Source organism: Arachis ipaensis, chromosome B6, assembly GCF_059453495.1.
Source record: "Arachis ipaensis isolate K30076 ecotype BB chromosome B6, ASM5945349v1, whole genome shotgun sequence".
Taxonomy (NCBI): domain Eukaryota; kingdom Viridiplantae; phylum Streptophyta; class Magnoliopsida; order Fabales; family Fabaceae; genus Arachis; species Arachis ipaensis.
Window position 1 is genome coordinate 110,488,829 of NC_142441.1, and position 60,948 is coordinate 110,549,776.

The window sequence follows — 60,948 nt, forward strand, 5'->3', positions numbered from 1 at the left end:
GATTTAACTTACGTTATATCTTTTAGGAACGAATGTGACTAATTTAATTTTTTTTAGAGGCTAATTTTAAAAAACAATTCAGAGACAAATTCGAATGTTAACCTATATATATTTACAAGTAATTTTAATAAAGTTTTTATTTTTATATATATATCTTTAATATTAAATTATATTATTTACATTTGTTATATATAGTCACACACTCAAAATAGGCTTAAATCATGCATTCGGCCTAATAATAGGACACACACATTAAAATTGTGATCATATTCAACTAAGATTGAAAAAATCAATAAAAAATCATTTCACTAATTTGTCAACCGAAGATTATAAATAGGTTTAATTACTCTATTGGTCTTTATAGTTTTGCAAAATTTTTAATTAGGTTCTTATATTTTTTTAAAAGAATTTTATAATCAAGGGGAAGCCCGTGAAAATTCTGGATTTAAACATCAATGGCTACATTCATATCTTCAATATAGGATTTAATGGGTCTAATTGTAGAAAAGGATAAAAAAAATATTCATCCTATTTAGGTCCTAGCCAGCTCTTTTACCCATGAAGGAAGATAGCACCACAGGTTCTGCATGATGTTGTCTGCCAGAAAAAGAACTACATTTTTCACACAGGTTTTGGGGTGAAATAAAACTTAATCTTCTAAATTTTCTCTAATTAATCAAGAATACTGAAATTTGGGGTTGAACGAATCGGAAGCTGGAAAACAGGGTTGAAGGGATTGGGTTGGGGAGCATGAGAGAGAGAGCACCTTCACCTGTCAGGGATAACTCCTTGATGATGATTCTCTTGTGGCTCCATGATGGTGATGATGATAACTCCTTGTAATGTTGTCATCGCTCATATTTGCTCTCTTGCACAAAAGTCACAATAATGCAATTAAAAGGAAGCACAAATATTAAATAAGTACTTTACCCTAATACACACTCAGGTTACAAAATAAGAACGAATAACCTATAACAGAATAATAACCCACCCCACTTACCTGGATCAGGTATGTTCAATTGGCCTTACCAATTTCTGACTTTGACAACATGAGCTGCAACCAACCATCAACCAAATTAGGTTAGGTTCTTTGGCGTTGAATTGAATGTAACAACCAAAATGAAAAAGAAGTTCCGACCACTGAAAACGATATACGAATCATATTATGGAGATCCAAGTTGAATCCCTAGGGTTTGGGAGACATAGCGACAGAGACGACCACAATCAAAGATGAAGACATCATTTTTTTCTCTCTCAGTCCACTCCCAACAAACATATCTCATCTTCATAACCCCTTAGAATTAGAAAACATTTAATTCATAATTATGTGAAACAGACTAATATGTATAAAACATAATGATGATAACCAAAATTAATTTCAGAAATGAAAACTCTCACCCACTTCGAATTAGAGTGCAATAACGGGGAAGATTCACGGAAGTGACGCGACGCTGCACAAAACCTAAACCAACGACCAGAGTGGTTGGGAATCTTCCAAGACTCATAAAGGCAGAGGATTTTTCCCAGCAACAGCAGATAAGAAAAACCAATATACTTCAAATTGATGAGAATCAACCGTCAGAACAACTCAAACATTCGAAAAACAAAAAAAAAATACCAAACCCCAAATCAAAGACCAACAACCCACAAAAGAAACCCTAAATCAACGACATTAAACATGCAGTACCAGACAATCACAGAGATCGGCAGAATACCTTGCACGAGGAGACCGACGGTTGAGATCTCGACCGAACATGGTAGTCGCTCATTATCGCGAGCATCTCCCCGGCTGATACTCACCATCGCCATTGCAAGAACCGTGCTCTCCGATGAATAATCCGCGTAGCTCGGTTGGGTTGAGGATTTTGGAGAGGTCTGCTGCCTCCACCGCGTCCTCCTTCTCTATGCTTTCATACAAAGAATTCCAGTAGCTAGGATTAGGGTTTTAGGTGGGGGTCGTAGGGATTAGTGATTTCAGCACAATGAAGGAAGAAATTGGCGAAGATTGAAGAGACATACAAAACCTGAAGGTGCAAGTCGGCGGTGAAGAGATAGGATTTGGAAGAAAGAGCGGGAGAGTATGTGAGTGGCAGTCACCAGAAAAAGAGAGCAGATAACCGAGAGAGGATGCAATCCAGAGATCATCCATCGATGATGGTGTTGAAGCCGACGGTGCGGTTGGCTTTTACAGGAAGACGGAGATCAATAGAGAGAGTGAGAGACTGAGACGATGAAGGAAGGAGAACATATAGAGAGAGTGAGAAACTGAGACCGAGAAAGAAGGAACAGCGCAGACAGAGAAACAATCTGCTTTACCTTTAGATTACTCCTTTTTAATTTTTTTTATTGCAAATTAACGTGAGAGTGACGCGTGGCTTAATGAGCCACGGCTATTATACAAGTAATAGATAATACGTTAGATGACATAACACGTTAATCGATCATCATTTTGTGACACATTAGGCCACTAGTACTTTAACATGACACTCATCATTTAACTGACAAAAAGATCGATTTAACTTACGTTATATCTTTTAGGAACGAATGTGACTAATTTAATATTTTTAGAGGCTAATTTAAAAAAAATTTTAAAGACGAATTCGAATATTAACCTATATATATTTACAAGTAATATTAATAAAGTTTTTATTTATATATATATATATATATATATATATATATATATATTAAATATTAAATTATATTATATACATTTGTTATATATAGTCACACACTCAAAATGGGCCTAAATCATGCATTCGGCCTAATAATAGGACACACACATTAAAATTGTGATCATCAACTAAAATTGAAAAAAATCAATAAAAAATCATTTCACTAATTTGTCTACCGAAGATTATAAATAAATTTAATTATTTTGTTGGTCTTTACAGTTTTGTAAAATTTTTAATTAGGTTCTTATACTTTTTTCTTTCTAATTGAGTCCTTATACCGAATTTTTTTTTAATCGGATCCCTACTTTTTTTTTATTTGGATTTCTGTGCCAATTTTTTTTTCTTTTTCTTGGGTTCCTATAAAATTAAGCTAATTACTGCCAAAAGTGACCTAATTGAAAAAAAAAATTGGTACATGGACCCGCCAATTAAAAAAAAAATGTATAAAGACCTAATTAAAAATTTTGCAAAACTATAGGGACCAATAGAATAATTAAACCTCATAAATATCGAAGATAAAATTTTTTAGAAATATTCCAATCCTTAAATTTTTTGAACCTCACACTGATTTGATAGCGAAATTCCTTATAAGTACAACTCATTATGATTAGTAGCTCTTCATTCTATTCTTCAAATCTCATTATGAGTAATTCTAGATTAGAATGTAAAAGTCATATCCCTAATCAATATAATACTTTTAGCAATGCAAATAGAAGTGAGAACGAATGAACCCGAACTGCATACTGTAATCATGTCAAATATGGCCGTATAGATGTCACTAGCATCATCTTATATGGTGAACGTCCATTAACTAATACCTTTGCTTTGTGTTTTAATTTTCTTCCACTTTCTCTACTTTTTTTGAAGGCTGACTAATACGTGAATGTATTTATTCATGTGGTTGAAATGGAGGGTTGGAGGATATTTCATTTAAATATATTATGTATACATCAAGATCAGTCACTAAAATTAATTACTAGTATAAAATATACATTGACATATAAAATATATACTAAAAATAAATTAAATTATATTTATATTTATCTACAAATACATAATGACTAATTTTAATGTATAAACAATATTTTTTGTATTTAATTTATTCAAAGCTAAGTTTTCTCTTATTTTTCTTTTCTATGTGAAAAAAAAATGTGATTGTCGATCGCGGATATAAACTAGATATGGGAAAATGTATGTATATATGTTCGTGTAGAATTGGCTCACTCCAACGACAACATCATCAAACCAAAATATACATAGGCAACTCCTTCATAAAACAAAGACACTATATCTTAATTCTCTTCTGAGTTAGCTTTAACATTTACTTTTGCTTTATTACTTTCGACCTATCTCTCTCAATATCTGTGTTCACATGTGAATTATTATGGCAGCATATGCTTAAATACTTTGTCTATGGGAAAATGTATGTACATATATGTCGTTGTGTTGTCTTTGCTCTTTTTTTATAGGCCTTGATTTTTTTACTTCTCTTTTTGATGATATGATCATGATATAATTTCGTTCTTTCTTTAATCAATCTTAAGGCATCGGAGCATTTTTTTTCTTTGGTATCAAGATTTTAATTTGCTGCACGTTATTTAGGGTGGGTTGCATCCTCAATTGTTGTTTGATGTAATCGATCCTTGATTTTTTTTTTTTTTTTTAATTTGGAAGACTTTTAAATGAAGTTCAGATCTACAATGAATTAATTCTTAACTTTGTCTGATTAAGAAATATCGTGAACAACTAAAAAAAATAATTCTAGTCTCAACCATTCTTAAAATTATGTTAGTACGTACATATTTTATCTAATAAACAGTAGAAAATAATACAAATGACATAACTCAACTCAAAATAATAAGGGTCAGTAGTGAAGAGGCAAATTGATTATAAAAAATCAAAATATCTACATTATGTCAGAGTCTTAGGCCCAATATTTTTCTTAGGGACAAATTAATTAAGTATCGCCCATCTTGGTAGCGAAATTCCATTACAATTAGTGTGCAAATTAACAAATATCAATTGATAATCATAGGGGCTGTCATTCATGGCATGGATCACCCAATCGCAATGTTATGGTTACAAACGTGCCTTCACAAACAACTCAAATTGTGAGCCTTGGGACAATGAACATACAGCATCTGACATGGAAATGTACCACGTGAATGAATAAATAAATAAATGAACAATCACGTTAGCTAAAAAAATTAACAAAAAATTTAACGTATTTTTAGTCAACAAAAAGTTAACAGTTTGGTATTTTTGTGAAACAGAACTAATTTTTTATGGGTATAATTTTAATTTAATTTTTTTGTAGTTAATTTTATTGATGTGTAAATTTTTTATGGTGGTTATTTACTCCTATAAAAACATCTAAAACTAGGTGAAAAAAAATATCCAAAAATAAAAGAACAAAACAACTAAAACCAAATGAAAACAGGGAGTTTTTTTCAAATGGAGAAAGTATATTTTGATCCTTTATGCTTCAAAATTTTTTAAAAATCATGCCATTGAATTTTTGAATCAATGACAAATTTAAAAATTTTTATTAATAATATAATAATTATATCTATATTTAAATATTTTTAAAAATAACTCTATTTTAAAATTTTATTTTTGTCTTTTGTCCCCTTCTTTCTTTTTTTTCTGTCACTCCTCTTTTTTTTTGGCAGTACTATCATCGCCGACAATTATGACATCGTGCGCTTTGTTGTTTAGGTGTGTGATTGTCCTTGATGCGATAATCACCTAGTGGTAATGATGGTGCCATTGGTGGATTTTGAGAACAAGTATATTGAAATACGGATTCATAAAATGTCGGCTACTATCATAAGAAACTTTATTTGGGGGATAAAGGTGAGAACTTTAGCTCACATTTATTGTGTTAATTATTAAAAAAAAAGTTTATGCAGAAAAACATGTGAGCTTTGAGGGATTAGAACTAGGAAGATCAAAAAGATTTCAGTATAACAAGGAGTGAAAAAATTGGCCCCAAATCAAATATTTTACTCACCATATAAAAAGGAACAAATAATAATCAGTTATAATATATATTAGTGGTGCAGTGGTATGTGTGATTATAGCAATGGTGGTTGTTAGAAGATGCGAGAAGAGGAAGAAGATGATGATATTTATATAATTTATTATTTTATTTTATAATTTTTTTATCTAGACCACCAAGAACCTAAATATACTTTTTCCACTTAAGACAAATCCTAAAAACAAACATCTAAAATCATTGTAAAAATAATATTTAAAACCGAACAAAAAGAAATAGCCAAAATCGTTGTAAAAGATTATCAAAAACTTAATAAAAAATCCAAAATCTGAACATAATAAAACTTTTTTAATTATGGTATAAAAGAACACATCACTTTTGGTTATACTTGAATTTCAAATGTTTAAAGATAAAGGTTTTAGATATTTTTTTCTGAGAATATACAATAATAAATAAATAAAAGAAAACTATTAAAAAAGAAAACATCATTTCGGATGTTTCTTATACTTGAATTTTGAATGTTTAACATTTAGAAGTATCAGATATTTTTCTGAGAATATACAATTAAAAGTAAACTATTAAAGAAAAAGGTATCATTTTGGATGTTTCTTATATCTACATTTTGAATGTTTAAATTTTAGAAGTTTCAAATATTTTTTTTCTTTAAGAATGTATCCATCGTCGTTGTCATCGCGTCCGTCAGTGTCTTGCTATTTGTCGTCGTCCTTCCTTTTGCCTCGCCGTTTAAAAGAAACTTCTTAAAAATCATGAAAAAAATCCAAAATTATTAAAAAAAACATCTAAAATCTTACAAAAAGAAACATCTGAAACTTAATAAAAAAAATCCAAAATATTAAAAAAAACATAGCCAAACAAAAAAAAATTTAAAACTATTGAGAAAAGAACATCTAAAACTTGACAAAAAGAAACAACCGAAACCTAACAAAAAAAGATATCCAAAATCAGTTTAAAAATATCTAAAATCTAACAAAACGAGGCATCCAAAATTATTGGGAAAAAAATTTGAAACATAACAAATGAAAACATCCAAAACATAAAAAAAAATATCCGAAAACTAAAAAAAAGAAACATCTAAAACTATTAAAAAGAATCATCCAAAACCAAAAAAGAAGAAACATGAAAAGCATAAAAAAAAGAAACATCTAAAACCTATAAAAAAAGTACATTCGAAACCGACGAAAAAGAAACATCTAAAATAATTAAATAATTAAAAAAATCATATAAAATATAAGAAGAAAAGGACAAGGAATAGTGGTAGGAGGCAGCGCAAAACGCTGCAACTTCTGCGGTTTTTGGAAAGAGATAAAGGAAAATGGGAGTGGCGGGTACTTTTTGGAATGTTATAATCATAATTTTTTGAAAAGTTGGCTGCTATGTTAATAAGTTGTTTGCATATAAAGTTGGTTCGTTATACTTTTCTATAGATAAACACAATTAGTTGAGAGAAAAAAAATCATTAGAAATAAAGCTTACATGTCAAAAATTAACATGCTTGCATGCATGCTTTTTTTGTCTGTCACAAGTCTTATTCTAAGTTTATGCATTGTCTTGTGACTCTTAGCTTGTTTTCGGGTCATGAAGATTCTAACTCAGAACTTTTGAGAGCCAGTGAACTCCAAGAAAGCGCTGCCTTCTGCTTGCTACTCAAGTAAGATCTCCTGATTTGGTGCGTCTCATAAGAACAACTAAGGTAGATTTTGTAATCCTCAAGCTAAAATGGTTGTTGTATTAGATCAGAAAATAGAAGAGGATGTAGCATGTCATTATGAGCAAATATTGTTTAGATACAATTATTAAATCCAAAGAGGATTGACAAGCATTTAGATTTTTAGGATTATATGGTAAACCAGTGGCTACAGAAAGGTACATGGGTTGGATTTCTCTCATAGAAATGAGGAATCAATGGACAAATATCACATGGGTGGTAGGAGAAAATTTTAATGAGACAGTGAATTGGCAAGAGAAGATGGGATCCCAAATACGAAGAACAAATGGAGGCATTCAAAAAGATATGATTGATTAATGTGAGCTCTTAGACCCTGGTTATAATTGATTAGTTTGAGCTCATCATAGATCTAATTACAATTGATCCAAGAGTTATTATAACACCCAATCCAAAACCCACAATATAGGGCAGAGAACAATAGATCAAAAACAACAAAAAACTCTCATCTTACTAAATTGGATCGACTACGAGGATCAAATAATGCATCATGTATCATGTCAGTCATGAAATTACTTACACAAAAGTCTTGCCTGACTACTTAATGCAGAGTAGTTTTAGTCTTTCTTTTTCTTTCTCTACTCACTTGGTGATGCAGGAGCATCCATTAGGTTATTAGAAATATTAGTTAAAGTAGTAAAGTTTAGTTATGTTATTATAATATGCATATGAATTAGCCCCACATCGCCTAATACTCAAAGGCTCCCCCTCCCCTACTAGTATAAATATGCGTATGTACCCCTTTTATTTATGAGTTGAATTGATTGAGTTATATATTTAAATAAGCTGTGTGCTTATTTTCTTCTAGACTCTTTGAGAGTAAGAGGTGCATCCTTGACTTAGCCAACCAAGGTGGGATTTTAGCTATTTTCACTACAGTGGGGTTATTAATCTTGCCAAGATTGGTGACCCAAGCGACGTCCCGGCGTCAGTTTGGTATCAGAGCAAGATCGGTCGTCGACTTGCTCCAGTAAAATTTTATTTGGTTCGTGGGTACGGTCTTTAATGTGGTTTTCTTGCTATTGGTACAAGTCATCGTTAGTACGGATTGTCTGTTGTGAAGTTTCGGGTAATATTGTTCTTTTCTCTTCTTTTGGTGCCATTTTTGTTGGTCATTATCTTCGTTCAATCCCACCATTATTATCATTGGTGCATCCTCATCATCATCACAACATCAACGTCCAAGCATCAGTCTCATTGTATAGTAGTAAAAGATGGCTCCGAAGCATAGAGCCACTCAAGAAATTGAAGTGGAGAAATTACGCCGTCAAGTTAAGGAGTTGCAAGAACAACTTGCAAAATATGAAGCTGCTCAACATAATCATGGAAAGCAGACTGAAGACAGTCCTTTTAACGAGGAGGATAATGCAAATCCATTTCATTATTCTTCTTCAAATGAAGATTTATCCACACGAAGAGCACGGCACAATACGACTCACAAAGCTAAATAATTAGGAATCAAAATTGATATTCCTGAGTTTGAAGGAAAACTCCAACCTGATGATTTCATCGACTGGCTTTGCATGGTGGAAAGAGTATTCGAGTTAAAAGACATTCTCAGGTGAGTGAGGGTCATCCCACAGAGATTGTCGCATTGAGCAAGCAATGGCTATCTTGTAAATCTTAGTCAGGCGATTAGAAAATATGGTTGTTTGTTTAAAAGCATAAATGAAATAATAAGAACGAAATACCAGATTAGTGTAAAAGCAATGATGGATAGTTAGTGAAGGCTTCGAAGATGCATATTCTTTCCGAATTAACTTTTCTTACCATCTACTTCAACAACGAACAATTCATTCAATGACAGCCGTAATTGACTAACTCATGTAGCATCCTCATCAAGTTAGTTTCTTCTAAACCATAGTAGTCCACCATATGCGAGCAACTCATGTAGCATCCTTATCAAGTTAACTCATGGCTTCCCACCATAGTCGAAGGTGAAGACCTAAACAATCCACTCCCCTTCGCGATCCTACTCAAAACACCACAGACAAGGTCGGATCTTCCGGATTAGGGAACGCTGCTTTTCATACTCTAGCCTTGACACCACAAAAACCTCAGTAACCCATGGTCAACGGGATTATATGTCACGTATCCAAAGTCGCCCAGGCACGCTCTTGGAATCCGTAGTGCATTCTCTAGCTTGTGATTCAATGCTATCCGGCCTGGATTCGCACGGAACCCATGTAGAACAAAGATGATTGTTACGAGTCATCCTCGATTCATGATATAAAGAACGAAAATGCACAAGAGAATGGAATCAAATGTGTATTGAAATAGAACAGTAATATTATTAATCCATGAGAATCAGCAGAGCTCCTAAGCCTAACTTAGGAGGTTTAGTTGCTCATGCTTTTACAGAAAGTAGTGTAATGTTCGAATGGGGTCGGAAGACGATCCTTGTTCATACCCTGACCCAACACTAAGGTCCAGGCCCAAATGAAAGGCCCAATCCAAAGATTGGGTCTCACTCGACACCAACCTTCTCTTAAAAAGTTGGTCTCAACAACGACCTGGTCCAAAGAAGTCGGGAACGAAGATTATCTGGCAGATAACACTCATTCAAATAAGTAACTGCTCCTAAAATCTCTCAACCCACTTCCAGGAGCCATATCCCAACTTCCCTAAGATAAAGGGACGGTTATCCTCCTTAAAAGGTGGAACTACTTCAACGGTGGTTATTGGTTCACCACTATAAATACACTGACACCCCTCAGGTATCACTAAGTGCCAATACTCTCTAAACTTGCTCACACCCTTGCTAACTTAGGAATCGGAGTGTCTTTGCAGGTACCACCTCCCATTCTCTCATGCATACAAGTCGGACTAAGGCCCTCAAACACAGACCTGCTCGGAGGCTTCCATCCTCAGACGATTGGGCCAACCCTACGATTTCAGCCCATTAATCTCTGGTTATCCATCATAACATTGGCGCCATTGCCGGGGACCTGAGAGATCACCCCAGAATGGCGGACAATTCACCTGAAGATGGTCACACGGCGTCCGATTCTGAACAAGAGAATCTGAACGTAGGGAACAATGATGCAGACATGGCCACTCACCAAGGCGCGATCAACCAGAACAGAGAAAGCACCTCTGGGTTAAAGGACCCAAAGGCAAATTCTTCTGAAGACTGTTCCACGGCCACCAAGGACGTTTGGAACAACTGGAGCAAAAACTAGAACGACATCGAGAGGCGGAGAGAAACATGAAAAATGAGATAGAGCGACGAAAGGAGCTAGAAGAAAAGCTCTTAAGGCTGGAGTCCGTCCTCAAAAATTGGAGCTCCCGCAATGACCGAGAAAATTCTCCCTTGGGAGGAGAAGACCTATTCAGTGAGGACATAATGAGGGCAAAAGTTCCGAGAAACTTCAAAATCCCTGATATGGACCTCTATGATGGAACCACAGATCCGAAGCATCATCTAAGCAACTTCAAAAGTCGGATGTATCTGGCTGACGCTTCTGATGCTACTCATTGCAAGGCTTTCCCGACCACCTTGTCGAAAGCAGCAATGAAGTGGTTTGACAACCTCCCTCCAAGGTCGGTCACTAGTTTCGAGGACCTCTCACAAAAGTTCTTGATGCGGTTCTCTATCCAGAAGGACAAAGTAAAGCACGCACCGAGCCTCCTAGGAGTAAAACAGGAGGTTGGAGAACCTCTACGAGACTATATGGAAAGGTTCAATAAAGCGTGTCTGGAAATTCAAGACCTGCCCACGGAGGAAGTAATTATGGGGCTAGTAAATGGACTTCGAAAAGGTCCCTTCTCCCAGTCCATATCCAAAAGGCACCCAACCTCCTTGAGCAATGTACAAGAGAGAGCTAAGAAGTACATCAACATAGAGGAAAATGCCAGACTGCGAGAGCCGAGTTGGCGACCTGGGCACTCTCACTCAGCAAAAGAGAAAGAAAGAGAGCCCAAGAAAAAAGAGGAAGTCGGCCCCAAAAGGCCTAGGAGATATCACTCTTATACTCCTCTAAGAGTTTATCTAGTTGATGTCTACAGGAAAATCTGCCATATCGAAAGACTACCTCCTCCTAGACCCATCAAAAACAAAAAGGGAGGGAGTCGCGGCGACTACTGTGAGTACCATAAGATATATGGTCACTCAACAAATGATTGTTATGACCTTAAAAATGTGATAGAAAAGTTGGCCAGAGAAGGTTGGCTCGATAGATATCTCATGGAAAGGTCGGACCATCAGGGGAAAAGGAAGCGAGACAACGAGGACCGGAGAGATCCACCCCACAAACCCCAGAAGGACATATACATATGATCTCGGGGGGGTTCGGGGGAGGCGGCCTGATGAGCGGATATTTTATACGCTTTTTGAGGTTAATTTCATATAGTTTTGAGTATGTTTTAGTTAGTTTTTAGTCTATTTTTATTATTTTTTAGGAAAAATTCATATTTCTGGACTTTACTATGAGTTGTGTGTTTTTCTGTAATTTCAGGTATTTTTTTGGCTGAAATTGAAGGAGCTGAGCAAAAATCTTATTCAGGCTGAAAAAGGACTGCTGATGCTGTTGGATTCTGACCTCCCTTCACTCAAAGTAGATTTTCTGGAGCTACAGAACTCTAAATGGCGTGCTTCGAATTGCGTTGGAAAGTAGACATCCAGGGCTTTCCAGCAATATATAATAGTCCATACTTTGCACAAGAATAGACGACGTAAACTGGCGTTCAACGCCAGTCCTCTGCCCAATTCTGGCGTCCAGCGCCAGAAAAGGATCAAAAGCTGGAGTTGAACGCCCAAACTGGCATAAAAACTGGCGTTCAACTCCACAAATGGCCTCTGCACGTGAATTGCTTAAGTCTCAGCCCCAGCACACACCAAGTGGGCCCCAGCACACACCAAGTGGGCCCCAGAAGTGGATCTCTGTATCATCCATCATAGTTTATCCAATTTTTGTAAACCTAGGCTACTAGTTTAGTATTTAAACAACTTTTAGAGATTTATTTTGTATCTCATGACATTTCAGATCTAAACTTTGTATTCTCTGACGGCATGAGTCTCTAAACCCCATTGTTGGGGGTGAGGAGCTCTGCTGTGTCTCGATGAATTAATGCAAGTATTTCTGTTTTCCATTCAAACACGCTTGTTCCTATCTAAGATGTTCATTCGCGCTTAACTATGATGGAGGTGATGATCCGTGACATTCATCACCTTTCTCAAACCATGAACGTGTGCCTGACAACCACCTCCGTTCTATATCAGATTGAATGAGTGTCTCTTAGATCTCTTAATCAGAATCTTCGTGGTATAAGCTAGAATTGATGACGGCATTCATGAGAATCCGGAAAGTCTAAACCTTGTCTGTGGTATTCCGAGTAGGATTCAAGGATTGAATGACTGTGACGAGCTTCAAACTCCTGAAGGCTGGGCGTTAGTGACAGACGCAAAAGGATAGTAAATCCTATTCCAACCGGATCGAGAACCAACCGGTGATTAGCCGTGCTGTGACAGAGCGCGTGAGCATAGTTTTCACTGGAAGGATGGAAGGTAGCCATTGACAATGGTGATCCACCAACACACAGCTTGCCATAGGAGGACGTGCGTGCGTGAATCAGAAGACAGAGGAAAGCAGAGATTCAGAAGACAAAGCATCTCCAAAACTCCAACATATTCTCCATTACTACACAACAAGTAACCTTTCATTTATGCTCTCTTGGTTATTCGCAATTCAACTGATAAACATAATTGACTTCCTGACTAAGATTTACAAGATAACCATAGATTGCTTCAAACCAACAATCTCCGTGGGATTCGACCCTTACTCACGTAAGGTATTACTTGGACGACCCAGTACACTTGCTGGTTAGTGGTACGCATTGTGAAAAGTGTGATTCACAATTCGTGCACAAAGTTTTTGGCGCCGTTGCCGGGGATTGTTCGTGTTTGGACAACTAACGGTTTATTTTGTTGCTTAAATTAGGAAAAATTACTCTTTTTTTTTTGGTTTAGAGTCTTTTATTATTTATCCCTTATTAAAACACTTTAAATTTATAGCTCAGTTAGTTAGAACGTGGTGTTTATGTTCATGGTAATTGGCTATCATATTTTTAAAACCTTTTTCAAAAATAATTTTTTCTATTAAATCCTGTGCCAAACTTTAAGTTTGGTATTTTCTTGTTGATTTCCCTTTGGTTTTCGAAAATTTTGGCTTGGTTTTCTAAAAATTTTAAGTTTGGTGTTCTTTCTTCGTGTTCTTGAGTTTTCCTTGTGACTTGATTTTAAAATTTTTAAGTTTGGTGTTCCTTGGTGTTTTCCCTCCAAAATTTTCAAAAGTAGGGAGCATTAGATCTAAAAATTTTAAATCTTGTGCTATCTTATTGTTTTTCTCTCTCCTCTTTAAATTCAAAAATTTCTTTTCTCTCTATTTTAAAAACAAATTTTCGAAAATTATATAAAAAAAAATATTTTAATTTCAAAATTCAAATTCTTTTTAGTTATTTTATTTTATTTAAGTATTTACTTCTTATAAAATAAAATAAATAAAAAGGTAAATCAGTCCAAGTTATATCCATATATCCATCATGGACATAAGTGGAAATGAACAGTTCAGGAGGACTCTGGGGTCATATTCTAACCCCTCTACTGCTTCATATGGAAGTAGCATATGCATACCCTCCATTGGAGTTAGTAGCTTTGAGTTGAATCCTCAACTCATTATCATGGTGCAGCAAAGTTGCCAGTATTCCGGTCTCCAGCAAAGTTGAATCCACAGGAAGAACCTACAGAGTTTCTGGCACAATTTCTACAAATTGCTGACACAGTACATGATAAGGAAATAGATCAGGATGTCTACAGACTATTACTGTTTTCATTTGCTGTAAAAGATCAAGCTAAGAGGTGGTTAAATAACCAACCTAAGGCCAGCATAAGAACATGGAAACAGCTGACAGAAAAATTCCTGAATCAGTATTTTCCTCCAAAAAGGATGACACAGCTAAGGCTGGACATCCAAGGCTTTAAACAAGGAGATAATCAATCTCTTTATGATGCCTGGGAGAGATACAAAGAGATGCTACGAAAATGCCCCTCTGAAATGTTTTCAGAGTGGGTTCAGTTAGACATCTTCTACTATGGGCTTGCAGAAGGAGCTCAGATGTCTCTAGATTACTCAGCTGGTGGATCTATCCATATGAGAAAGACAATTGAAGAAGCTCAAGAGCTCATTGATACAGTTGCCAGGAATCAGCATCTGTATCTAAGCAGCAACCCTTCCATGAATGAAGAGGTTAAAACAGTAACTGCTGAATTCAGTACTGTAAAACAAGCTGCTGAATTCAATCAGCAATTGGATTTTCTAACCAAGCAGCTAGCTGAATTCAAGGACAGGCTACAGGAGACAAGGATAGCTAATATACATATGGACGAACAGTTTAAGCAAACAAAGCAGCAGCTATCAAGGCAAATAGCAGAAGAATGCCAAGCAGTTCAATTAAGAAGTGGGAAAACATTAAATACCCCACCTCAAGGCATCAAAAATTCAAGAAATGAGCGACCCACCAAAGATTCACCTGAGGACAGTAAGAGCCCAGGGAAAAATAATTCTGGCACTAAAACACCAGAAAATGGGTGGAAGGTTGGCGCTGAACGCCCAGACCATGCCCAAAACTGGCGTTCAGCGCCAGAAACAAGGCAGGATTGGCGTTCAACGCCAGAAATGGGCAAGAATCTGGCATTGAACGCCCAAATGGGGCAGAATCCAGTGTTGAACGCCCAAAATGGGCACATTTCTGGCGTTCAGGCGCCAGGAACAGACAGTGAGCTGGCGTCTAACGTCACTCCAGCTTCTGACTCTGGCACTCAATTGCCAGTGAGGGATCAGACACACACAAGTGCCGATGACAACCCCTCTAAAAAGGCTTCCTTAACCACTAAGGTTGAGGAATATAAAGCCAAGATACCTTATCCTCAAAAACTCTGGAAAGAGGAGCAGGATAAGCAATTTGCTCGCTTTGCAGATTATCTAAGGACTCTTGAAATAAAGATTCCATTTGCAGAGGCACTTGAGCAAATACCTTCTTATGCCAAGTTCATGAAAGAGATCTTGAGTCATAAAAAGGAGTGGAGAGAAACAGAAAGAGTTCTCCTCACTGAAGAATGCAGTGCAGTCATTCTGAAAAGCTTTCCTGAAAAGCTTAAAGACCCTGGGAGTTTTCTGATACCATGCATATTAGAAGGTGATTGCACCAAGACAGCTTTGTGCGATCTTGGGGCAAGCATCAACCTGATACCTGCATCCACTATCAGGAAACTTGGCTTAACTGAAGAAGTTAAACCAACCCGGATATGTCTCCAACTTGCTGATGGTTCCACTAAATACCCATCAGGCGTGATTGAAGACATGATTGTCAGAGTTGGGCCATTCGCCTTTCCCACTGACTTTGTTGTGCTGGAAATGGAGGAGCACAAGAGTGCTACTCTCATTCTAGGAAGACCCTTCCTAGCAACTGGACGATCCCGCATTGACGTCCAACAGGGGAAAATAACCCTGAGAGTCAATGATGATGAGTTTAAGTTGAACGCTGTCAAAGCCATGCAGCATCCAGACACATCAACAGACTGCATGAAAGTTGATTTCATCGACTCTTTGGTAGAAGAGATCAACATGGCTGAGAGTCTCGAATCAGAGTTGGAAGACATCTTTAAAGATGTTCAGCCTGATTTGGAGGATTCAAAGGACATGAAAGAGCCTCTGAACTTTCTTCTGAAAGAGGAAAAACCTCCTAAACCCGAGCTCAAGCCACTACCACCATCCTTGAAATATGCATTTCTGGGAGAAGGTGACACTTTTCCAATGATCATAAGCTCTGCTTTAGGTTCACAGGAAGAGGAAGCACTTATTCAAGTGCTAAGAACACACAAGACAGCTCTTGGGTGGTCTATAGGTGACCTTAAGGGCATAAGCCCAGCTAGATGCATGCACAAAATCCTATTGGAGGATAATGCCAAACCAGTGGTTCAACCACAGAGGCGGCTAAATCCAGCCATGAAGGAAGTGGTGCAGAAAGAGGTCACCAAATTACTAGAGGCTGGGATTATTTATCCCATTTCTGATAGCCCCTGGGTGAGCCCTGTTTAAGTCGTCCTAAAAAAGGGAGGCATGACAGTGATTCATAATGAAAAAAATGAACTGGTTCCTACAAGAACAGTTACAGGGTGGCGCATGTGTATTGACTACAGAAGGCTCAATACAGCCACCAGAAAGGATCATTTTCCTTTACCATTCATAGACCAGATGCTAGAGAGACTAGCAGGTCATGATTATTACTGCTTTTTGGATGGCTATTCAGGCTATAACCAGATTGCAGTGGATCCCCAGGATCAAGAGAAAACAGCATTCACATGTCCATCTGGAGTGTTTGCTTATAGAAGGATGCCATTTGGGCTATGTAAAGCGCCTGCAACCTTCCAGAGATGCATGCTCTCTATTTTCTCTGATATGGTGGAAAAATTTCTGGAAGTCTTCATGGATGACTTCTCAATATATGGAGACTCATTCAGCTCCTGTCTTGATCACCTGAAACTTGTTCTGAAAAGATGCCAAGAAACCAACCTAGTTTTAAACTGGGAAAAATGTCACTTCATGGTGACTGAAGGAATTGTTCTTGGGCATAAAATCTCAAACAAGGGAATAGAGGTGGATCAAGCAAAAATAAAGGTAATTGAAAAATTACCACCACCTGCCAATGTTAAGGCAATCAGAAGCTTTCTGGGGCATGCAGGATTCTATAGGAGGTTTATAAAGGATTTTTCAAAAATCGCAAAACCTCTAAGCAATCTGCTAGCTGCTGACACGCCATTTGTGTTTGACACAAAGTGCCTGCAGGCGTTTGAAACGCTGAAAGCTAAGCTGGTCACAGCACCAGTCATTTCTGCACCAGACTGGACATTACCATTTGAGCTAATGTGTGATGCCAGTGATCATGCCATTGGTGCAATATTGGGACAGAGGCATGACAAGCTTCTGCATGTCATTTATTATGCCAGTCGCGTTCTAAACGATACCCAGAAAAATTACACAACCACAGAAAAAGAATTACTTGCAGTGGTTTACGCCATTGACAAATTCAGATCATACTTAGTAGGATCAAAAGTGATTGTGTATACTGACCATGCTGCTCTTAAATATCTACTCACAAAGCAGGATTCAAAACCCAGGCTCATCAGATGGGTATTGCTTCTGCAAGAGTTTGATATAGAAATAAGAGACAGAAAAGGGACAGAGAACCAAGTGGCTGATCATCTGTCCCGGATAGAGCCAGTGGAAGGGACGTCCCCCCCTTCTCTAGAGATCTCTGAGACGTTTCCTGATGAGCATTTATTCGCCATTCAGGAAGCACCATGGTTTGCCGATATTGCAAACTATAAAGCTGCAAGGTTCATATCCAAGGAGTACAACAGGATACAAAAGAAGAAATTAATTACTGATGCAAAGTACTACTTGTGGGATGAACCTTATCTCTTTAAGAGATGTGCAGACGGAATTATCCGTAGGTGTGTGCCTAGAGAAGAAGCACAGAGGATCCTGTGGCATTGCCACGGATCTCAATATGGAGGCCATTTCGGAGGTGAGCGAACAGCCACAAAGGTCCTCCAATGTGGCTTCTATTGGCCCACACTCTATAAAGATTCCCGAGAGTTTGTACGTAATTGTGACAGTTGCCAAAGAGCTGGTAATCTGCCTCATGGTTACGCCATGCCTCAACAAGGAATATTGGAAATTGAGTTGTTTGACGTATGGGGAATTGACTTCATGGGACCTTTCCCACCATCATACTCAAACACTTATATTCTGGTGGCAGTTGACTATGTATCAAAATGGGTTGAGGCTATTGCCACACCCACCAATGATACTAAAACAGTGCTGAAGTTCCTCCAGAAACATATTTTTAGCAGGTTTGGTGTCCCTAGAGTACTAATCAGTGATGGGGGTACTCACTTCTGCAATAAACAGCTTTACTCTGCCATGGTTCGGTATGGAATTCGCCACAAGGTGGCCACTCCATATCATCCACAAACCAATGGGCAGGCTGAAGTCTCTAATAGAGAATTAAAGAGAATCCTGGAACGGACAGTAAATACCCGTAGAAAGGATTGGGCAAGGAGCTTGGATGATGCTCTGTGGGCTTACAGAACAGCATTCAAGACCCCTATAGGGACCTCTCCATACCAACTCGTGTATGGTAAGGCATGCCACCTGCCCGTGGAACTGGAACATAAGGCCTACTGGGCAACCAGATTCCTAAACTTTGATGCCAAATTAGCAGGAGAAAAACGATTGCTCCAGCTAAATGAGCTAGAGGAATTCAGATTCACAGCTTTCGAAAATGCCAAGCTTTATAAAGAAAAATCAAAAAAATGGCATGACAGAAAGCTGTCATCTAGAATCTTTGAACCAGGACAGAAGGTCCTGTTGTTTAACTCTAGACTCAGGCTATTCCCCGGGAAACTGAAATCCCGGTGGAGGGGACCATACGTGATTACAAGTGTGTCACCATATGGTTATGTGGAGCTTCAAGATATTGATTCTGATAAGAAGTTCATTGTCAATGGACAGAGAATCAAGCATTATCTTGAAGGCAACATTGAGCAAGAATGCTCAAGGCTGAAGCTAGATTAAAAGCTCAGCAAGGTCCAGCTAAAGACAATAAAGAAGCGCTTGCTGGGAGGCAACCCAGCCATGGGGCATCAATCCTCTAAGCATTTTTGCCCTATTTTTATTTTTATTTTTATTTGTTTATATAAAGTTCACTGACACTAAGGTACAGAATCATTTGTATAAGTTTACAGGGTTACAGAAGGAATCTGCACACAAAACAGAGATAGGGAGCTCAATGGCAAGAAAACGCTAGTAAAGGGGCATTTTGGGCGTTCAGCGCCCAAAATGGGCATCCACTGGGCGTTGAACGCCAGTAATGGCAGCAACTGGGCGCTGAACGCCCAGGAGATCAGCATTTGGGCGTTGAACACCCAAAACAAGCAGTGTTTGGGCGTTCAAACGCCAGGAAGACAGGGAGGAGCCAAATCCATTTATCCCACACGTATTTCCATTTTAATTTCAAATTTTATGCTTCAATGCATGATTTTTTTTTACATGAACATGTCAAGAACCCTGATTTCTAAAATCCTTAATTTCTAAAAATCCAACTCTTTTCAAAATCTTTTCTGAAAACAAATCTATCTTTTTCACTCAAAAATCTTTTCAACTAATCCATATCTTTTTCAAATATCCATATTATCTTTTTCAAAATTCAAAGTTATCTTTTTCAAAAATCTATCATATCTTTTCAAAATTAAACTCTATCTTCTATCTTATCTTTTTCAACTTAATCTTTTTATCTTATCTCTTCCAATTTTTCGAAAACCCACCCCCCCACCCCTTTAAAATTGGGTTCGGCCTCCCCCCTCCTCCATCAACAAGTGCACCTCGATCTCCTTCTATCCCTCTCCTTTCTTTTCTTTTGCTTGAGGACAAGCAAACCTCTAAGTTTGGTGTGTTTATCCGAGATCACTAAGATCATGGCTCCCAAAGGAAAACAATCCACTCCAAGAGGCAAGAAAGAGAGCGTTCCAAAACCACTTTGGAATCAAGGGAAGTTCTTATCTAAAGAACATTCAGACCATTATCTTAAAGTAATGGGTCTGAGATCAGTGATCCCGGAAGTTAGATTCGATCTGAAAGAAGACGAATATCCGGAGATCCAGGAGCAAATTCGAATCAGGAACTGGGAAGTCCTAGCTAATCCTGAAACAAAAGTAGGAAGGAACATGGTCCAGGAGTTCTATGCTAATATGTGGCAGACTGACAAGCAAAGACTATCTGGAACTGCCTGCTACGAATTTCGGACCATGGTCAGGGGAAAGATTGTTCATACCACCCCTGACAAGATCAGAGAGATATTAAAGCTACCTCAGCTAAAAGATGATCCAGACTCCTTCAACAGGAGGATGATGAGAGCAGACATTGGCCTGGATAAGATTCTAGAGGACATATGTATCCCTGGAGCCAGGTGGACCACCAACACAAAGGGCGTCCCAAATCAACTCAAGAGAGAGGATCTCAAACCAGTTGCCAGAGGATGGCTGGACTTCATTGGGCGTTCTCTGTTGCCCACTAGCAACTGTTCTGAAGTCACAGTTAAAAGAGCAGCGATGATTCATTGCATCATGACGGGGAAGGAAGTGGAGGTTCATCAGCTGATTTCCACTGAACTCTACAAGATAGCTAATAAAAATTCAAAAGAGGCCAGGTTGGCTTATCCAAGCGTGATTTCTCTGCTCTGTAAGGACGCTGGAGTCAAGATGGGAATAACTGAATATATCCTAATTGAAAAGTCAATCACCAAAGCATCAATGGAGAGACAACAAGCACAGGAGGATCATATCAAGAAGAGAGCACAGGAATTCCTCCCAGAGATTCCTCAAGCAGAATATTGGGAATATCTTGAGATGTTTGTCACCAAGATACAGGAAGCTATGGAGCAAATAATAAAACAACAGAAGGAACACAATCAAATGCTGACCTATATGTTTAAAGAACAAGAGGAACAGGGGCGTGACTTAAGGGAACTGAAGCGCCAAAAGTCTTCTCTTGTAGTACCAAGCATCCCAAGGATCAGAGAAACCCCCGTGCCCCCAGAATAAAGGTTGTTAATTTCCAATTTCTGCCTTAACTCTGTGACAGTGTCCTTATAAAAGTTTACCTTAGAAGTCATATAATAGTAATTAGTATCTATTTGATTTTATCTCCAATTAAGCTATAGTTTATTTTTCTCATCATCATTAAAAATGAATAAAATAGTAGATCTTTCGAATAAGAAGCAATAAAATTTCGAGTTTAATAAAAGAAATTCTAATTAGTTAAATGTGGTGGCAATGCTTTCTATCTTCTGAATGAATGCTTGAACAGTGCATATATCTTTTGAATTTGTTGTTTAAGACTGTTAAATATGTTGGCTCTTGAAAGATTGATGAACATGAGACATGTTATTGATAATCTGAAAAATCATAAAAATGATTCTTGAAGCAAGAAAAAGCAGTAAAGAACAAAGCTTGCAGAAAAAAAAAAAGCAAGCAGAAAAAGCCAAAAGCTCTTAAAACCAAAAGGCAAGGGCAAATAAAAAGGATCCCAAGGCTTTGAGCATCAGTGGATAGGAGGACCTAAAGGACTAAAATCCTGGTCTAAGCGGCTAAACCAAGCTGTCCCTAACCATGTGCTTGTGGCGTGCAGGTGTCAAGTGAAAACTTGAGACTGAGCGGTTAAAGTCAAGGTCCAAAGCAAAAAGAAGAGTGTGCTTAAGAACTCTGGACACCTCTAATTGGGGACTTTAGCAAAGCTGAGTCACAATCTGAAAAGGTTCACCCAGTTATGTGTCTGTGGCATTTATGTATCCGGTAGTAATACTGGAAAACAAAGTGCCTAGGGCCACGGCCAAGACTCATAAAGAAGCTGTGTTCAAGAATCATCACACTGAACTAAGAGAATCAATAACACTATCTGAATTCTAAGTTCCTATAGATGCCAATCACTCTGAGCTTCAATGGATAAAGTGAGATGCCAAAACTGTTCAGAAGCAAAAAGCTACTAGTCCCGCTCATCTAATTAGAATCTGAGCTTCACTCAAAAACTCTGAGATATTATTGCTTCTCAACCTATTAGTCTTCTATTTTATTTGTCTCGTTGCTTGAGGACTAGCAACAGTTTAAGTTTGGTGTTGTGATGAGCGGATATTTTATACGCTTTTTGGGGTTAATTTCATATAATTTTGAGTATGTTTTAGTTAGTTTTTAGTCTATTTTTATTAGTTTTTAGGAAAAATTCATATTTCTGGACTTTACTATGAGTTGTGTGTTTTTCTGTAATTTCAGGTATTTTTCTGGCTGAAATTGAAGGAGCTGAGCAAAAATCTGATTCAGGATGAAAAAGGACTGCTGATGCTGTTGGATTCTGACCTCCCTTCACTCAAAGTGGATTTTCTGGAGTTACAGAACTCGAAATGGCGTGCTTCCAATTGCGTTGGAAAGTAGACATCCAGGGATTTCCAGCAATATATAATAGTCTATACTTTGCACAAGGATAGATGACGTAAACTGGCGTTCAACGCCAGTCCTCTGCCCAATTCTGGCGTCCAGCGCCAGAAAAGGATCAAAAGCTGGAGTTGAACGCCCAAACTGGCATAAAAACTGGCGTTCAACTCCACAAATGGCCTCTGCACGTGAATTGCTTAAGTCTCAGCCCCAGCACACACCAAGTGGGCCCCAGCACACACCAAGTGGGCCCCAGAAGTGGATCCCTGCATCATCCATCATAGTTTATCCAATTTTTGTAAACCTAGGCTACTAGTTTAGTATTTAAACAACTTTTAGAGATTTATTTTGTATCTCATGACATTTCAGATCTAAACTTTGTATTCTCTGACGGCATGAGTCTCTAAACCCCATTGTTGGGGGTGAGGAGCTCTGCTGTGTCTCGATGAATTAATGCAAGTATTTCTGTTTTCCATTCAAACACGCTTGTTCCTATCTAAGATGTTCATTCGCGCTTAACTGTGATGGAGGTGATGATCCGTGACATTCATCACCTTTCTCAAACCATGAACGTGTGCCTGACAACCACCTCCTTTCTATATCAGATTGAATGAGTGTCTCTTAGATCTCTTAATCAGAATCTTCGTGGTATAAGCTAGAATTGATGACGGCATTCATGAGAATCCGGAAAGTCTAAACCTTGTTTGTGGTATTCCGAGTAGGATTCAAGGATTGAATGACTGTGACGAGCTTCAAACTCCTGAAGGCTGGGCGTTAGTGACAGACGCAAAAGGATAGTAAATCCTATTCCAACCGGATCGAGAACCAACCGGTGATTAGCCGTGCTGTGACAAAGCGCGTGAGCATAGTTTTCACTGGAAGGATGGAAGGTAGCCATTGACAACGGTGATCCACCAACACACAGCTTGCCATAGGAGGACGTGCGTGCGTGAATCAGAAGACAGAGGAAAGCAGAGATTCAGAAGACAAAGCATCTCCAAAACTCCAACATATTCTCCATTACTACACAACAAGTAACCTTTAATTTATGCTCTCTTGGTTATTCGCAATTTAACTGATAAACATAATTGACTTCCTGACTAAGATTTACAAGATAACCATAGATTGCTTCAAACCAACAATCTCCGTGGGATTCGACCCTTACTCACGTAAGGTATTACTTGGATGACCCAGTGCACTTGCTGGTTAGTGGTACGCATTGTGAAAAGTGTGATTCACAATTCGTGCACCACGGCCTCACAAAGTCGGCTCGCAAAAGGCACTTGAAGGAAGTCTACCAGGTCGGAGGCCAGGCTCCCGACCTCCCCACTATCTCATTTGCCATAGAAGATGGACAAGGAATCATACCTGAACATGACGATCCGATAGTGATAACCATGATCCTTGCTAATTCCCATCTTCATAGAACTCTGGTGGATTAAGGAAGCTCAGCCGACATCCTCTTCAAACCGTATTCGATAAGCTGGGGTTGGACGAGAAGGAGTTGAGAGCCTACCCTAACACCCTATACGGATTGGGGGATACACCAATAAAACCACTGGGATACATACCCCTTCATACCACTTTTGGAAAAGGGAGGAAAACTAAAACTCTGAGCATCAACTTCATAGGTATCGACGTAAGATCAGCCTATAACGCTTTAATAGGTAGAACTACCCTAAACCGGCTCAGAGCAGTGGTATCCACCCCTCATCTTTGCATGAAATTCCCAACACCAGAGGGAATAGACACCATCAGGGGAGACCAAAAATTAGCAAGGAAATGCTACAATGAAACCTAAACTTGAAAGAGAAGGGAAAGGAGGTGCACACCATTGAACTCGGAGGAGTCAGAGCTAAGGAAGAATTGCGACCACAACCCGGGGGGAAAACTGAGTAGGTACAGGTCGAAAAAGAGGAAGGAAAAACACCAATATAGGAGCCGACTTGAAAGAAGAATTGAAGGAGAAGCTCATAAAACTCCTAAAAGAAAATTCCAACCTCTTTGCCTGGAAAGCCTCAGACATGCCAGGGATAGATCCCGAACTCATGTCACACAAGCTGTCGGTTTACCCCGGATCGCGACCTGTTCAACAAAGAAGGCAAAAGCTCGGACCAGAAATGGCTCAAGTGGTGGAAGAACAAGTGTTAGCACTCCTAATAGCCGTGTTCGTCAAAGAGGTCAAATATCCGGCATGCTAGCAAAATTGGTGCTAGTCAAGAAACAAAACGGCAAGTGGAGGATGTGCGTCGATTACACCAACCTGAATAAGGCGTGTCCCAAAGACCCATATCCACTTCCAAGAATTGATACTCTAGTAGACTCCAGCTCAGGGTATCGATACTTGTCGTTTATGGATGCATACTCGGGATACAATCAAATCCCGATGTACAAGTCGGATCAAGAAAAAATATCATTCATCACACCTAGAGTAAACTATTGCTATGTGGTTATGCCGTTTGGACTAAAAAACGCGGGAGCCACATATCAAAGGCTGATGAATAAGGTGTTTGCATCTCACCTTGGGGCTGATGGAAGTCTATGTAGATGACATGCTAGTAAAAATCAAGGATGAGACCGACCTCTTGACAGACCTTAAGCAAGTATTCAACACCATAAGAATGCATGGGATGAGGTTAAATCCCACGAAATGCACCTTCGTAGTAGAGGCTGAAAAGTTTCTAGGTTTTATGCTTACACAAAGAGGAATCGAAACTAATCCCGACAAGTGTAAAACGGTCCTAGAAATGAAAAGTCCAGCATGTTTAAAAGAGGTCCAACAGCTGAACAGTCGACTTGCCGCCCTCTCCAGGTTCTTGGCGAGATCAGCATTAAGATCCCTACCACTCTTCTCCCTACTAAGAAAAGGATGCAAGTTTGAATGGGCTCTTGAGTGCGAAGAAGCATTTAAGGTTTTTAAGCCAACCTTCCATTCTGACCCGACCTAAAGCCGGGGAAGAACTCGTCCTATATTTGTCCGAAGCAGACAAAGCTATAGCATCAGCCCTAATACGGGAAGATGAGGTCGGGCAGCATCCTGTGTACTTCACCAGCAAAGTTCTACAAGGCTCTGAATTAAGGTATCAAAAACTCGAAAAGTTTGCGTACGCCTTAATAATAGCCTCTCGAAGGTTATGACCTTACTCTCAAGCTCACACAATAAGAGTCCGAATGAACCAACCTATGAAGCAAATCCTTCAGAAGACGGATATTGCAGGTAGAATGGTTCAATGGGCAATAGAGCTATCCGAGTTTGACTTAAAGTGTGAAACTCGGACAGCAATAAAAGCACAGTACCTGACCACCTTCGTGGCAGAATATGCAGGAGATCAAGAAGAAGAATCCACTGCATGGGAATTATACGTAGGTGGATCCTCAAACAGAATAGGAAGCGGTGCAGGCATAATACTGGTCAACAAAGGGGGAGCCCAAATAGAAGTCTCCCTCAAGCTTGAATTCCCAGCTTCTAACAACCAGGCAGAATATGAAGCCTTGATTGCAGGACTAAAGCTGGCGGAAGAAGTCGGTGCAACGAAAGTAGTGGTATACAGCGACTCTCAGATGGTGACCTCTCAGATAAATAGAGAGTATCAGGCTAAAGACCCCAACATGAAGAGATACTTGGACAAAATCTTGGAGCACCTTAGGCGCTTTGCAGAAACCGAGATCAAGCATATAACTCGGGATCTCAACAGCAGAGCAGACGCCCTCTCCAAACTAGCAAGTACCAAACCAGGAGAGAATAATAGAAGCCTGATCCAAGAAACTCTCCAAGAACTCTCTGAGCAAAAACAGAGGCCAAGCTAGACGTCCTTGAAGTTACTAGACTGGACCTCAGGTGGATGAACCCCTTGATAGAATATCTAAAATTTGACATCCTACCAAAAGAGGAAAAAGAAGCTAAGAAAATTCAAAAGGAAACACAAAACTATACTTTGGCAAAAAATATCCTCTATAAAAGGGGGATATCAACACCATTATTAAAGTGCGTTCCGACCTCAAGAACAACAGAAGTTTTAGAAGAGGTCCACAATGGTATCTGCGAAAACCATCTCGGAGCAAGGTCACTGTCCAGGAAAGTCATCCGAGCAGGGTTCTACTGGCCAACTTTACAAAAAGATGCCACCGAGTTTGTAAAGAAGTGTCAACCATGCCAAATGCATGCAAACTTCCATGTCGCTCCCCTAGGGAGCTCATAAGTATAACTTCTCCATCGCCTTTTGCTAAATGGGGATTGGACCTGTTAGGACCCTTTCCCCAAGCACCTGGACAAGTAAAATACTTGATAGTGGGAGTAGACTACTTCACAAAATGGATAGAAGCAGAACCATTGGCCACTATCACCGCCTAAAGAAATCGGAAGTTCCTCTACAAAAATATTATCACAAGGTATGGGGTACCTCACTCCATTACCATTGATAATGGCACTCAGTTCACTGACTCAACCTTCAGAAACGTAGTAGCCAGCATAAAGATCAAGCACCAGTTCACCTCGGTAGAACATCCACAGGCAAATAGGCAAGCCGAGGCTGCTAACAAAGTCATACTGGCAAGGTTGAAGAAAAGGTTACAAGATACAAAAGGAGATTGGGCTGAAGAGCTTCCTCGAGTACTATGAGCTTATCGAACTACGCCTCAGTCCGCCACAGGAGAAACGCCCTTCCGACTTGCTTATGGTATAGAAGCCATGATACCAGTGGAAATCAACGAGTAAAGTCCAAGGGTGAGTGATAAACCCCAATTTTGTGGTTTATATTGTGTAAAATTTGGAGAGTTTTGTCAATATTTCTCACACTTATTCACAAGAAATGCATGGTTTTGTGTTCTCTTCCTAATATTGCTTCATGATGAAAAACATGCTTATTTTGCCTTAAAATTACCATATTTTAACCCTCTTCTATTGCCATTCGATGTCGTGATGTATTTGTTGAGTGATTTCAGGAATTATAGGGTAGGAATGGCCTAGAAGAGAGAAAAAAAGCATGCACAAAAGGGAGGAACATGAAGATTTGAATTTTGGGAAAAGCAACATTGGCGCGCACGCGCACTCCAAGCACACGCGCGGATGAGGATGGACGCATCCGCGCGGATCAGAAGATTCCTATCGACGCGCACGCGCACTTGGCGCGCACGTGTGGATCACAAAAGCAATCGGCGCGCATGCGCGGGAAGTTGCACGTGATCTCATTAAAGGAAATTGTGCCTGGCGATTTTTGAGGCTCATCAGGCCCAAATTCAAGCTGTTTTTGCATGGAAAAGACCCAAGGAAGCTAGAGAGAAAGGGGGAGATCAATCATTTTACACTAAGACACATTTTTAGCTAGTTTTTGGTTCTTTGTTCTTCTAGAGAGAGAAACCCTTGTTCCTCTCTAAATCTAGTTTTAATTTGATCTTCCCTTGTTGAATTGTGAATTGGATCTTGTTAATTACTAGTTTTAATTGTTCAATTTGAATTTCTTAGTATAATTTTGCTTAGATCTTGTGTTAGTTTTATGAATTCTTGTCAATTGTCATTTTATACCCATTTCATGAATGTTGTGAATCTTTACTTGTTGATGTTGCATTGATGATTTCTATGATTAATTGTGTTGTTTGGATGATTGTATGTTGATAATTGTTAGTGAATACTTGTTAATTTCAATTTAATTGCAATTTGAACATGTCTCTTATTAATGCTTACCAAGTGTTTGATGAATTGTTTACCTTGATTATGGAGTAGTTTTTTTCACTCTTGGCCTAAGCTAAGATAATTGGATAAACTTGAGTCATTGGATCTAATGAATTTGATGATTTGGGAGCCCTTAGTGGTCAATTTGATAACCATTGACGCTAACCTTCTATTAAGTCAATTAGTAGTGAGGTTAGAACTTATGGGTTGATGTTGACCAAACCATTTGACGTACTTCAAGTATAGAAGTAGACTTAATAAGTTTGGTTCCTCATAATTGTCAATATATGGTTATTAGACAAGGATGGTGACCCCAATTCCCATGCCTAGCCAAGAGTTTCTTTTATCATTTCTATTTGAAAACCCAAATTCTTAATTACTTGCCTTAGTATTAGTCATTTGCGTAGTTTAGAATAGAATTATATTGGATGTTACTTGTTAATTTGGAATTGCACATATCTTGCTTAGTTATTTGAATTAGTTTCTTGCAATTTAAGATTACTTGTTTGTTAAGATTTCTAGTTTACATTCTTGCTCATGACTCACAACCCCGTAATTCTAACCAATGTTGAAGCACATGTTTGCCCATTCCTTGTGAGATGACCCGAGGTTTGAATACTTCGGTTATTTCTATTGGGGTTGAACTTGTGACAACCAAATCCCTTTTCTAAATTTGATACTCGAGGCTTGTTGTTGGTAGAGCTATACTTGCAACGCAATTTCATTGAGAAAAATCTTTACCAAGCATCCTCGGGATTCCATCAAATTTTTGGCGCCGTTGCCGGGGAATGGTTGCAACATATGCCTTGATATTGGTTATGTGAATATGTGAATATTGTAGATAGTTTAATTGCTTTCAATACTTAGCTATAGTTTTGATTTCTTTTATATTTGTGCTATGACTCTCAAGTTTGATGACTCGGTCTCAACCGAATTCTAGCTTAGCCGATTTTGATCCCGAGATTGAAAAAACTTTGTTACATACTCGGCAAGCTAGACGGTGGTTGGATTACACGGCTAGTACTTCGGCCTCTCTTGAGGAACATACCGAATCACTAGGCAGTACCGAGAGTGACTTGGAGTCCGCTACTTTCTATTCTTCTGTTGGCACTAATAATACATCTTTACATCCTATAGGTGAGCCACATATGGCGGAGCCACGACGGATCACTTTGCATGAGCAAGAAGCTCCGGATATCATACTTCAACCGTTGCAAGCAAGGTATCCTAACCTTGATCCAAACTTTGAATTGAAGAGTAGCTTGATACATCTACTTCCTAAATATCATGGGTTGCCGGGTCAAGACCCCATCCGACATCTAAGATATTTTCAAGTCGCTTGTTCTATGGCTCGAAGGCATGGAGCCGATGAGGTGGCTATCATGGTTTTTGCCTTCCCTTTCTCTCTTGAAGGGCAAGAAAAGACATGATTTTATTCGCTAAAGGATGAGATTGTGACTAATTGGGATTTCTTGAGAAGAGAGTTTCTAGATAAATTCTTCCCACTGGAAAAGACCAACTACATCCGGAAGGAGATTTCGGGCATAATGCAAAGAAACCAAGAGAGTTTATATGAGTATTGGTCTCGGTTCAAGAGGCTATTGGAATCTTGACCACACCATGGAATGAACACTCACTTGCTCATTAGCTACATCACCGGAGGTCTTTGTGTGGAAGATAGAAGATTTCTCACCGCCTCTAGTGGTGGTTCCCTTTCGAAAAACAAGATGGAGGGAAAAGCTTGGAATTTGATAAAGGATATTGCCGAAGCTACACAACATACAAGGGTGAGAAGTAATCCTCTCAAGGGTGTGGTAAAACCATCCCCTTCCAAATCAAGTCTAACCAAAGCACTTGGAGATATGACTACCATCCTTACCCAAATACAAAAGGATCAAAAGGAATACTACTCCATCCAAGCCATCCAAGCCCCACCTCCGGTTGCTCAACTTGAAGGCCCTCCTAGGATTTGTGGTTTGTGCTCTAGCACCACCCATTACACTGATCAATGCCATCAAATTCAAGAAGAACATGCTCTTGTAGTAGCAAATGTGAACTACAACAACCGTCCACCTTATCCTTCTCAAAGCCAAAATAATTACCATCAAGGTGGTAATCAACATCAAGGGTGGAAAGATAATGCACAAGGAAGCAATCAAAACTAAAGATGGAACAACTCTTCTTCTCACCACAACAACAACCAATCTTCATCCCAATACCACCATAACAACACCAACTACCAAGCCAACCAAAATTACTCCAACCAAAACCAAAACAACTACACCAAGTACCAAGCACCACACCATAGACAACAATCCAACCAAACTCCTCCATCTTCCAACAATCAAGTTGATGAGCTTAGAGCTACCATGGAGAAACGAGATGAGAGTAACAAGGCTCAATTTGATGCCTTGGGCGCTCAATTGGCTAACCTCACCAATATGCTTTCAAAGATGACCATGTCAAACCAACCGTCAACTTTCAACAACAACACCAACCAACCCTCAAGCTGTTCTAACCTTCCATCCTAACCCCAACCAAACCCAAAGGGCAGTCTCAACGCATCACTCTACCATCGGAGACTACATTGGAGGAGATACCTCTAAGGGTCATGGGAGACATTCATAAGGAAGAAGTGGTTGTTGAAGCTCCACATGGAGAAGAGGTGGTAGACAAAAGGCATGAGAAAGAAGGAGAAAATCTCAAGGAACCTAAGAGGAAAGCTATATTGGATGAGTACATTCCTATTCCATTCCCTTCCATGGTGAAGAAGGCAAAGAAAACACCGGAATTTGATTTGAACATGCTTCAAGTGTTCAAGAAAGTTGAGGTAACCATATCCCTTCTTGATGCTATTCAACAAATTCCAAAGTATGCAAAATTTTTGAAAGACTTGTGTACACACAAAGATAGGATAGGAGAATTGGAGACATTATCCTTGGGTAGTTCAATTTCTTCCTTGATGAAACCTATTCCAAAGAAATGTGGTGGCCCTGGACCTTGTTTGGTGTCTTGTTGTATTGGCAGACGCACTTTTCATGATTGTATGTGTGACTTGGGAGCTTGTGTAAGCATCATACCACTTTCTATCTATGTGTGGTTGAATTTAGCTCCATTAAAGAAGTCGGCGGTGAGGTTTGCCTTAGCTGATAAAAGTGTGATCACAGTGATGGGAATAGCGGAAGATGTATTTGTGGCGATCAAGGATTTGGTTTTTCCGGTTGACTTTTACATCCTTGAAATGCCTCCAACAGAAAATAGAAGCTCATCCTTCGTTCTACTGGGTAGACCCTTCCTCAAGACCTCTAAATTTAAGTCAGATGCCTTTACCGGCACATATTCCTTTGAGGTTGGAGACAAGACTATCAAGTTCAATTTAGAAGAAGCCATGAACATCCTCCCGAAGAATATTCCGTGCTCCGATGTGATGTAATTAATGAAGTGGTAGCGAAAGTGTAAGAAGAAGACCACAACAAGTTGTGCTACCCTATATTTGAGGAGACGGATGACCATGAGGATGAACATGAGAAAGTTGTCAAGAATGAACACCATGAGCTTGATGAAAAGGAACCTCAGCTTGAGGCAAAGAGTGAACTGAAGCCCCTTCCATCTCATTTGAAGTATGCTTTCTTATAGGACAACCAAAGGTTTCCAGTCATTATTGCTAGTGAGCTTTCAAGTGAAGAAGAAGAAAGGCTCCTAGATGTTCTAAGAAAGTACAAGAAGGCAATAGGATGGAGCCTAGCGGATATTGTGGGAATTGACCCCCGCAAGTGCATGCATAGGATATTTCTCTAAGATGGAGCTAGGCCGGTTAGGCAACCGCAAAGGAGGCTCAACCCAACCATCCTCGATGTAGTGAAGAAAGAGGTCACCAGATTACTGGATGCGGATATCATATACCCAATCTCTGACAGTAAGTGGGTGAGCCTAGTCCAAGTTGTCCCCAAGAAGTCAGGCATCACAACGGTCAAAAAGGACGACGGTGAAATGGTCACTAAAAGGGTACAAAACGCGTGGCAAGTGTGTATTGATTACAGAAGATTGAACGCCGCTATACGGAAGGACCATTACCCCTTGCCCTTCATCGATCAGATGTTAGACTGTTTGGCAGGTAAATCTCACTACTGCTTTCTTGATGGATTTACTGGCTACTTCCAGATTCATATTGCTCCTGAAGATCAGGAGAAGACCACGTTCACTTGTCTGTTTGGCACATTTGCCTATAAAAGGATGCCATTTGGACTATGTAATGCACCCGCTACTTTTCAGCGGTGCATGACGAGTGTCTTCTCCGATCTAATGGAGAATTGTCTGGACGTCTTTATGGATGACTTCAGCGTTTATGGTACTTCATTTTATTGTTGCTTAGAGAACTTGGCCAAGGTCTTAGCTAGATATGTTGACACTAACCTTGTCTTAAATTTTGAAAAATGTCACTTCCTGGTACGACAAGGCATAGTGTTAGGACATGTAGTACCTCATGAAGGCATTTCTGTAGACCCGTCCAAGGTCGATGTTATCACCACTTTACCACACCCCTCATCTGTGAGGGAGGTCCGCTCGTTTTTGAGACATGCAGGATTCTATAGGCGCTTTATCAAGGATTTCAACAAGATTGCTTTGCCATTGTCGCGCCTACTCCAAAAAGATGTGGAATTTGAGTTTGATAGTGAATGTGTGAAAGCTTTTGAAGAGCTAAGGAGAGTTTTTACCATGGCACCGATTGTGCGAGGCCCCAACTGGACGTTGCCATTTGAGATAATGTACGATGCGTCAAACCATGCTGTAGGTGCCGCGCTTGCACAACGCGATGGTATACTCCCTTATGTCATTGCTTACTCTTCTAAAACACTGGATGCAGCACAATCCAACTATACCACTACTGAAAAAGAACTCTTAGCCATTGTTCATGCTTTAGATAAATTCAGATCTTATTTGCTAGGATTAAAGATAGTGGTATACACGGATCATGCAGCTTTAAAGTACTTATTGACAAAGAATGAGTCAAAACCTAGACTTATACGTTGGATCTTGCTTTTGCGAGAATTCGACATTGAGATTAGGGACCGGAGTGGATCTCAAAACCTGGTTGCGGATTATTTACACCGCATTGAGAATTTAAAATTTGATCCATCTCCGATCAATGACTCATTCCCATTTGATAGTTTGCATGCTGTGTCGGATAGCTTTCCTTGGTTTGCCCCAATGGCGAACTACTTGGTTACGAAAATCTTCCCTCCCAACTTTTCGAAAAACCAAGGGGACAAGTTGAAGAGTGATTCCAAATACTATATTTGGGATGACCTTCACTTGTGGAAGAGAGGCGTGGACCAAGTAATTCGAAGATGTGTCCCGGAGTCTGAAATCCAACCAATTCTTAAAGCTTGCCATTCGTCCGAATGTGGCGGCCACTTTGGCCCACAAAGGACCGCTAAAAAGGTGTTGGATTGTGGATTCTGGTGGCCAACCTTAATCAAGGATGCTAACCAGTTATGTGTGTCTTGCCATCAGTGTCAGAGATCGGAAAACATATCCCAAAGGAATGAAATGCCTCAGCAACCTATGTTGTTCTGTGAGATATTTGATGTATGGGGCATTGACTTTATGGGACCGTTTCCCAACTCTAGTGGGTGTTTGTATATTTTGTTAGCAGTTGACTACGTGTCAAAGTGGGTAGAGGCCATACCTACCCGCCTTGACGACGCCAATACCGTTGCTTCTTTTATTAGGAATAACATTGTGTGTCGTTATGGATCGCCACGAGCAATCGTGAGCGACCAAGGATCCCACTTTTGTAACAGGAAGGTAGAGGCATTGCTCAAGTGCTATGGAGTGTCGTATAAGGTTGCTACTGCTTATCATTCACAAACAAATGGACAAGCGGAAGTGTCTAACCGAGAAATTAAGAGGATTTTGGAGAAAGTGGTCAATTCGCAAAGAAAGGATTGGAGCCTCCGGTTAGGAGATGCACTATAGGCGTATAGAACGGCCTACAAGACTCCGATAGGAATGAGCCCCTTCTGGATCGTCTATGGTAAGGCATGCCACCTTTCAGTGGAGATTGAGCATCGAGCCTATTAGGCGGTAAAGCAGTGCAACAAGGATTTAGCCAAGGCAGGTGAAGCTAGGAAGTTACAACTAGAGGAGCTTGAGTGTTTGAGGAACGAGTCATATGAGAATGCCCGGATCTACAAGGAGAAGACTAAAGCATTTCATGACCATCACATCCGGAAGAAGAACTTTCAAGAAGGTGATGAGGTCCTCCTCTACAACTCAAGACTTCGATTCATGCCTGGCAAGCTCCGCTCTAGATGGGAAGGACCTTTCAAGGTGAAGGAGATAAAGCCCTATGGGGTGGTGGAGTTGTTTGATCCCAAGAGTGATGCAACTTTCAAAGTGAATGGACATAGAGTGAAGAAGTATCATGGCTACAAGCCCCCAAAAGAGCTAGAGGTGTACCAATTGGAAGATGCACCAAGGAGAGAGGAACCTTAAGAAAAGGACCGTCCAACTTAAGGACATTAAAGAAAAGTGCTTGGTGGGAGGCACCCCACCGTGGTAAGATCTTCCTTGTTTATACCATCTTGTTTGTAACCTTAAATTTTTGTGAATTTTGTGATTTCTTGATGATTGATTGATTGCATAGGAATGCTAGTTTTATCCTTCTTGTGAATAGATAGGATGTTCATATAGTTTTCATTATTTTGGTATGGATGAATTGTTGAAGTAGGGAGAATGCTATGTTTTGGATAATGCATGAAATTGTGAAGTATTCTCTTTGACTACTAGCTTAAGCACCTACCAAGATTGTGTTAGAATAGGTCTTGCTGAAAAAAAAAGAGAAGAGAAAAAGGAAAAATAGATACCGACGCGCCAGCGTACTGTGCGCGCGCGCGCCGGTGGTGCAATTCCAACTCTTGGGCCAAATACCCGAGAGTTATGCCCCTTCATGCCCAACTTGCGCCAGACACTCACGCGTCCGCGTACTTGCCGCCTGCGCGCCCCATTGCAAATCACCCATCGACGCGCAAGCGCACTATGCGCGCGCACCGATGGTGATATCTGAACTCTCTGGTACAAAATCCAGAGACTTGTGCCACATTTGGGCCAATCTTGTGCCAAAACTGATGCATCCGCGCGTTGTGCGCGTTCGCGCCGGTCGCGAATTCTATCAAGCACACATCTGCGCACTGTGCGCGTCCGCGCGCCTGCGCCACTCACCAACTCTGGTACAAAATCCAGAGACTTATGCCAACTTTGTGCCAGTTCTGTGCCAGGGGCACAACTGACCTCGTGCGTGCGCGCCATTGACGTGTCCGTGTCCCTTGCTAAAACCCTCACCAACGCGCCAGCGCACTGTGCACGTGCACGCCGATTGCGGAATCAGTTTTAAAGCTGCGCGCCCTGCCTTTCTCACCCCCTTTCTTTCCTTAATTCTTTTTTTCTTCTTCCTCCATTACACCCATCCTCTTCTTCTCCTTCCACAACCCACCACCACCGTCTCCGGCCACTCACCGGCGACAACCACCTCTTCTGGTGGCACTACACCTCCCCTATTTCTTCTCATCTTCACAAAAGAAAATTCAACCTTGTTCTTTTACACTTCTCAAGGTTCTACTTCTTCCATTTCTTTTCTTTCAATTTCTTTGCATCATTTCTTCTAGTTAGACTCTTTTTGTTACTTTACTTAGTTTCTCTTTTAATTTCATGATTATATTACTCACTTTTGCTTGCTTACATTTTCTTTTTCCTTATTTTTTTTATGGATGTTGAATTTGAGCTTAAATTGCTTTAATAGATCTTTTGTCATTTTTTTCTTATCTTTGCCAAGATGTGATGTTTATGTGATGATTGATGTTTCAATTTGGGCTTTAAATTGATTGAGTATCTCATACTTGTTCTTTGCTTAATAATTGCACACCAAGTGTTCGAGAAAATGCATCAATGCCATTTGGGTTTCTTTTAATAATGTGCTTTGAATTTGGATGCTTTCCCTCATTCACTTGTTGTCTTCTATACACATTGAGTCTACTTTGCTTGTTGATTAGATACTCATTGAACATGACTTGTTCTTTGTTATGGATGCTTGAGACTATACTTCTCATGCCACTTTGCATGCTTCACTTCCTCTTGCATCCCGTGCCAAGTGTTGTGACCCATGTCTTTATGATTATGTTATTGCAATGTTTCCTTTGGGCACTACCTTTTACTTGCATGTTTTGGTTAAGATGATTCTTTGGGTTTAATGTTTTCTTATTTTCCTTCCCTTCCCAGGATGGCCACCACGAAAGGTAAGGAGAAAGCTCCAAGGAAACCGGCCGCAAAGAGGGCACCCCAAAGATCAACTTCTAAGGTGCACTCTTCATTAGGAGCCAAATCCCTATCCAAAAAGGCTAAGATACCCGCTCTTATTGATGAGAAAGAAAAGAGCAAACCAGCAAAAGATTCTTCAAGGTTTCCCAACCGCTTCTGTGAACTCGTGTTCCCCTCCATGGTTGTCAGGAACTATCATCCTGAGCATCTACTTGCTCCGCCGAACAAGGTTGCTCCTTATATTCTACCCCGCATTCAACAGCGAGGATGGGAGTTTCTATTGAGAAAACCAAGGGAAATCAACCTCTCTTGGGTGGAAGAATTCTACACTAACTACCATCTTTCCTCTCTTCAATCGGTGTACATACGCCGGAAGCAAGTCTCAGTTTCAGAAGAGGCTATTTAGCAAGTGCTTAATGTCCTACCGGTACCGAATGACATGGATGGCTACCAAGAAGTCTTACGTCAGCGAGAGAAGTTTGGATTTGATTGGGACTCGATCCTCCGAGTCATTGCTGAGCCAGAGACATTTTGGACCCAGGGTCGACTCTGGATGAGGCCCAAGAGCATTGACACTCGCTTCCTCACTGTAGAAGCTAGAGCTTGGGCCCAGATCCTATCTTACTATGTGCTACCTAGCACCCACAAGTCGTCCTTTACAGCAGACCTCGCCTTGCTTGTTTGGTGTGGTCTCATGGAGAGGCCGGTGAACATTCAATTTCTTGTCAAGCAAGCGATGAGTCAAGTTCACGTCCGGGATAATTTGCCATTTCCAGCATTGGTATCTGATTTAGTTGCTGTTGCAGGTGTTCCTTGGGAAGCAAAGGACAGGAAGATTATAGTTCCGGCTAAGGGTGATGTGGTCCCAAGCGGAAAATACTTACATCTTCCCATGAACAACCCAAGCCTTGACATAGCCCTCCCATCTTCTATTCCTTCCACTTCATCATCACCACCACAACAAAGATCCACACATCAAAGGATAGAAGATCTACACCAGAAACTTGATAGATATGAGCGGCGCAATCAACGCCGATACACTTACATCAAGAAGCTTCTGCGTTGTGTTACCCCTAGCATAGAGTAACCCGAAATATTCGCATCCACCTCAAACCCAAGTGATGGGAGCTCTGAAGGAGAGGATAGTAACGGTTCTGGTCCCGACCGCCCTTTGCGTATTGTTCGTAACACGAAGGACCGTGCTAATTTCTAAGTGTGGGGAGGTCGTTCGACCGATCTCCAAGGGTAACAATCTCTTCCTTTCAATACCCATGGATTTATCTTTTGCTTAGTAGTTAGTATATAGTTAGTACATTGCATATGTAGTTAGTTTTGCTTGTAAATACTCCTTGCATGATAGTTAGTTTCTATAGAGTTGCTTGGTCAAAACAATAACTTCTTTCCCAAGAAACTGTGTTTTGGAGTACCCTACCAAATTTTGAAAATTTTCTTCAATAAACTTGCTTTAAGAATGTATTTTAGAACATAGTGATTGAGCTAAGAACACAAGCATGTAAGTTTTGAGCCTATTGTATGGTTACATCTTCTAACCATTATTTCTCATTCTTGTGTGCATATCTCTCTCTATGATTGTGATCCTTGCTTTGTCTGATTCTATATGTCCATTACTTTGTGTATGAATGCATTTACATGATTGAGGTCATCATTTCAATAGTCACTTTCCCAAAATGGCCTTAACCATTTTATCTACCATTGCTAACCGATTTTGAGCCCATGATAAACCCTTTTTGTTCTTAAATAGAGCACATCAACAACCCTAAGCGAAAAACCATGAATGTCCCTAAATTTGGATCCTTGATTAGCTTAGGTAAGTTAGGATGTGTATCATTCAATTATGAGGGTATACTTGAAAAATTTGGGTAGATATATAGGTGCATAATTGTAATGTAATTGAAATTCTAGGATTTGGAAACATGCTCATGTATTGAATGATTGAACTATATGCATTGAAACTTTTGTACACAAGACCCCAAGAAAAGGGGATATATACAAAAAAAAAATTAACAAACAAAGCAATAAAAGGGGACAAAGAAACCCCAAGACAAAGTAATAAAGAAAACAATGCATATGGGTATGAATTGAAAAGAATGCATGAGTATGCAAAAAAATGGAACTCAAGGGTAGCTAGGTAATGTATTGTAGTTGTATAGGTTGTTCTATGTGTCTAGTGGGATCCTAGGTTAATCAAGGACTCGAATTTTAAGCTCACTTGGCCATATACATCATTACCTCCACCCTAGCCCCATTACAACTCATGAATAAGACCTCATGATATTTGTAAGCATGCATTAAGTAATTGTTGATTGTTAGATGAAAGACAAATCTTGGAAAGCATAATTAGGAGAAGATTGAGTGATGAATCCTATACACTTGAGCGAATAGAGCGGATACACTTCCGGTGAGGGTTCGATGCTCAATTCTTTGTTCCCGGCTTTCACAAGCATTCATTTAGCAAGTTATATGCACTCCTTAGTGATGTTCAATTTGGTAGGATTCATGAGCTACATACTATTTCCGCCCCATATGTTCACATGTGTACTTGGAGGATAGATTTGCCCTTGACTAAGTAGGTAGATGATTTTACATTAGTTGCATGCATCCACTTAGGTAGTTTGCATTTTATGAACCCTTTCTCACCATGATCTTTGGTCTTTATATTCTAAGCATGAGGACATGCTTGGTTTAAGTGTGGGGAGATTTGATAAACCCCAATTTTGTAGTTTATATTGTGTAGAATTTGGGGGTTTTGTCAATATTTCTCACACTTATTCACAAGAAATGCATGGTTTTGTGTTCTCTTCCTAATATTGCTTCATGATGAAAAACATGCTTATTTTGCCTTAAAATTACCATATTTTAACCCTCTTCTATTGCCATTCGATGTCGTGATGTATTTGTTGAGTGATTTCAGAAATTATAGGGTAGGAATAGCCTAGAAGAGAGAAAGAAAGCATCCACAAAACGGAGGAACGTGAAGATTTGAATTTTGGGAAAAGCAGCAATGGCACACACGCGCACTCCACGCGCACGCGCGGATCAGGATGGCTAGAAGCAGCGCGCAAGGATGAACGCATCCGTGCGGATCAGAAGATTCCTATCGATGCGCACGTGCACTTGGCGCACACGCGTGGATCACAAAAGCAATCGGCGCGCACGCACGCATGGCGCGAGACGCTGCACGTGACCTCATTAAAGAAAATCGTGCCTGACAATTTCTGAGGCTCATCAGGCCCAAATTCAAGCTGTTTCTGGATGGAAAAGACCCAAGGATGCTAGGGGAAAAGGGGGAGATCAATCATTTTATACTAAGATACATTTTTAGCTAGTTTTTTGTTCTTTGTTCTTCTAGAGAGAGAAATCCATGTTCTTCTCTAGATCTAGTTTTAATTTGATCTTCCCTTGTTGAATTGTGAATTGGATCTTGTTAATTACTAGTTTTAATTGTTCAATTCGAATTCCTTAGTATAATTTTGCTTAGATCTTGTGTTAGTTTTATAAATTCTTGTCAATTGTCATTTTATACCCATTTCATGAATGTCGTAAATCTTGACTTGTTGATGTTTCATTGATGATTTCTATGATTAATTGTGTTGTTTGGATGATTGTATGTTGATAATTGTTAGTGGATATTTGTTAATTTCAATTTAATTGCAATTTGAACATGTCTCTTATTAATGCTTACCAAGTGTTTGATGAATTGTTTACCTTGATTATGGAGTAGTTCTTTTCACTCTTGGCCTAAGCTAAGGTAATTGGGTAAACTTGAGTCATTGGGTCTAATGGATTTGATGATTTGGGAGCCCTTAGTGGTCAATTTGATAACCATTGACGCTAACCTTCTATTAAGTCAATTAGTATTGAGGTTAGAACTTATGGGTTGATGTTGACCAAACCATTTGACGTACTTCAAGTATAGAAGTAGACTTAATGAGTTTGGTTCCTCATAATTGTCAATATATGGTTATTAGACAAGGATGGTGACCCCAATTCCCATGCCTAGCCAAGAGTTTCTTTTATCATTTCTATTTGAAAACCCAAATTCTTAATTACTTGCCTTAGTATTAGTCATTTGCGTAGTTTAGAATAGAATTATATTGGATGTTACTTGTTAATTTGGAATTGCTCATATCTTGCTTAGTTATTTGAATTAGTTTCTTGCAATTTAAGATTACTTGTTTGTTAAGATTCCTAGTTTACATTCTTGCTCATGACTCACAACCCCGGAATTCTAACCAATGTTGAAGCACATGTTTGCCAATTCCTTGTGAGACGACCCGGGGTTTGAATACTTCAATTATTTCTATTGGGGTTGAACTTGTGACAACCAAATCCCTCTTCTAAATTTGATACTCGAGGCTTGTTGTTGGTAGAGCTATACTTGCAACGCAATTTCATTGAGAAAAATCTTTACCGAGCATCCTCGGGATTCCATCAGTGAGCTTCTACGACGAGGTCGGGAACATACAGGGGCACAAAGAAGAACTTGAACTGCTCCCTGAAGTCCGAGAACAAGTCCAGATAAAAGAAGAAGCATTAAAGCAAAGAATGACTACAAGATACAATAAAAAGGTCATTCGAATAAGTTTCACCCCAGACGACTTAATTTTGATTAGAAATGACATTGGAGTCAATAAGTCGGGAGAGGGAAAGCTCGCTGCTGATTGGAAAGGACCATACAAAATTTGTGAGGTCTTAGGCAAAGACTACTATAAGGTGACCGACTTAAACGACGACGAGCTACTTAGGTCGTGGCACGCTTGTAATATGAAAAGGTACTACAGTTAAAAGCGAACTATATTCCCTAATGTACTCTTTTTCGAGCTTCATGGTTTTTTCCCAAAGAATGGGTTTTCCTGAAGAAGGGTTTTTAACGAGGCATCAAAGTGGAGGTTAAGGGCCTGCAAATTATCAAAAACCCTTAGTAACAACAAAGTACCTTTGCAAATAAATAAAGATCTTTTTTCAATATCTCTTTATAAATTCCTTTTCACTTTTTACTCTTTCTACGAAATGCGCCGACTTAAACGTGACAAAGCGTGAAAATTCCATGAACCGACCTAGATGGTCGTCAGGATAAAACGACGAAGTACAAGTCGGTGTAAAGAGGTTATAAAAATAGATCATGATAAACTCGGAAATTACTCGACCTACAAGTCGGGAAAAATCGAGAAGAAAAGAAATGCATCACAAAAATAGCTTAAGTTACAGAAACTCAATAAATCAAAAAATTGAGTACAAGGAATATGAAAAGAGAAGAAGAAAATCTATCAAAGGCACAGGTTGTCCCAAGTTTCTATAAGTTCAAAATAACTTAGAACAAAAAGATAGCCAAGCCAAGATAGAAGATTTTCAAGAAGATCAAAAAGGGTTTTTTCGCAAAAATAACCTAAACCGAAAGCATGCGCACAACAAAAGGTATCCTAAACCCTTATCCGAAAAAGGGTATTTTTAAATATTTTGTTTAGGCCATAAAAGGCCAAGAAATGTCAAGTAACAGCTACCACCACAAAAGAAACAAAATATAAATATTGTTTAAAAAATAAGGGGCCCAGAGGCCGGACCCCCTTATAGCCACAGTCAGTTAAGAGGAAGATCACCACCACCAGGAGAAGGGCCACCACCACCAGGACCAGGGAGAGAAGTCGGAGTAGCATCAGAAGGGGGCGGAGCAGGTTGATCGGGGTCTTCAGAAGGAACCTTCGAGGAACTCGACACGTTCCCTCGAAGAGGAGACTCTATTATCCTTTGTTCTCGCGTCTTCAACTCAAAGTCAGTTGCAGGTTGGAGAGGGGAGACAATTGCACCATTCACTACAATCTTATCAGGATTTAAGGGAGAAAGATCCAAATCAGGAGCAATAACTACGACTTGTTCCTTAAAAATCCTCTATGCCTCCTCTGCACCCTCAGCAATCGAATCCTCCAAGTCCTGGAAAGCATCCCGGCGCCTAGAAAGCTCCTTCTTCAAATCCAAATTCTCCCCAAAGAGCCTAATGTAGTTTTGCTCTGCCTTCTCCTTGAGGCCCTCTGCCATGGCACACTGGCCCATTAGCTTCTTCTCCCTCTCTCAAGCCCGATCCTTCTCCTCCTTTAACTTGGTAACCTCCTCCTTTAACCTCTTCTCTCCCTCCTGATATAAAGAAATTCTCACCTCAAGCTCCTCAACATTTTGGGTAGAACCCAAAGAACTAAGGGGAGTATGTTCAAAAATATCCAAGAGTTTCGTTCAGATCCCAGCCGCCCGAACGCTTCCCTGAACTATAACATTCAGATGGTTCCGGACCATAGCATCATCCATATTAATTGATGAATGGAAAAAAATATGGTTCCAGACAAACTGGGGACCATCGAATGTAACCCCGAAAGAAGAGCCAGAAGTCTTTCGCTTCTTCTCGAGTTCAGGGGAAGGTCGGGACGGTGGGGGAGGAGAAGGAAGAGAGATAGTAGAGGAAGAGGATACTATGATAGGATGGGAGGAAGTCCCCAAATTATAAGGAGGAGGAGGAGGAAGAATACCAGTGGCCCTTGCAGCGTCCACCCGCGCTCGAGATCTTTTCTTGGCATCTTGAACTTTTTGATAAGAGGAAGCAGAAGCTTTCTTCACCATTTCTGAAAAAGCAAAAGGCAAAAAAAATCAATTTACAAAGAAATCAGAATTTCAGAGTTAGAAATAATTAAAACAAGTCGGAGCAAATCAAGAAACAATCATATCTACTATTTGGGTCCGAACAAAATTCGGAGACCCTTGGAGAAATTTCTTTGTATCCAAATAAGAGGCCCTCCCCCAAACTTCTCGGAGGAACCCCGCAACAGCTTTTTCGACCTCATCTAAATCATCCAAACCATACTTCTTCACAGGAGAAGCCTCCAACCAGTATAAAGGGAAGCGAGGAGCAAAATTTTCATCCAGAAAAAAGGGGTTGTGACCCTCTACAGCTTGAACTTTGAAAAAAAAATTTTTGAAGTCATGGAAAGACTCATCGAAAAGGTTGAAAACTCTCCAGCCTTGAATAGCTCGGAAAGACACGCACTGTTGTTTATTGTTTTGCCCACTAAAGGGCTTGGTCATATGAAAAAGGAAAAAAAATCCTCAAAGAGGTCGGAAAATCTAAGGCCTGACTGATAAATTGGTAAATCTTCAAGAAACCCCAAGAGTTAGGATGGAGTTGAGTAGGAGCGACATGGCAGTGGTGCAGGACAGAAATCTCAAAAGCAGAAAAAAGGTAGAAAAACTCCCAGTCGAGTGAAAAGACTCTCATACATAAAAAAGAAATGAGGGGCCGCATCAGAAGCCTCCCAAAACAAATCCGGTCTTCCGGACTCGGGGCAATCAATTCATATTTTGGCTCATCCTCATCAAAAGCACAAATCCTATGATGAGTGCGAAGATCAGTGATGTAGTCAGTGTATACGAAGGGTTTCTCCCCAAAGACCGTGACATCCACCCAATGGAAAAGAGACTCTAAAGAAGACATCTTTTTTGCCTAAAAGGGTGACGAATCCTACAAAAAGAAAAGAAAAAAAAAGAATAAAAAACAAGGTCTCTAAAGGACCTAATATAAGATTCTCAGACAAACAGAGTCACTAAGCCTATAGTCAACGCTCCTCTCAAAAAACATGCAAACAAAAGTATTTGTAAAAAGAGAAAAGAGAGAAGAAGTAACCTTTGCTTGAAAAAGAGGTAGAGGCAGCAGTGGCTCGGAGAAAGGAGAAGTCCCTCCAAACAGAAGAAGTCTCTTTCGAATAGAGAGTGCAAAATGTGAAAGTTTTCAAAAACGAAATAAAGAAAGAGAGGAAAAGTATTTATAAACATGTTAGGGACATTATGGTAAAAGCGGAAGCAGTCATTAAAAAGGTGTGCTGTTACCAACGTAACTGCTTCCCATGTGTAAATGTGCAAGTCCCTAACGAACGCAACGTTTGATTAGACGTGACTGTTGAGAAATTTTGAAACACGTCGGTTTTGAAAAAACACGTCAGTTCCTCAACAGGTCGGTTACAAGCCTGAGTTAAAATACTCAAACCCAACTCTTCAAAGAAATTGCACTCGAGTAGGGGCACTGTTCATACCCTGACCCAACACTAAGGTCCAGGCCCAAATGAAAGGTCCAATCCAAATATTAGGTCTCACTCGACATCGACCTTCTCTTAAGAAGTCGGTCTCAACAACGACCTGGTTCAAAGAAGTCAGAGACGAAGATTATCTAACAGATAACACTCATTCAAATAAGTAAATGCCCCTAAAATCTCTCAACCCACTTCTAGGAGCCATATCCCAATTTTCCTAAGATAAAGGGACGGTTATCCTCCTTAAAAGGTAGAACTACTTCAACGGTGGTTATTGGTTCACCACTATAAATACACTGACACCCCTCAGGTATCACTAAGTGCCAATACTCTCTAAACTTTCTCACACCCTTACTGACTTAGGCATCATAGTGTCTTTGCAGGTACTGGTGCGAAATTTAGAGTCCACAAACTAACCTGCAAATGCACCGGGTCGTACCAAGTAATACCTTAGGTGAGTAAGGGTCGATCCCACGAGTATTGAAGGACTAAGCAACAATGGTTGATTAAATTACTTAGTTAGACAAGCAGAAAATAGTGTTTTGGTGTTCAAAAGACATTAAACAATATAAAAAATATTAAAAGAGCAAACTATTTTCAAAGTATGGAGAAAGTAGTTAAGGTTTCAAAGTTATCTATTTTCTGGATTGACTTTTCTTATTAATTTATTCTAATCATGCAAGATTTAATTCATAGCAAACTATATATAACTAGACCCTAATTCCTTAGACCTTTCTAATCTCCTCTAAAATTCATCAACAGCCAATTCCTTAGTCAATTAATTCCAATTAGGGGTGAAGTTTAACTCTAGTTTATGTGTCACAAAAACTCTAATTACCCAAATAAAAAAGAATTATATGTCACGTATCCCATTAAATCCAGATAATTAAAATTTAGGAGAATTTGTTTTCAAGTTGTTGTTTAAGTAAAGAGCTTTTCCAAATTTTACAAGAACTCAATTAGAACATGAGTCATACTTCCGTTCCATCCAAGTTCATAATATAAAGAACGAAAATAATTCTTGAAATATAAATCAAAACATGAATTAAAATAAAGAAAACAATAGAATCAATCCATACAAATAGACAAAGCTCCTAACCTTAACAGTGGAGGTTTAGTTGCTTATGGTTCATAAAAAAATAAGGATTGTAAATTGGAATGGAATAATGTTGTGTTGGAACCTGCTGTTGGAATCCATTTTTATATCTAATCCTAATTAATTTAAAATCTGTCTTCAAAAACTAAAATAATATATTTTCCTATTTTTAAAATAAAAATTAAAGTTTAAATCAGAATTAATTAAAACGATCAGCATGTCTTCAATTGATGGATGGAGACCACTTACATTGTAGGGTCCACGCTTAACTTTAAGTGGGCACAGCCATTCTTGTGTGAATCTCTCTTGAGTCTTTGCTATCCTCTGGCTCTAGTCTGTGTTTCTGGGCCGAAAACTGGGTCAAAACTCGGCATGAAATCGCCCCCAGCATTTTCTGCGAATTCTGCATGTCGCGCATGTCACGCGTACGCGTCAGTCACGCGTACGCGTCGATGGCCTTTTTCACGTGTCACGCGTACGCGCCAAGTACGCACACACGTCGCCATGAATAGCTCCAAATCACGCGTACATGTCAGACACGCGCACACGTCGCTCCTCGTTGGTCAGCTCCTTGTTTTCTTCTCTTTCTCTGCAGAAACTCTATCAAATTCATCCGAATGCAAACAAAATTGCACAAGACTCAAAGTAGCATCCATAGTGGCTGAAAGGTAATAAATTATTGATAAAACTTAACAAATTAAATGCAAATTCACTAAGAAAAGATATGAAAGATGCTCACGCATCAGGTACCACCCCCCATTCTCTCACGCATACAAGTCGGATGGAGGCCCTCAAACGCAGACCTGCTCGGAGGCTTCCATCCTCAGACGATTGGACTAACCCCACGAGTCCAGTCCATTAATCTCCGGTTACCCATCGTAACAATCCTAAACATGGGTGATCTCCTCCTTAAATACTAATCTAATGACTAAGGATTACAGAAATAAGATAGACTAGGTTGATAGTGCAAAAATCCACTTCCTGCGCCCACTTTGTGAGTGTTTGGGCTGAGCTTGGGATGACTCCACGAGTTGGTACTCCCTTTTAGGCGTTGGACGCCCACTTTGCTTCCCTTTTTGGGCGTTGGACGCCAACTGCTCTCTTTTGGGCATCCAACGCCAGGAATAAGGTTGGTAGCTGGCATTGAACGCCAGTTTTGGACCTTTGAGTCCAGAGATAAGTATGGACTATTATATATTGCTGGAAAACCCTGGATGTTAGTTTTCCAATGCCGTTGAGAGCGCGCCATTTGGACTTCTGTAGCTCCAAAAATGCTCCTTTGAGTGCATAGAGGTCAGAATCCAACAACATCTGCAGTCCTTTCTCTGTCTCTGAATCAGGCTTTTCCAAAATTCCTCAATTTCAGTCAGAATTTATCTGAAATTCAAAAGTTTTAAACAACAGTCACAAAACACCAATTATATTAGAATCCAAAACATGCTATTAGGTAAAAGAATCTCCAAGAACACATCCCACCTGTATTTAGCAGAGCGATGATCCTGATCAAGATGATATTGTAAATATGACAAGTCTTCTATGTCTGTATAGAAATCAAGATTAAAGGCTGCAACAGTCAAATCACAAAGTTAGTGCTGAAATTTGCCAAATATAACCAGCATCAGCAAATATATATTTAAACTGCAAATACTAAAGGTAATTTCCGTACCTAGCCTCCCATAGCTCTCAATTAAATCAATTTTTGACAAGACATTTATGTGAATAAGTTCTCAAATTGACACACAATTAGATATCACAAAGAAAAGAAAAGATCTATACTGTTAGGTTCAATTTCTTAATGAGTTTCATGATAACACTCTTGGCATTTGAGTGAAGAAAAAAGTGTTCCACTTGGCCAGGAAAATCAAAGGGTAGGTAGTGATCTGAAATGTTAATACTATTATCAGTCCACTATGGATAACAGAATTTACCACATTCTCAGAAACTTATTACCAAAATGTCACTCTTTTGACATTAATTACTCAGATGCCACCCTTCCTATATTATTATAAACAATCATAATTAAAAATAAAATAGCAAATCAATTGTCACTGTGGTAAAAGGGTGGCATTTGGGTAATAGCTATAAAAAGATGGTATTTTGATAATAAGTTCCGAAAAAGGTGGCACATGAGTAAATAAAAGCCATTACAAAGCAAGATAATTGCAGGTTGTAGTCTACTAAGAATAATGCCAGTAATTTTTATTTTTTAGCATTTAGATCTATACAATATGGTATAATAGCAAACCAACCTTTTAGAAGTGGTTCCAACTTTGCTTCCAACCAGTCGATATTTTAACCATATAATCCATACAATACACAAGACCTGCTTGTAAAAGACAAGAAACTTCAAAATGTGCAGCCTGAGACTGTATGATATAAACCCTAAACTTAGGATTTAGGTAGTGCAACATATCCACATAACATTTTATTAGAACCATTGACTTGCACACTAAGCAACTACTTAGATTTCTTGGAATCCATGCTTCCAGAAAGACAAAAATCTAGAAAACATTCGTCCTGTGTCTACACTTCAAACAGCCCATCACACAATTCAATTGTTTACACTTTGCAGTACATAAAACAGATAGAATTCAGTTTAAGAAAAAATACACATTAAACATGAAAAGCTATGTAAGTATTAGGCTTACCCCCATTTGGACCAAGAGAATGTTCTGCCATTACATCACTGAGTTTCACAAGCTCCTCAATGTTCACAGCACATCATAGCTATATTTTTATATTAACGGAAAACACATCAATTGGATCATACAACTAAAATGGAACACTTTGGACAATAAAAATCGAAGATAGAGAAGGTTATGGTAATGAATCATTAGCAGGATCCAAATTGATAATAGCAACCTTCCTGCAATCACAAAGAAAATATACAAGGTTAATACAAGACCCACATTAGTAGAAAACGTAAAATTAATCCAACTAGCGAAGCAATGTATTCATTCCTGTTCCCCCTAAAGAGTCAGGCTAACCTTCCAATAAGATTGAGGAACTGAGCCAACCATTGCAGTAAGTTGTTTTGCCTGAGCCAGGAGGTCCAACAACTACTTGCCCAAAAACCATCGTTTCTTCCTTTCAAATAAAAGAAATCAAAGTTCCCAGAATGCACAACCAACTATTCTGGGACAAACAAAAACAAGATACTACTAATAATCAACAAAATTAACAAAATTATTTCAGAAAAATCAACTACTGAAGAGTGAAGAAGCAGTGGAGATCTGGAGGAGTGCTTACCGGAAAAGGGAAGGAGTGCTTACCGGAAAAGAGAAGACGACCAACCAGCAGAGGCGTTCGCGAGGAGGTGACTGCCGAGCAGTGTAACAGAGGTGACGGCGAGGAGAGACGTTCGCGGTGAGAGTGAGACAGTGAGCTCGGAGAGAGAGCTTGAAGAGAGAGAGATGCCACGGCTAGGAGAAGAGCTCCGAGGCCCGAGCAGACCTTCGTGACGTGAGAAGAGGGCCGAACTGCAGAGACCACACTTTTGGCACGCTATCTCTCAGCGACGACACCCTCTGGCCGAGGAGAGCAGTTCAGCGATGGAGACGGTGGCTGCTAGGGCTGATGGTGGTGAGTGAAGGGGCTGCTGAATCATGTATGAGGGACTCTATCTCTCAGTCTCTCAATTTTTCTCTCAATGCCTCAAAACAAATGCTACCTGAATGAAAAAAAAATTAAAATTTAAACAAAGCCGTTTATAGGACAAACTTCTGCAAGATTCTGAAAATTGGACCGGTCATCAAAATACTCTAATTATTGGTTCATTATTTTATTGGTCCAACCAAAAAAATTATTTTATAATAAAATAATAAATAAATTATAAATAAAACACTAAAGAATCATTGTCCAAGGTTTCCAATTTTGATAACAAATAACTGAATGCTGTTAGAAAGCTTTTATAGAATTCTTTTCCTTCTTCATATATGGTCGAAAGTGAAGATAGCCCCGCTGAGTTGAAAATTGTGACCTACAGCTAGATCAAATTGTAACCAAAATTAAGAACAAACAAGAAGAAATAAAAACACAGTAATTAAGAAAAAGGCTTCAATTTTATTTTTTGTCTATTTTTATTTTGTGCTAGAAACTTAAAATTGTATTCCCCTACTTCTGACTAGAAAAATCATACATTTTTAATTTAATCATAACTAGATATGAGTTAACCTAAAAGCTAAAGCTTGAATAAATAAACTATGTCGAAATCAAAATTAATATCCCAGATAAATGTAAGAGCAGTTTTTCCTTTCCATACAATTCTAAATTCTTAAAGTAAAGATAATAATGCAACACCAATCACCATCCAAAAAGTAATAGAAAATGATCCAATTATAAGTTTAAAACAAGGTCTATTGTTACTTTAGGGGTTAAGTACTGAAATCGTCCCTAAGGTCTGGGCTGAAAATTAAAATCGTCACCGGCCTTTTTTCGTTATTAAAATCATCCTCAACGTTCAAAAACGCTTTAAAATCATCCTTTTTACCAATTTTATTTTTTTTATTACCAAACTACCCCTCATTAAAAAAATTATAAAATAAAATAAATATAATTATAAAATAAAATAAATATAAAATAAATAAAAAAAAAGAAAGGAAAGATCAGAGAAGGGGGTGGGGAGAGAAAGAAAGGGGGGGCGAGGAAAAGGGGGCGGGGGTGGAGGGGGGAGGAAAGGGGACCGCCGCACCACCGCACCGCCGCCCGCCGCCTTGCCGCCCTGCTGCACCGCACCACCACCACCTTCTTCTTCTTCTTCTTCTTCTTCTTCTTCTTCTTCTCTCCTCACCGCCGCCACCGGTCTTCATTACCGCCGCCGCTCTTCGTTGCCGTGCGCCGCCGCTCTTCGCTGTCGCCGCCGATCTTCACTGCTCTGCTCCTCGGGAAAAGGGGGAAGGGAACGCGAAGGGAGAAGAGGGGGGAGGGGGGTTTCGGGAAGAAGAGGGGGAAGGGGAAGGGTCCTCGCCGCGGATCTTCGCTGCCACCGCCGCCCTGCCGCCTGTGATCCGCCACTGTTCTTCTTCTTCTTCTTCTTTTTCTTCTTCTTCTTCTTCTTCTGTGAACTGGATTTTTGTTGTAGAATTCTGAATCTTTTCTGAATTGTTGCTGAGTTTTGATTATTGTTGTTGCTGAGGGAGGGGGTTACGGGAGTGGGGTGAGGGATGTTACAGGAAGGGGGAGGGTGGGGGGGTGAGCGAGTGGGCTGAGGGGAGAGGCGGGAGGGAGTGAGGGAGGGAGGGAGGGCGAAGGGGGGAGTGAGGGAGGGGGAGGGCGAAGGGGGGTGGGGTGGGGGTGAGGGAGTGGGCTGAGGGGGGGAGGCGGCAGGGAGTGAGGGAGGGGGGAGGGCTGAGGGGGGAGGGTTGAGGGAGGGCGGAGGGGGAGGGTTGAGGGGTGGGGTGCGGGAATGGGCTGAGGGGGGAGACGGGAGGGAGTGAGGGAGAGCAGAGAAGGAGGGTTGAGGGGTGGGGGTGCGGGAGTGGGCTGAGGGGGGAGGAGGGAGGGAGTGAGGGAGGGAGGGAGGGCGAAGGGGGGAGTGAGGGAGGGGGGAGGGCGAAGGGGAGAGGGGTGGAGGTGAGGGAGTGGGCTGAGGGGGGAGGCGAGAGGGAGTGAGGGAGGGAGTAGGGCGAAGGGGGGAGGGTTGAGGGGTGGGGGTGAGGGGGGGAGGCAGGAGGGAGTGAGGGAGGGCGGAGGGGGAGGGTTGAGGGGTGGGGGTGCGGGAGTGGGCTGAGGGGGGAGGCGGGAGGGAGGGGGAGGGCGGAGGGTTGAGGGGTGGGAGTTTGGGGGGGTTTGTTTTAATTTTTTTAATATTATTTTAAATTATTTTTATTAATAATGAAGGGTAATATGGTAAAAAAATAAAATTGAAGTGGAAAAGGACGATTTTATAACGTTTTGTAACGTTGAGGATGATTTTAATAACGAATAAAGGCCGGGGACAATTTTGATTTTCAGCCCAGACCTTAGGGACGATTTCAGTACTTAACCCTTACTTTAGTTAAGAGCACTCTGGATCAGACAAAAAATAAAGTGTTAACTTCAGTTATAAGTGTAAGAGCTTTGTGATACAATAAGAGTATTAAGCACCAACTTATGGCAAAATGTACTATCAAGGATACATATACTCATGTTTTGCATGTTTGTTGCCACTTTATTTGGCTAATCAAGTTCAGTTTTAAAGTATAGCATCCCAAAGGTTTTATAAGGTGATTTCTTAACCAATAAATCAAATTGTATAGTATCAAACACTTAAATTTAAGTCAAAAAGTGAGGTTTGTTGGTATTAAGCATAATGTGAAATTGACAACATTAAACTTTGCACACAATTACTTGTTAGTTGACGTAACAGTGATTAATCAAATAATAGCTTAAGTTGATCTATACCTTATTTTCTGACACAGCTACAATCACTGAAACTTTTATAAGTTAATCACCTGTTTAGATGATAAGTACATTTTAATTGGTTATAAAAAAAAAGGGTGTCATAGTTATTTCTTTTTTAGCAGAAACTTGGAGAATAAGTGAATAACTTCACTGGTTTACTCCCAGTGAACTCCATGATAGATCAAAGAAATTAAAGGTTCACTATCATTGAAGCATGCATGCTTAGTTAATAGCAAATAATCCAAAATCCAAAGTCTATAGTGTCTAATGACTAGTAATCAAAGATATTCTTAATTCTTGATCTAATGTTAATCATTTTATTTTAATCTGAAAATGCTATTGTGGGACAAAATCCGTACCTATATAGTTTTGCATCATCATGCAACCAACGCATCAAAATAATCGAGAAGAAGAAAAAACAATGTAGCTATTCCTGTAGTAGCAATGTAGCATCAGTTGTTGGGGTTTTAGTGCTTCTAATAATTTCTGCAGCAGCAATAATCTTCATAGTTACCACAGTCCACGGAGCCACCACGGGCAGCCATATGAAGCAGGGGTGAGCAGAAGAAGACAACGACGGACACCGAGCCTGAGGAAGAAGCTGTGATTGGTGAGACCGTGAGAGTGAACAGGGGAGACTTGGAGCACGACGACAACGCGGCGAACGACGGCAGTTTCTCACTCCCTGCGACGGTGGCCCCTGAGCGCAATGGACGGCGGCAGCGCTGAGTCTTTCCTTGCGGCGGTGGCAGAGGCTGTAACCTACTGTTGAGAGCTGAGAGAAGATAGAGTCCGACGAATGGGGGAATCAGAAACGGCTCGAGGAGGAGGAGGATTTTTTAATCCCTAGGCACAGAACCTTAAACGGCGACGTTTCATCAGAACCGGCTGGGTCCCAGTTCGGTCTGACCGGCCAGTTCCTGCACGGTTCAACGGTTCAGAAACAGTTTTCAATTGAGCGCTTTTTGGCAGTGGATCAAATTGTATTAGTGTTCGGTTTGCAATTGGACCGGTTCAACCGATCGATTTTCAAATTCTTCTACGTGATTGTCATCGTCGCTGCCTTCACTGCTTGTTGTTTAATTTATTTTTCTCTTTTTTCCTTCTCATCCTCTTTTATTATCTTCATCATCGTCCTCTTCATCTTCATCTTTTTCTCCCAATTAATAAAATATGCATAGCACATAAATTTTAATTTGTTGCTCAGAAATCTTTAGAAGATTACATACCCAAAATATTGACTCATCCAACTAACAAAATACTTGTGTGCTATGTGCAAAAATTTATGTGCAACACATGAATTTTGGTGTATGAGCACAATGGTGCATAACACATAAATTTTGATTTGCAACACAGAAATTTATGTACTATATGTAAAAAATTTTGTGTTATATATAAATTTATATATCCAATGAATTATGTACAACACATAAATTTTGGCATACAGCACAAAAATCTTGGTGCATAGCATAAAATTTTTTGGAGGAATACATATCCAGAACATTGACTCATCCAACTAACAAAATACATTCATAGCAAAAATGTGTTATGTGCAACAATTTATGTACTATATCAATAAATTTGTTATGTACAAAATCTTGTGTGCTATGTTTCCAAAATTTGTGTGCTATATTAATAAAAATTTTTTCTCTCCAAAAGAAATTTGTGTCCTGCACAAAGTATGAAAAATTGTATAATAGTGACGTACACATGAGTTTTTTTTTTTTGCTGGACGTTTTTTTTTTTTTGTTGGACTTTACATTAATTTGGTTGAACTAGATTACAAGAGCATTTGTACATATAGCATCACTCTAAATTTTAATGATTTATATATATCACTTGTGTATATTTTCATTACATGATTTACTTTAGTATTAAAAATTAGGGTAAAATATATTTTTGCGTCTCTAACGTTTAAGATTTTTTTTTAAATATCCCTAACGTTTAATTTCATTCAATTTTGTCCCAACATTGACCCTAATATTTACGATTTGTATCAAAACTATCCCTAAAAATTTCAATTTTATTCCTAACATTTTATATGGAGTTAACGTCTAGAAGTATTTTTCACACAAATCGAAAACGTTATAGACAAAGTTAAATACAACTAAACATTAAGAATATTTTTAAAAAATATCGCAAATATTAGAAAAAAAATACCCTTTACCCTAAAATTTATAAAAATTATTGACAAGTGAAAGGAGATTTAAGATTTTTTTTATCCCATAAAGAAAAAAATTAGTGCAAATACTGTATCTTTTTATTTTTATACTTAAATTTATGTACTAAGATGAATAGCAATTTTTTTTTCATAAGAATATCTAGCAAGTCGAAAATCCAATGATTAATCCCTCAAGCATGACAAAGGCACACAAAGTGGATAACCCTTTCAAACAAATTCCAATCTCATCCTCCAGGAAAAATCAAATCGAGAAAAGATGGCTAAATGACACACACTCTTATCCAACTGTGCCGACTTGTACTGGTAGATGAACGGCAATTTAAATGTTTGCCACAACCAAGAGACACGATGCCATGAGTCGATATAGCTTATGTTTATGTTATGCACTGATGTGAGGAAGAGCTAATCAGCACAAGACCGTCCACAATAGAAAAGTGATTTGAATAAAAACATCAAATTCACACGATTCATTTGCTTGCAAAGGTTTTCCCTTTCTGAAGGTAAAAATAAAAATACAAACAAAACATCGAATCCTAAGAGAAAACCATACCCCAAAACAGTTCAAAATAGTAAAGGGTATCCAATAATGTTTCATCAAGCTCGAAACAATCCTCAATGCACAAGAGCAAGAAGATCCGATAGAAGTAGGTGTTGAGAATTGATTTAGCACAAGTTTTGAGCTCATAGAGAGTGGAATAAACGTCTACAAGCCTTCGATATGTGCAGCAAATAGAATAACTCAAAAATAAGAGAGAAGAGGTAATACAAATACCTTATCCCTACCCAGTTGTTGGTTGTTAAATACAAATAAGAGGGAAGAGGCACTGTTCACTGCGACGAGGGTGTATTTCAAACGGCTGTAATATATACACTCTCATAGCCAGGCGAGGTACTTGAATAGGAACAATAATAGGAATAATAATATTTCCCAATTTTCCATGCCAATCCAAAAATAGGAACAATAATAATAATATCCACAAATAAAGTTAGTGCATCAAGCCAGCATGTTATGGATAAAGACAGTAGTAGTATGACTTTAAAACACGGTACAAAGTTGAACGTTTCACGGGAAAAATTTATGTTTCTCATGCTTATGGACATTCAGAAAAAAAAATATGCAACTAATGTGTAATTTAATCTCTGGTTATCAGTGCTTTCTAATAATAATGAAAGGTCTTGGCTTTGAAAATACACTAATAGCTTCAACACGATCAGCAACATCTTTCGCTATGGTTATACAGTTTGGCTCGTATCCTCCTGTTAATGCAAGCAACTAAACTCCCTATTGCATAACATTGATCAATTGACAACTTTCCTTAACACAGCTTCAGCACGTTGCTCGAAATTTGGTAAGGCCCAATCATGTTGTGTTATGTCAAGATTGTCTTTCTCAGCACTCAAGCCCTGCAAACAAAATTTTTAGGGGGGGAAAAGACTTAGATTGCATATTCATTCGACTCCCAATTACACCTTGCTATATTCAATTTATTTTCCCATTTTCATCATTGAAGCACAACCATAACACTACCGATTACCCAAGTCCTTGGGCATAGACCACTTCTGTTTTTCTTCTCTTAACACATGGTTCAAATTACATAATGATGACACCACACACACGCACACACACACACACACACAATTCCACCCCTTCCCCCAGGAAGAAAACACGAAATGTATATGCCAGATTTTATCATTTTTGGTTAGAAATATCCAAAAGAAGGGGAGGAAGAATTCAATTTGAAATGCCATAAACATAAAAAAGTGAAAAAAAAAAAAAGAAATCATATTTGACAAGAGAGTAAAGATTGATATTCTCATTAATGAAAACCTATAAAGTCACTCGTGTGTACCTTTGAAGGGTCCATTCCAAATCCACCCATTTGCATCATACGTTGTGTATCATCCACAGCTGTAGAAAAAACAACACATCAGCATTCTAGTTAGTGATCATTCTTATCTAAAATTTGGAAAAATAATGAAAAAAATGCAGAATATATTATTTAAAAAAAAATCAAATTCAAGAAATAGAGGATATAACTAAAAGCACATATATAAAAGTACCCAGTTTTCAAACCATAACTAACCATTTTCCTCCCCCAAGATGAGACTAAACAATCCTCGTAATCCAAACAAATTGAGGAAGTACCTAAAATGTGATCACAGCAGTTAAACTTGAGTGAAACAAGTAGATGAATACATCCAGTGGAGAAAAAAAAAAAAGGGGGGAGGGGGGATTCACAAGTTCCATTAAAATGAAAATTACCAGGACCGGCTGCTAACATAGCTAACATCTACTGTGCTTAGGTCTATTCCATTCTGTAACATCGACCTAAATCTCTGTGTCAGAGGAAAGGGTATCTTGGCTGCAAGAGAGATAAACATTTAACAAAACAAAATTAGTGATTCTATGGCACTAACATAAGGAATGAAATGTATGTGCTATGTAAAATGGCAGATGCATAGTTATTAACAATGACGAAAAAGTTCAAATTACAGCTTAAGACAATTTATATAGACAAAAACACTCGAGAAACATACAGAGGTACACACAGAAAAAAGATTCCAATCAATGAAGAATTGCCGAGTGGGGAAGAAATTAGGAAGGAGAGCAAAGTGTAAAAAATTACCTGCTACAAAACCAGAAAAGAAAAAGTTCACCCAAGCAAAGGTAAGAGTCTGTGGAACAAGAGGAAACAACAAAGTTATTACAACATCTTATAAATAGCATTCGTAACATGTAAGGAGTGCAATCCAATATCCTATCCAAAATGCTATGTAAATTTAATTTTTACACCTGAGGAATGATCATAGAAAGGTTTTTCTTCATCATATCCATGGCCATGTTTGGATCGGAGAACATCTGAGCCTGCGGATTCTGCGCTTGGCCCTTTGGAACAAACAACAGCCCATTTTCCTTCAACAAATATAAAAGTAACAATTAGTTTAGGGTTATTAACTTGTAAAGAATTTTAGACTGTTGTAAATATGTCAAATGAAAATTCAGATTTATTCCTCAAATATCCAGCGCGGATCAGAGGAACAAAGTTCGAGCAAAAGCAAATAAGATCGTGCCCTTAAAATCGCACAATATAAGTGGTTATATTCTTGACTTAACTCTTAAAATTATATTACTATTTTGATCAAGTCAATCGATTCTGAAATTTTCCATTAAATCAAATGATTTTACAATTTGAATCATGTTACAATTTCATGTTTTACGTTTTCAATGTTATCCTTCGATTTTATGTAAAATCTAGATTTTAACTACTTGCCCCACAACAGACAGTAAATGCACCAAAAAGTAAATGGTCAAATTAGTAAAGATCACTCATTCTCCAAATTAGTCCCGAAAGATTCAGTTAATCAAATTCGTTCTTCAAAGATTTTAAGTTAATCATTTTAGTCCTTCCGCCACTTCCGTTGCTAACGGCGTCAAAATTTGTTGATATAACACGTTAAGTGACACCACAACACACACCTAGTAGTCCTATTTGGCAACTAACATGATAGGTTTATGAAATTAGATCAAATCAACCCCAAATTGAGAGATTCCAATGCCTCAAGTTCTCCTCTCAATTAGGTTTTGATTTGATCTAATTTCATAAACTTATCATTCTAATAGTCAATTAAGATTCCTATGTGTGTGTTGTAGTATCACTTAACGTTCCATATCAACAAATTTTGGCACGATCAACAAAGAAAATGACAAAAGGACTGCCCCCAATCAAGATAATAGTACACATTTAAACCATATGGAATTTGAGTAAACAAACCTCGTTACAAAAGTAAATCTTGCGGGCACGGAAAGCCTTCGCTGGAATAAAATTCGCTCCGGCACGCAGGTTCCGAGCTCTAAGCATCATTTGCCTTAATAAATATCACCAGAAAATCACCCTGATGTTACACTAAAGATAATTCAAAAAGAAAAAAGCTACATAATAGTGTTGAATGGGGAGAGGGAATTACCCTTCTTTGACAATTTTGACATCAGGGGTTTGGGAAGAGCGCATAAGCTTAGAGACAAAATACCGGAGCACACCAATTAGAACCATAACCACAGAGAGAGGGATCAGCACCCAGTCTCTGATTGCAGTATCTAGAACCAGATCTTCTGCCATTATTCTGCTAACTAATCACAACCAAATATTCAATCAATCACCAAAACAATTAAAGAAGCTTCCGATTTAATGCATGGGATTTGCAAATATGATATCAGATAGAAAAATGATTAATTCCCCTAATAATTGCCAAAATGTTTTCTAATTCACCACATCCATAACTAAAATTTTACTATATATAGACACACACACACTAACAAATTGAAATCTACAATTATCATCAAATTGTTGTGGATTTGAAAATTTAATCCAACACAGATCCCAGCAATATCAGTAGAACACAGAAGACAGAGGGGGTGGAGTAGAGGAGGGATGGAGGGGAGGCTGACGGTGCCGCCATCGAGGGAGCTGGAGGTTGGATGGGAGGGCTTACCAGCTGAGGGCAGTCTCAGATCCAAGCAGAGATGTACAGAGGACGGATGGAGGGGAGTCTGGCGGCGGCAACGTCGATGTTGCTGGAGGCTGGATAGGAGGGGAGTCTTCGGCAATGGAGATGGAAGATGGAGCGGAGTCTTCGGCGGCAGCGTCGATGGAGCTTGCGTCTGGAGCAGAAACTGAAGTCGTCTTCGGAGAAGGCTCGGAGCAGACGCCTGGCCGGCAGGCTTCGTGGCTGAGGAAGTGAGGATGAGAGCTAAATGACAAGAGAGGGGGCCGTTTGGTGTGGTGCAAGCAAGGTTGCGAGAACCGAACCGATCATTGAACCGGTCAAGTGACGGATTCAATGGTTCAATGGTCCAACCGTAGTCCAACCATGATCGAACCGGTTTAGTTAGATATACAATAAAATTATTAAAAATTCAATATACAATTTCAAACATCTGAATTCAATGATTTCTAAACTAATAAAATTCAAAATTTTGTAATTTCACATAATAACTTATCCATATTTTATCATTAAACACAATAAAAAATTTCCAAAAGGATTAAAATCTCTCCGTGCTGGGAATAATGCATAAAAAACCAGTTGCATCGATCTCTTCTTTGATTCCCAGTGTAAAGCAAAATAATCCTTAAAGAACTTCACTATACTCCCAGCTTCCCCGAACTCCTCCTCAAACATCTTCTTCCAGAGGTCATTATTCCCAGACAGGTACCGCAGTTCTGTACACAAGCAAGCCACCCTAGCCACAACAACACTAGAACGCTCCGAAATCATCATCTTAAGTTCTGTGTGGACATGAAACACGGTGGAGGGTCCAATCCAGCTTTGTCACAAAGATCAATCAATAATGGCAAAGCAAACCTATCCATAACCATCTTCCACAACTCAAAAATCTCACTTTGTTGATCAACAACAGCATCATCATCAAAATTATCCTTGGATTCAAAATTTTCCAGGATCAACTTCAAGGGCTTGGCAAATTTACGGTTATCCATGGTATTCAAGAAAACTTAGCATCCAAAGTCGAGAATCCAAAAACAGAAAAAATAAGTCCAAACTCAGAATCATAAAACCCAAGAACTCAGAATCACACAATCAAAATTATTAACAAATTGAATCAGAGAATCAACTCAAAACAAGCAAAAATAAATTGATCCCAGCAACTCAGACTCAGAATCACAGATCAGAATTATTAACAAATTGAATCACAAAATCAACTCAAAACAAGCAAAAATAAATTGAATTAGAAGTGCTTACCGGCGGCAAGGGAAGAAGGAAGTGACGGAGAGAAGGGAAGTGAGCTCGGACAGAGAGAGTGAGAGAGAGCTCGAACAGGGAAGTGAGCTGGGACAAAGAGAGCGAGACAGAGCTCGGAGAGACGACGACCGATGGACCCAGCAATCCTTCACGACGGCGACGCCACGAGCTCGACGCGGACCTTCGTCCGACGGCGAGGAGAAGACGAACGATGAGAAGAGGACCGAGCAGACCTTTCCACAGGCGATGACGGCACCCGCAACGAGGAGAAGGGTTCGGCGACCTCTTTGACTGGTTGGGTGATGAGTTTGTGATGGCTGGTGGGTGATGGCTGCTCTGAGAAGGGTATTTTGGTTTTATGTGAGCGAGACACCGAGAGAGAAAGGGGCGTGGTGGTCTTCTTTCTCTGATCTGTGCTTTTTTTTAGAAAAAAAAAAAAAAAACAACACAAAACGACGTTTTGAGGCGTATGGATCCAAACCGGTGAGCCTTCAAAATCTGGGTCGCAGTTCACCAATTAACCGTCAGTTCGACCGGTTTTCACACTAATTTTTTGTCAAACGGTTTTTTAAGTTAATCGGATCGATTTTCGGTTGATCCAATCGAATCAGCCAATTCGATTTTCAGAATCATAGTTGTAAGTGTACCCATATTTGTTCTTTGCTGTGGGAGGATTTTTTTTCTTATCAAAGGGAGTGTTTTATTTATTTATTTATTTAATATTTTTATTTTTGGGGTAAAAGCAGAGTATTATAGACTTTTTGGGTTGTATGGGCTTTTGGCAGATTTAAACAAAAAATCAAATAAGCGAACGATCATTAGATTTTCCTGTCCCGTTCTATCTGACCTGCTAGTTGAGCGGTACAATTTAAGTGGACTATATTTTTTGGAGGGTAAATATTTCTGATCCAATCAATTTTTTTGGCAGGTTAGATAGGTCGAACAAGTGGATTTCGAATTTTTGCTTCTCGTAACTATGTATTAGTTTGAATTAGAATTGA

General features: G+C 39.3%; 2 protein-coding genes and 1 long non-coding RNA gene across 9 annotated transcripts; 1 reads left to right on the forward strand and 2 right to left on the reverse strand.

Annotated features, from left to right (window-relative positions):
• The first annotated feature begins 10,625 nt into the window (after positions 1–10,625).
• LOC148562293 (uncharacterized) lies at positions 10,626–11,696 on the forward strand. Its single transcript, XM_088490855.1, has 2 exons — positions 10,626–11,502; positions 11,584–11,696. Exons 1-2 carry the CDS (start codon positions 10,626–10,628, stop codon positions 11,694–11,696), a joined length of 990 nt encoding a protein of 329 aa, XP_088346981.1.
• Positions 11,697–46,285: 34,589 nt separating this feature from the next.
• Positions 46,286–49,486, reverse strand: LOC107604693 (uncharacterized). 4 transcript variants are annotated; one of them, XR_015885720.1, is made up of 6 exons: positions 48,900–49,486; positions 48,615–48,757; positions 48,276–48,493; positions 47,877–47,950; positions 47,104–47,191; positions 46,286–47,004 (listed from the first exon to the last, which is right to left on the reverse strand). It is a non-coding gene; the product is annotated as an uncharacterized LOC107604693 (long non-coding RNA). The 4 variants fall into 4 exon arrangements; XR_015885719.1 differs by having other exon boundaries at positions 48,615–48,762; XR_015885722.1 differs by having other exon boundaries at positions 48,877–49,486.
• Positions 49,487–55,145: 5,659 nt separating this feature from the next.
• On the reverse strand, positions 55,146–60,438 carry LOC107604694 (uncharacterized). 4 transcript variants are annotated; one of them, XM_088489892.1, is made up of 10 exons: positions 59,948–60,365; positions 58,682–59,699; positions 58,157–58,319; positions 57,964–58,057; positions 56,985–57,104; positions 56,818–56,866; positions 56,454–56,553; positions 56,275–56,336; positions 56,041–56,099; positions 55,146–55,594 (listed from the first exon to the last, which is right to left on the reverse strand). In XM_088489892.1, the coding sequence occupies exons 3-10, from the start codon at positions 58,306–58,308 to the stop codon at positions 55,490–55,492; spliced, it is 741 nt and encodes a 246-aa protein (XP_088346018.1). In that variant the 5' UTR covers positions 58,309–58,319; positions 58,682–59,699; positions 59,948–60,365; the 3' UTR covers positions 55,146–55,489. The 4 variants fall into 4 exon arrangements, with proteins under 4 accessions (XP_088346018.1, XP_016161826.1, XP_016161825.1 ...); XM_016306340.3 differs by having other exon boundaries at positions 58,682–58,939; positions 59,948–60,362; XM_016306339.3 differs by lacking the exon at positions 58,682–59,699 and having other exon boundaries at positions 59,948–60,438.
• Between the last annotated feature and the right edge of the window lie 510 nt (positions 60,439–60,948).

Bases quoted from the DNA above. Each gene is read 5' to 3' on its own strand.
- LOC148562293 (XM_088490855.1), top strand. From the start codon at position 10,626: ATGAAAAATGAGATAGAGCGACGAAAGGAGCTAGAAGAAAAGCTCTTA. The intron at 11,503-11,583 runs GTGAGTACCATA...TGGCCAGAGAAG, and splicing joins AGGGAGTCGCGGCGACTACT to GTTGGCTCGATAGATATCTC.
- LOC107604694 (XM_016306339.3), bottom strand. From the start codon at position 58,308: ATGGCAGAAGATCTGGTTCTAGATACTGCAATCAGAGACTGGGTGCTG. The intron at 56,867-56,984 runs GTGTAAAAATTA...CTTGTTCCACAG, and splicing joins TTTCTATGATCATTCCTCAG to ACTCTTACCTTTGCTTGGGT. The intron at 55,595-56,040 runs GTACACACGAGT...TTTTGTTTGCAG, and splicing joins TTGGAATGGACCCTTCAAAG to GGCTTGAGTGCTGAGAAAGA.